Source organism: Oncorhynchus kisutch, linkage group LG5 (assembly GCF_002021735.2).
Source record: "Oncorhynchus kisutch isolate 150728-3 linkage group LG5, Okis_V2, whole genome shotgun sequence".
Taxonomy (NCBI): domain Eukaryota; kingdom Metazoa; phylum Chordata; class Actinopteri; order Salmoniformes; family Salmonidae; genus Oncorhynchus; species Oncorhynchus kisutch.
Genome location: NC_034178.2, coordinates 48,550,010 through 48,621,741, shown reverse-complemented (window position 1 = coordinate 48,621,741; position 71,732 = coordinate 48,550,010). Strand labels below are relative to the sequence as shown.

Here is a 71,732-nt window from a genome sequence, read left to right as displayed (position 1 = left end):
CTAATGCTGCAGGACGTCCTAATGCTGCAGGACGTCCTAATACTGCAGGATATCCTAATGCTGCAGGACACCCTAATGCTGCAGGATATCCTAATGCTGCAGGACACCCTAATGCTGCAGGACACCGTAATGCCGCAGGACACCCTAATGCTGTATGACGTCCTAATGCTGCAGGACACCCTAATGCCGCAGGATATCCTAATGCTGCAGGACGTCCTAATGCTGCAGGACATCCTAATGCTGCAGGATATCCTAATGCTGCAGGACGTCCTAATGCTGCAGGACACCCTAATGCCGCAGGATATCCTAATGCTGCAGGATGTCCTAATGCTGCAGGACACCCTAATGCTGCAGGACACCCTAATGCCGCAGGATATCCTAATGCTGCAGGATATCCTAATGCTGCAGGACGTCCTAATGCTGCAGGACACCCTAATGCCGCAGGATATCCTAATACTGCAGGATATCCTAGTGCTGCAGGACACCCTAATGCTGTATGACGTCCTAATGCTGCAGGACGTCCTAATGCTGCAGGACGTCCTAATGCTGCAGGACGTCCTAATGTTGCAGGATATCCTAATGCTGCAGGACGTCCTAATGCTGCAGGACACCCTAATGCTGCAGGACACCCTAATGCTGCAGGACACCCTAATGCTGCAGGATATCCTAATGCTGCAGGACACCCTAATGCTGCAGGACACCCTAATACTGCAGGATATCCTAATGTGGCAGGACACCCTAATACTGCAGGACACCCTAATGCTGCAGGACACCCTAATGCTGCAGGATATCCTAATGCTGCAGGACACCCTAATGCTGCAGGACACCCTAATACTGCAGGATATCCTAATGCTGCAGGACACCCTAATACTGCAGGATATCCTAATTCTGCAGGACACCCTAATGCTGTATGACGTCCTAATGCTGTAGGACGTCCTAATGCTGCAGGACGTCCTAATGATGTAGGACGTCCTAATGCTGCAGGACATCCTAATACTGCAGGATATCCTAATGCTGCAGGACACCCTAATGCTGCAGGATATCCTAATGCTGCAGGACACCCTAATGCTGCAGGACACCCTAATGCCGCAGGACACCCTAATGCTGTATGACGTCCTAATGCTGCAGGACACCCTAATGCCGCAGGATATCCTAATGCTGCAGGACGTCCTAATGCTGCAGGACATCCTAATGCTGCAGGATATCCTAATGCTGCAGGACGTCCTAATGCTGCAGGACACCCTAATGCCGCAGGATATCCTAATGCTGCAGGATGTCCTAATGCTGCAGGACACCCTAATGCTGCAGGACACCCTAATGCCGCAGGATATCCTAATGCTAATGTGTGTGTGTCTTGTTTCCCCAGCCATGCCCTTCATCATCTCCATGCTGCTGGCCAGTCTGAACAGTTGCTGTAACCCGTGGATCTACATGTGCTTTGCGGGCCACCTGTTCTCAGACCTGAGGCAGAACTTTGTGTGCTGCTCGGCCCGCTACCTCAAGTCATCCCAGTGCCACTGCGAGCGTGACAACGACTCCAGCCGCAAAAGCAACTCCTCCACCTACGTTATCAAGAGCACCAGTAGCCAGAGGAGCGTCACACAGACCTCTACCACATGAGACACCCTCACTTCCCACAATGGTACCCCCCCAGTCAGAACTGTAAACCACACACCCTCCACCACCGCCCCAAACCCACATTTCTCCTTCCCCTACTGTTGTCCCGCTCCGGGGAGGCTCACCTAAAACTATTGCACTGATTTTTATATTTCGTCTCAGACATGGTTTGTCAAGAGTAAATTGAACAATTGATTGTTGTACAGATGGAGATTTATTTGGGGACATGTTGAACGTCTCCACTTACAGGCAAATGTCCTGTCGCAGTTCAGAGTGAGTCATCCATTGATTGTGTTTTCAGACTGATCGATTTACATATTTGGTCCGTGGAGGAAGACAGGAGATGGTAAATGAAAAATGAAGCACTGACTGTCTGTCACTCCCAACCAAGGAGAGGAGGGCGCTGTGTTCTCCTCACCATGGACTTAAAGTCCATTAACATAGGCCTCCCATGCCACAGACTTTGTGTCAATCAGATCTGTAATGGTGGTTTGGATTGTGAATACTGACCAAGACAGTGAAATTTCTTATTCATTTTGTCAGCCTGAAGGTAAAGCTACTCTCCTCTTGCATTGCTTTGCACATATTGACATATAGGATGTCTCCTGTGCTATGTTGCTCATGTCTGTTGTATCACACCATCCTTTAGGTCACACACACAGTACGTTTCAATTATTACACAGTTTGTGAAATGACAACTGCCATGTCTGTCATGCTGTAAATGTTTACTTAATTTTACAGAAGGCAACTCAATAAACTAGCTACCATTTTCTTCTAGGATGAACATAAACATCCAAATGTATTTCTATGAAGATTGTGGTGTACTTTGGCAAAAATTTTCCTACGTAATTACTCTGTCTGTACTTTTTGAGTGGTAGGCTGACGTCTTCTTCATTGGAAAATAGGATTGAGAAAATGGATTACACACATTCAGAACACTCAGAATTGGGAGAGCAATTCCATGAATCCTGCTTTGAACTATCTGGATAATTCAATGTATTTTAGAACCTATTGCATAAAGAGGGTGACCTGCCTTAATTATGAATCTACTTGAAACTCTGTTCCTTGTGCACATCACAAATGGCAGTATTATTTTATTTTACAAAGTTGGCTTCTTCTTTTACTGTAAACGTCTTGGTTTTCAATCCTTAAACCTACTGAACATTTAATAGAAAACATAATTTCCTTATTTGCATTTAAAGTACATACTGTATGTATCTCTTATTTATTTGAAATAAATTGTTTGTGTTCTATCAAGTGAGTCTGAAATGATTTTTTTTGTGCATCAAATGGAGTTGAGCCTTTTGGACCTCATAACTTAACTTATTTTTGAAAAAAAGTTATATTTTATGATAAAAAGGACATGTTTGACTTTTAGTACATCATACTAGTCAAGCTCATGTACTTTTGGGGGGGGGGGGGGGGGGGATTAATTAATTGCCCCTGAACAAGGCAGTTAACCCACGGTTCCCCGGTAGGCCGTCATTGTAAGTAAGAATTTGTTCTTAAGTAAGAATTTGTTCTTAACTGACTTGCCTAGTTAAATAAAGGTTAAATAAAATTTAAAAACATAAACATTGTTTTACCACCAAAGAAATTATGACCATTTCTGAATATGGTTTAATTTTACAAAGGAGCTATTTTCTTTATTGGTGAACTATAACAAACTAATACGGTTCAAAGTGATATCAGGGGCACACAGCAAATCTTAAATAAAATAATAATAAATACAATAATCATGAAAAAAACATTATTGATGATAGAGAATTTAACTAGGACTATAAAATAAACGTATTATTATTTTAATGCTTATATTTCTTGTGGAAGTTGATGAATAGAATTGTCCAACACAACAAGACAGTCGTGAAGAGGGCACGACAAAGCCTATTCCCCCTCAGGAAACTCAAAACATTTGGCATGGGTCCTGAGATCTTCAAAAAGTTCTACAGCTGCAAAATCGAGAGCATCCTGACTGCTTGCATCACTGCCTGGTACGGCAATTGCTCGGACTCTGACCGCAAGGCACCACAGAGGGTAGTGCGTACGGCCCAGTACATCACTGGAGCTAAGCTGCCTGCCATCCAGGACCTCTACACCAGGCGGTGTCAGTGGAAGGCCCTAAAAATTGTCAAAGACCCCAGCCACCCCAGTCATAGACTGTTCTCTCTACTACTGCATGGCAAGTACCGGAATGCCAAGTCTAGGACAAAAAGGCTTCTCAACAGTTTTTAATCCCCAAGCCATAAGAATCTGAACAGGTAATCAAATGGCTACCCGGACTATTTGCATTGTGTTCACCCCCAACCCCTCTTTTTACGCTGCTGCTACTCTCTGTTTATCATTTATGCATAGTCACTTTAACTATATATTCATGTACATACTACCTCAATTGGGCCGACCAACCACTGCTCCCGCACATTGACTAACTGGGCTATCTGCATTGTGTCCCGCCCCCCCCCCCCCCCCCCCGCCTCCCCACCACCCGCCAACCCCTCTTTTACTCTACTGCTACTCTCTGTTCATCATATATCCATAATCACTTTAACCATATCTACATGTACATACTACCTCAATCAGCTTGACTAACCGGTGTCTTTATGTAGCCTCGCTGCTTTTATAGCCTCGCTACTGTATATAGCCTGTCTTTTTACTGTTGTTTTATTTCTTTACTTACCTATTGTTCACCTAGCACATTTTTTAAACTATTGGTTAGAGCCTGTAAGTAAGCAGGTACCTGTTGCATTCAGCGCGCATGACAAATCAACTTTGATTTGATTTGATAACACCCAGAGACATGTCAAAAACGCCTATATCCACTGAAAAAAAGTGTTCAAATGCATAGAATTCCCTTTCAAGATCCATATATTTGTGTTTTTAAGGTAAAGGACACCGACCTTCTACTTAAAGCCTTTTGGAATCCACATTTTACACTAAATAAGAAGTGATATTTCCTGGGGCCAGAAAAGGCACCACATTGTAGGAATGACCCAGCTCATAAAGTATGTTGATCTTCTGTATCTTACATTTAAATTAATGTGCACATGTCATTGAAAGATAGGAAAAATATTTGGGATGGGATAATGCTACTTTTATAGGCATGGCCTTACGTGTCTGGATCCAGACCACTGGTTCTCAATAGGCTTTTCTGTCCTTACCTTCCAATGAGAATGACTGGTCCACCTGGTTACAAAAATACGTTTATAATTTCCACTTCAAAATTTCAAACTTGATTTTCCCTCACAAAAAATGTATCAACCCCTACAAAAATGAATTATAATCCACATAATAATTCAAAGTTCCTGTTGCTGCAGGATTATTTTACTGCTGTAGTAAACTGGTTCAAATTAAGATCCTACATCTATAGAGGCCAAGAGGATAATAATAATCTGTGATATCAATTCAAAGAAACCCAAATACTGCTCTGGAATATTTATAGCCACAGTCTTATCCATCAAATAATTATGTGCAAATGCCGATAGAGCAAATTCCCCACAGATTAGGTTAGGCCCCACTCATCATAAATCGACAACAGATATTTGTACTTCTCGTTCTCAATCAATATATAAACAAATGCAATAATACCAATGTCGTATATCTTTAGTGAGATAATTGGCCTACACTCTAATGCCACATACTTGGCTGAATTGTAGGACCTGCAAATAGAAAATTCTACTTATCATTTTAAAACCTGAGTCTCCTTTCTTTCTAACATTCTTACAGTTTCAACAGCCACACAGTCAATTTATTGGTAGCTTATGTGAAAGAAATGTGAAGCAAAATGTACAATTTAGAATGTGTTTAATCAAAATTATTCAGTTGAGAAAATGCATTTGATTGATTCTGTAAAAGGTGATATAATCTTGTTGAAGCACTACAATTCTCTTTTCTATTGTACAACATCAACTAGTTTATCAGCAGGCACAAAATGCACGCATACACACACACACACACACACACACACACACACACACACACACACACACACACACACACACACACACACACACACACACACACACACACACACACACACACACACACACACACACACACATCTGACTGTTTAATATACTGTATATCAATTCAGATTTGGGCTCTCCAACCCTGTTCCTGTGAATTACCCTACTGTAGGTTTTCGCTCCAACCCTAGTTGTAACTAACCTGATTCAGCTTATCAACCAGCTAATTATTAGAATCATGTGTACTAGATTAGGGTTGGAGCGAAAACGTACAGAATGGGAGCTCTTCAGGAACAGGGTTGGAGAGCCCTGTGTAGGCAGTATTGTCCTACAGGCACTGCAATGTCGTTAGAGTAACTGGGGTGTTTATGTCATGTGACCGAGAAGCTACTGTCCTCAGCATCTCAAGATACATTCCATGGCTGCCAGCGCTCTATACCCTCAATGAACAGGCAGCTCTCTGCCTTCCAACGGAGCCAGAGCTGTCACCCAACCATGCTGCAGCTATCACAGAGCCTCTAATGGCGCTGGCCGCTCTGAGCATGTCAGGACTCAAAGGGCAAGATGGACTAGGCGGGGCCCAGGGCTCCGGGCAGGGTGAGGGTAACGGGGGGTGTCTTGGGAAATATGAGGACACCAGGACTGGTCATCTGGTCTGGCATATAAAAAGGGTGCAACATTTCATCCAAACACATGTAAACACTGTGGTGGGTGTGAGTCAGTGGTGGCTGGTGACACTTTAAATGGGGAGGACAGGCTTACAGTAATGGCAGGAACAGAATAATGGAATGGCCTCAAACACATTAAACACATGGCTTTCCATGTGTTTGATCCATTCCATTGACTGCATTCCATTCATTATTATGAGCCTTCCTCCCCTCACCAGCCACTTCTGGTGTGAGTGTCTAGACCTCTTTGCGCAGGGCCACTTTCACACTGCTGAAGATTTTGCCCAGGGCTTCAAAGAAGGGGTCACAGAAGGTCTGGATGCAGAGGGAGTAGATACGACTGATGCACTGTGACTCGATCAGGCAGCTCTTGATGCAGGGCACCACGGCCCAGATATGACAGAATGAGATGCAGGCGAAGAGGAAGCCCCAGAGCAGAGCCACGGGGATGCCGAAGATGGCTGAGAGGATGCGGTAGCACCAGTACTTGGACACGGTGAAGGTGGTGTAGCTGAGCTTCCACACCCCATCCAGACTGTGTGTGCCGTCAGGCTCTGCGATCACATCCTCAAACTCTACCTGCAGGGAAGGAATACCATGGACGACGTTAGTGAATTCTCACTGATGAAAGGAAGTGTAGTGTTTTCTGAGTACCTAACACCAGGGCCAGGATTTAACCAACGACGTGTTGTCAACAAACCCAATGCACGGTCGACAATATGCCTTTGGAAGGTCATTTTCTTAATATTCACGGAAAAGTAATGGTAAATGCTGTGAATGTCGGCACAAGTGTAAATTCCCTTTTAAAGTCAAGAACAATGAGCTTAGCAACAGTGCACCCTTGATTGAATCCTTGCCCAGTTTCCTCACAAATCAATGGATATGATTATGCAAAAATACATGTGTTATTATGACTTAACAACATTACTGTTATCATTAGTAGTGCCTGGGATACATAGTGGATGAAATAAACACAACTATACTGAGGGCCTATAGCACACTTCAATCTGTTCTGTGTACTGTACTAACAAATAGACCCCTTTCTGTGTTTGCAAACATTGCCACACTAGGGACACAGGGAGTTCTCATAGACCGCTAGCAAAAAAGCCTCCATTTACATGTTGCTTATGAGTGCATTTCCCACTACCTTGGATTATGATTGGATTGTAAAGCTTGCATGAATGACCTGCTTATTATAATGTGTGTGTCATCGTTGCCCATCAACTGCATTATACGTAAAAAACATTTTTTTAAAACACTTCAACCTTCAACTGGTAAACATACCCTTCGCTAACTTTACTACAGAATATATCAATGAGCGTTAACTACTGAATCTAAAATAGGTATTTGGCAAAGATCACAACTAAATATACTCTTAGCAACTGCTCAAGCAATAATCAAAACAACATTGTAAGCGTATGAGAACCCCAAAAACGTGTTTTGTTTAGAAGTAATAACTACAGTATGTAAATGTGGTCTATGTTGAATGGGTGCAGATGGTGATGGCTTTCATTTTCTGCCTCAAAAAGTCAGCGTGTGACGTGATTGTGTTGTGTACTGAAAAGGGGCTGAAACCCAGAGTTTCTTCACGTAAAATGCAAGTCTGTGATGGCCCAGTTTGTAATTGCTTGTTGTATTCAGTATCCAACACCTGGTCCTTACATAGACATCTGCAACTCAACCCTGAATGGTAATTAACTTGTTACACTCAACAGATGCCTAACAGATGTAAACCAATTTCTAGAATTTGAAATATTACTACTGAATCACAGTCTATTCCTTTTAATTATCACAACTTTAATATTGGTTGTAGGCATGCTTTCCAAACTGAAAAGTGGTGTGTGCATATGTATTCACCCCCTTTGCTATGAAGCCCCTAAATAAGATCTGGTGCAACCAGTTACCTTCAAAGGTCACATAATTAGTTAAATAAAGTCCACCTGTGTGCAATCGAAGTGTCCCATGATCTGTCACATAATCTCAGTATATATACAACTGTTCTGAAAGGCTCCAGAATCTGCAACACCACTAAGCAAGGCACATAACCAAGCAAGTGGCACCATGAAGACCAAGGAGCTCTCCAAACAGGTCAGGGACAAAGTTGTGGAGAAGTACAGAACAGGGTTGGGTTATAAAAAAATATCAGAAACTTTGAACATCCCACAGAGCACCATTAAATCCATTATAAAAACATTTGAAAGAATATGGCACCACAACAAACCTGCCAAGAGAGGGCCGCCCACCAAAACTCACGGATAAGGCAAGGAGGGCATTAATCAGAGAGGCAACAAAGAGACCAAAGTTGACCCTGAAGGAGCTGCAAAGCTCCACAGCGGAGATTGGAGTATCTTTAAGTCGTACACTCCACAGAGCTGGGCTTAATGGAAGAGTGGCCAGAAAAAAAGCCATTGATTATTAAAGGGGACAAAAGCAAACAGAGAACACCATCCCCACAGTGACGCATGGTGGTGGCAGCATCATGCTGTGGGGATGTTTTTCATTGGCAGGGACTGGGAAACTGGTCAGAATTGAAGGAATGATGGATGGTGCTAAATACAGGGAAATTCTGGAGAGAAACCTGTTTCATTCTTCCAGAGATTTAAGATTGGGACAGAGGTTCACCTTCCAGCAGGACAATGACCCTAAGCATACTGCTAAAGCAACACTCAAGCGGTTTAAGGGGAAACATTTAGTCATTAGTCATTTAGGTCAACATTGGATCATTCAGAGATCCTCACTGAACTTCTGGAGAGAGTTTGCTGCACTGAAAGTAAAGGGGCTGAATAATTTTGCACGGCCAATTTTTCAGTTTTTGATTTGTTAAAAAAGTTTGAAATATCCAATAAATGTCCGTTCCACTTCATGATTGTGTCCCACTTGTTGTTGATTCTTCACAAAAAAATACAGTTTTATATCTTTATGTTTGAAGCCTGAAATGTGGCAAAAGGTCGCAAAGTTCAAGGGGGCCGAATACTTTCGCAAGGCACTGTAAATGTCTTGGAATGGCCTAGTCAAAGCCCAGACCTCAATCCAACTGAGAAGCTGTGGCATGACTTAAAGATTGCTTTACACCAGCGGAACCCATCCGACTTGAAGGAGCTAGAGCAGTTTTGCCTTGAAGGATGGGCAAAATTCCCAGTTGTTAGATGTGCCAAGCTTATAGAGACAAACCCCAAGAGACTTGCAGCTGTAATTACTGCAAAAGGTGGCTCTACAAAGTATTGACTTTGGGGGGAGGGTGAATAGTTATGCAGGCTCAAGTTTTCTGTTTTTTTTTGTTTTATTTCTTGTTTCACAATAAAAAATATAAAAAAATTTGCATCTTCAAAGTGTTAGGCATGTTGTGTAAATCAAATGATACAAACCCCCCCCAAAATATTTTTTAATTCTAGGTTGTAAGACAACAAAATAGGTTAAATGCCAATGTGGTGAATCCTTTTGCAAGCCACTGTAAGTAATGAAAATACTGAGCTATAGTATACTCTGAAAAAAAAGTGTAACAAGTCACACCTTTTTTCTCTCTAAAAATATCTAAAATATCTAAAATATTTCTCTCAAAAATATTGACACCCTGAAAGATTCTTAGAAATAAAGTAGTCAAAAGATTAGTATTTGGTCCCATATTCCTAGCATGCGGTTACTACGTCAAGCTTGTGACTCTACAAACGTTTTGGATGCATTTGAAGTTCATTTGGATTGGGTTTCAGATTATTTGTACACTATAGAAATGCAAAATAATGTATTGTGTCCTTCTGGAGTCACTTTTATCGTAAATAATGGGTTTCTAAACACTTCCACATTAACATGTGGGTGCTACCATGACTACAGATAATCCCTGAATGAATCGTGAATAACACACCCCCAAGACATGATAACCATTATCAATAAAAGGAAAGGTTAGCATGTCTTGGGGGCTAACCATTACCAATAACAGGAAAGGTTAGCATGTCTTGGGAGCTAACCATTATCAATAACAGGAAAGGTTAGCATGTCTTGGGGGCTAACCATTACCAATAACAGGAAAGGTTAGCATGTCTTGGGAGCTAACCATTATCAATAACAGGAAAGGTTAGCATGTCTTGGGGGTACATTACAATCTTTGACCCTCTGTAATTTTCTCACTCATCATTATTCATGATTCTTTCAGGATTATCTGTAATCGTTGTAGCATCCACATTAATGCAGAAGTGTTTAGAAATATGGTTTACTCTTATTTAGAAAAAATGTCACTCCAAAATGGCTCAATACATTATTTAACATTAATTTATATTGAGCACAAAATCATCTGAAACAGAATAAAATAATATATATAACATAATATAATGTTTTGCATACAATATAGTTCAATATTTATATTTTTTATTTCATACAGTCATTATTGCTCATCTTCATCAATAATTTCTGACCCCACTGTACATGCTATACTTAACAGATGACTCACTCAAGTCAATAAAAGTTTTTTCATACGCCCTGTTTAGCCAGGCAGTAGACTATCTCCTTCCACGCTCTCCTGAGCTCTGGGGAAATATAGCGCATGATAGATTTCACTGTATGTAAACATGACGACAAACACAGAAAAAGCAGCTATAAAGCTCTGAAAAGAAACCACCTCATAATATCCCTGTCTGTCACAGCGCTTTAGCCCCATTCCAGAAATAAACGCTGGGTGCCGTGCTGGGGCATAAGGAACAGGCCTGGGACTATTTTTGGACATTCATGGCAGCAACACAGCAACATACTGAAGTGTTCAGTGTTGGCTTTAAGTTTAGACTTTAGACTTAATTTTAAACTAAGGTTTAAAACTTGTCTTTCCTTACTTGAGGCAAAACGAGTTCAACCTGTAGATTCAGTGTGCGTGTGAGTGGGTGGCGTCGTCATGGTTTACCTACCTTGATCACATCCTCATTGATCAATTTAGGGTCTCTGTTGATCAGGTCGATCTCCTTGGTGTGGCTGTCTTTCACAAATTTCTCCTCGTTGGTGTTGTACTGGTACTGGTCGGCCATGGTGGGGCCGTGGGCCTGGGCTGGGGCAGAGGCAAAGAGAGTAGTGGGGCGTGGAGGGCTGGGGCAGAGGACAGTGAGTGTGAACCCACTGAAGCAGACTGCAGGCAGTCCCCTCAGTCACACTGATCCTCCCTGTTGCCACTGTGACGACACGGCTGAAATTCCCGTGGACAGCTGCTACACACACACACACACACACACACACACACACACACACACACACACACACACACACACACACATACACACGCACACACACGCACACACACACACACACACACACACCAATACACAACTAAAAAAGCACACACACTTACATACCCACACACCTAGACTCACACACCTAGACACACACACACACAGCATGTCTTAAAGGGGACCCCAGAGCCGTGTCAAATTTCACACTGGGCTGTGGGGTCAGCAGGGCAGGGCTTACATGGTAGCATGAATTTCCACTCTAGGGTGATGCAGTGACGACTCTCCTACTCCTGCTCCCACTAACACCAACAGTTCACTACAGTACCATCCGCGCTGACCAACAACCTCCAGACAGGAAGAATGTAAGACTTTTTCATAAACAGTAATCCACTGTATTATGCTGAGTCAGCAAAGTATATGTGAATGCATAGAACATTTTCAAAACAAGATACTTAATTGATAAAGGTTTCAAGTAAAGAATGAGAAAGTATACATATTGGATTTACCAGATCATTCATCATTCATCCATGTTTTGTTGTTGTTTGATTTGTTGTTTGAAAGTCATTGAATGTTGTTTGACTGTGTAACAGTCCTCAGCCCTCTGGTCACTAGCACAAGGTTTATGTTGTAATCCCAGCTCGGTGTCATTACCTCTTCCCTTCATTCATAAAAGGTGAACGTGATCCTCTCTCTGTATCCTCACCGGTCATTGAAGTAAAACTCGTCCACCTCTACTCATCAACGTATTGATGAAAGCACAAGAAAGCATACTGTAGTTCAGCAGGTGTTGATGCATACCTACATTAACAATTAGAAACATGCACTTTACATATGCATTTTTTGGAATGTAATTACTTTTAATAGGCAATGGATGATGTGCACTTCAGCTGTGAACTGACCATCATTATACAATGTCAAATGAGTTTCAGCTAGCCCTGTAGACAAATGTCCTCTTGAGGTGCTCATTTTCAGTCATCATTAAGCTGTGATAAAAAATATATTTTATTGAGAATCTTGTCTAGCTTTATATTGATAAACTACCGCTGACATTGCAAATGTTACAGTTAATAAGCAGTCAGTGACATAATTGACAACTTCCATTATGTCTATTAACAAATTCTATGGGCTGTACAGCGAGCAAATAGAATAAAAAATAAATGACATTTTCATTTATGAGTCAAGCCTCACTGGTGGTAGAACACTGTGCAGTGTGTCACTGTCTCAATACATCCACGATAAAGTATTTAATTTAACCTATGGCATATTGCTGGACAGCACATAGTAGTGAGTCAGTGCCAATGCAAGACTAGTTACTGTAAAAGAGAGATTTTTTTTAACTAGGCAAGTCAGTTATGAACAAATTCTTATTTTCAATGACGGCCTTGGAACAGTGGGTTAACTGGCTGTTCAGGGGCAGAATGACAGATTTGTACCTTGTCAGCTCAGGGATTTGAACTTGCAACCTTGCAGTTACTAGTCCAACACTCTAACCACTAGGTTACCCTGCTACCCTCACACCCTGTCCTTGTGAGTCTCAGGGCAAGACAGAACAGAACAAGAGTGACCATGGAACATTTCTGGAAAACCAGGGAATTAATTCAATTTACCCAGAATTTTGCAACCCTAGTTAGTAGTAGCTGATTTCATTGACAAATCAAAATCAATATTAAATTAGAGTACTTTGGAGACAAGAAATTGCGTGTTTTATCCCATGGCTCCCGTCAACCCAGGCACATCCATCATCTACCAGGGAAAGAGCATACTCAAACTCGTCATTGTACTGTAGGTGATAGACGCTAGGGATCCACCTCTTTCCACCTCTCTCTCTCTCGGAGGACCATGCCTCAGGACTACCTGTCCCTTGTCCACCTGGTCGTGCTGCTGCTCCAGTTTCAACTGTTCTGCCTGCGGCTATGGAACCCTGACCTGTTCACTGGAAGTGCTACCTTGTCCCGGAACTACTTTTTTAGACTCTCTCTCTCTCTACCGCACCTGCTGTCTCTAACTCTGAATGATTGGCTATGAAAAGCCAAATGACATTTACTCCTGCACCCTCTACAACCACTGTGATTATTATTATTTTACCCTCCATTTGAACATCTTGGCCATGTTCTGTTATAATACCCCTATAAAACACAATACTCTCTCAAAATAAATGTATCATCTGATTTAGGATTCCTTGCAGTTGTCGGGATCAGTCATTACATCCTATATTTACTTGTTGCATAAACAAGACCATAGAAACATTATGATGATATGGAAAAGAGGAAGGAGAGGAGGAAAAAGAAGTGTTAGCTAAGCAAGCAACAGTAATAGCAGTGTATCACTATTGTAAGCCTGTTGCAATTTATCTCCACCAACAGACTGCTGTCCAGTAGCATGCAAAAAATACTGTATTGAGTCAAGTGAACTGTGTCTTTAGGGAAGAGCAGTGGCTTGATCATGTTCCCTGTACCAGTTCCCTTTGGGCAGAGAGACAGAAAGTGGGAGAGATGGAAATAGGGGGTGGGAGAGAGGAAAGGGGAGTGGTGGAATGGGATCAGAGTGTGGGCTGGGGTCTGGTGGGCTGGGGGTCGGGGCACGGAGAAGGAGGAGGGACAGAAATAGATCCCTGATTGTCACGGAGGGCATGCCTGTGTCTCCTGTGTGTGTCAATGCTGTAAACTGCAGTGGGTCCTGACCGACAGACTGAGACAGACAGACAGACAGATGGCACCCCAACAGATAGACCGCATGGGAGTAAAATTGATCGTCTAAGACTCCTAGACGTTTTGACATTGATGTTGACTTCTTTACTGAACAGTAGGGTCCACCAGACAACTTAAAAGGGTTTCTTACAATCCCAGAGAAATTGAAGAATGTATCCCTGTGGTATAGGCAAGGTTCACTGCAATTTCCATTGAAAATGAACTGTATCACAAAAATAGTTGCTTCATAAGTTTGTGAATGGTAGTATATGCATGCTAAGGGTCAGAAATCCCAATGATTAGTACGGTAGAGTGCATTAGCATCTCACAACAGCTGTGCAGTGCTTTTAAAGATTACATAATTTGAATTGCTGGGGCAACTATAATTGCCTAAGTCTATTTATGCTCCAGAGACAAGTCTGTAGCTCATTATGTTTTATCTTAATTGCTAACACATTTCTTCAAGCTATGGTTTAGAGATGAAACTGACTCCAATGAACCAATAATAGTTGTAAATTAGTATTTTGTACTAAAATAAGAAAAAATAAATAATATTATTTTTAGATACGGTGTAATATAATTAAACAGATTTACTAAATAAATATGACAAGTTCTACTTTTTAAAATCCATCCTTTGCAGAGTAAAGGTTGCAAAGTATTTTTTTCTTTGAGAATAAGGTCATGACTGCAAACAACCAGTGCCAATGTAGTGTGCTTCAGCCCATCCCACTCCCTCCATCCTCCCTCCCTCCATCCTCCCCCCCCCCCCCCCCCCCCCCCCCTCCCTCCCTCCCTCCCTCCCTCCCTCCCTCCCTCCCTCCCTCCCTCCCTCCCTCCCTCCCTCCCTCCCTCCCTCCCTCCATCCTCCCTCCCTCCTCCCCCCCCTCCCTCCCTCCCTCCCTCCCTCCCTCCTTCCTTCCTTCCTTCCTTCCTTCCTTCCTTCCTTCCTTCCCTCCCTCCCTCCCTCCCTCCCTCCCTCCCTCCCTCCCTCCCTTCTTCCCTCCACCCTCCCTCCACCATCCCTCCACACTAGTGGAGTAGTAGTCGGACGTTGCTGCTACCACAGCACTGTCTCATACTCTTAAAGAAGGGAGTGATGGCGATGTTTAACACACTATTCAACACAGTCTGAACCCAGTGCATGTTGATCAGGAAGAGGTGCATACAGGGCATGATCAGCCTGGGGACGGACAGGCAGACAGACAGACTGAGCATTAACAGGCCAGTGCAATATCTCTTAAAGCAAGTTTACACTATACACAATGCATTGAAACAACGGGCACATCATTCGACTCCATCAATCACCAACTGAAGACATTGGATGGACCACATCAGAGGAGGTCAAATGTGAGAGGACCCACCAGATGTGTAGGCAGCTGAGGACAGCGAAGAGGATCCCTGCTACCAGAGAGACGGGCACGGCCAGGAGGATGGAGATGAGCAGGTAGCACCAGAGACGGGACACTTCAAACAGGGCGTGGCTCCACAGCCACACATTATTGAAGCTCCGCACCGAGGGGGGCTCAGCTATCACGTCTTCAAAGGTCACCTCAGGAGACACAGAGGACAGTCAGGGCATGGCCTGGTGGGAGCTCTCTTTAGCATGGGACTTTAGTGAAGTTCTATGTTTGGGGTTGGTCAGAATAAGGAGGTTGGGAGGTTCTCAAATACTTTATATTTTTTAATTATTGAATGTGATGCAGAGAAGCCACAGACATGAACTGAATCACACTCACTGCAATAACCACATTACAATGGGACTGAATCATTACTTATAATATAGTCACGGCGCGAGATGAAAAACGAGGTATAGTTCAAACTGTGTCCACATGAGGTCAGCATCGCTCAGCACACCAGTTTTCAACATCAGATTCCACTTTGTTGGATGCCAGATCTCCCTCTCTATTGCCTTCAGATGTATGTCCAGTCTACCATTAAAGCTACGGGGTTTGAGGTACATGAGTGCTCATGTCAATAAAATCCTAGCCAGTTAATCCATACCACTGAACATTGTATGCATTGTATAGACATTACCTAACGAGTTTACCATTAATGGCTCATGGTGTACAGAGAACTCTATGTAGGTGACCCAAATCCTTCCCTATGTCAACCATAACATTTCCAGAGTATCTCAGAACATCAATACGTGATTATATGCATACTATTGCTCTTATTTCATGCCTGTGTTTAAACCTCCCCTTCCCCTATCTGGAAGTCAACAGACAGGGGATGTGGGGTATGCGGAGTATTTGCAAGCACACTCAGTGCTTTTATCTCCCACAGAGTGCTCTCTGTCTGTATAAACCTTCACTTTAACTCGCTGTTTACCGGGCTGTGCAGCAGTGTGTGTCAGTTACCTTTAGACACTTGTTGACTCCCCTTGGGTCCCTGTCCTTCACCAGAGGCCTGGTGTAACTGTGGATAGAGATGGAGAGTGAGACAGAGTCATCTTCTTGGGCTGGTTCCTCTGCCTCTACCTACACTACTTCCTCCAGTAGTCCCTCTGCTGTGTGTCTGTCTGGAGGGATTCCCGGGGGTGGGACCCACAGAGGAGTCTCCTGCTCCACTATGTCCTCCAGGTCTAGCCTGGTCTTGGCTGGCGTACGCCCTGTGGCCATGGTGTGTGTGTCTCAGTGGCGTGCACCTTCACTGGGCTGGGACAGAGGATGAAGGGCAGGGGGGGTCACTCTGGAGGTTGACCACCATAGACCAATCCTACTCCGCTCGCCCCAGCAGCCCAGTCGCTGACACCCCAGTGGGACATAGTGGACTGGTGACTGCATCTGTGCATACTCCCTCAATGTGGAATTCCCAAATTGGCTTTCACAGGCCTGACAAGCCAAATGAAGGAGCTTTGACCTGTGTGAGAACTTTCCTAAAGGAGGAGCTGTCCTCCACATTGTAATTGACAGAGTAAAATTTGCGAATTATATACAAAAAACATCTGAGGCACATGTGTTGATTTGAGTCCATTGATAACACTGTGCTAATTATAATGATGTTGGTAATGCTGCTTCGTCCTGTAAAACATATTTTGCCGGATTTCAAGACACAAAATACATAGTGAGACAATGATATACACTATATATACTGCTCAAAAAAATAAAGGGAACACTAAAATAACACATCCTAGATCTGAATTAATTAAATATTCTTACTAAATACTTTTTTCTTTACATAGTTGAATGTGCTGACAACAAAATCACACAAACATGATCAATGGAAATCAAATTTATCAACCCATGGAGGTCTGGATTTGGAGTCACACTCAAAATTAAAGTGGATAACCACACTACAGGCTGATCCAACTTTGATTTAATGTCCTTAAAACAAGTCAAAATGAGGCTCAGTAGTGTGTGTGGCCTCCACGTGCATGTATGACCTCCCTACAACGCCTGGGCATGCTCCTGATGAGGTGGCGGATGGTCTCCTGAGGGATCTCCACCCAGACCTGGACTAAAGCATCCGCCAACTCCTGGACAGTCTGGTGGATGGAGCGAGACATGATGTCCCAGATGTGCTCAATTGGATTCAGATTTGGGGAACGGGCGGGCCAGTCCATAGCATCAATGCCTTCCTCTTGCAGGAACTGCTGACACACTCCAGCCACATGAGGTCTAGCATTGTCTTGCATTAGGAGGAACCCAGGGCCAACCGCACCAGCATATGGTCTCACAAGGGGTCTGAGGATCCCCCTGGAGGATGTTGCAGGCAGCAGAACGTTCTCCACGGCATCTCCAGACTCTGTCACGCCTGTCACAAGTGCTCAGTGTGAACCTGCTTTCATCTGTGAACAGGGAACAGGGCTCCAGGGCTCCAGATTTGCCAATCTTGGTGTTCTCTGGCAAATGCCAAACGTCCTGCACAGTGTTGGGCTGTAAGCACAACCTCCACCTGTGGACGTCGGGCCCTCATACCACCCTCATGGAGTCTGTTTCTGACCGTTTGAGCAGAGAAATGCACATTTGTGGCCTGCTGGAGGTCATTTTGCAGGGCTCTGGCAGTGCTCCTCCTGCTCCTTCTTGCACAAAGGCGGAGGTAGCGGTCCTGCTGCTGGGTTGTTGCCCTCCTACGGCCTCCTCCATGTCTCCTGATGTACTGGCCTGTCTCCTGGTAGCGCCTCCATGCTCTGGACACTACGCTGACAGACACAGCAAACCTTCTTGCCACAGCTCGCATTGATGTGCCATCCTGGATGAGCTGCACTACCTGAGCCACTTCTGAGGGGTGTAGACTCTGTCTCATGCTACCACTAGAGTGAAAGCACCGCCAGCATTCAAAAGTGACCAAAATATCAGCCAGGAAGCATAGGAACTGAGAAGTGGTCTGTGGTCACCACCTGCAGAACCACTCCTTTATTGGGGGTGTCTTGCTAATTGACTATAATTTCCACCTGTTGTCTATTCCATTTGCACAACAGCACGTGAAATGTATTGTCAATCAGTGTTGCTTCCTAAGTGGACAGTTTGATATCACAGAAGTGTGATTGACTTGGAGTTACATTGTGTTGTTAAAGTGTTCCCTTTATTTTTTTGAGCAGTGTATATACAAAAGTATATACCCCTTCAAATGATTGGATTTGACTATTTCAGCCACACCCATTGCTGACAAGTATATCAAATCGAGCACACCGCCATGCAATATCCATAGACAAACATTGACAGTAGAATGGCCTTACTGAAGAGCTCAGTGACTTTCAACGTGGCACCATCATAGGATGCCAGTTCGTTAGATTTCTGCACTGCTAGAGCTGCCACGGTCAACTGTAAGTGCTGTTATTGTGAAGTGGAAACTTCTAGGAACATCAATGGCTCAGCTGCAAAGTGGTAGGCCTCACAGAACGGGACCGCCAAGTGCTGAAGCGCGTAAAAATCATCTGTAGAAGCTACTCGGTGGCAACACTCACTTCTGAGTTCCATACTACCTCTGGAAGCAACGTCAACACAAAAACTGCACAAAAACAGAAAAACTTCATAAAATGGGTTGTCATGGCCGAGCAGCCACACACAAGCCTAAGATTACCATGCTCAATGCCAAATGATGGCTGGAGTGGTGTTAAGCTTGCCGCCATTGGACTCTGGAGCAGTGGAAACGCATTCTCTGGAGTGATTAATTATGCTTCACCATCTGGCAGTCTGAAGGAAGAATCTGGGATTGGTGGATGCCAAGAGAACACTACCTGCCCCAATGCATAGTGCCAACTGTAAAGGTTGGTGGAGGAGAAATAATGGTCTGGGGCTGTTTTTCATGGTTCGGGCTAGGCCCCTTAGTTCCAGTGAAGAGAAATCTTAACCCTACAGCATACAATGACATTCTAGACGATTCTGTGCTTCAAACTTGGTGGCAACAGTTTGGGGAAGGCCCTTTCCTGTTTCAGCATGAAAATGCCCCCGTGCACAAAGTGAGGTCCATACAAAAACGGTTTGTCGAGTTCGGTGTGGAAGAACTTGACTGGCCTGCACAGAGCCCTGACCTCAGCCCCGTCGAACACCTTTGGGATGAATTGGAACGTAGACTGCAAGCCAGGTCTAATCTCCCAACATCAGTGCCCAGGCTCACTAATGCTCTTGTGGCTGAATTGAAGCAAGTCCCTGCAGCAATGTTCCAACATTTAATGTAAAGACTTCCCAAAAGAGTGGAAGCTGTTATAGCAGCAAAAGGGGGACCAACTTCATATTAACGCCTAAGATTTTGGAATGAGATGTCCATTGAGCAGGTGTCCACATACTTTTGGTCATCTAGTGTATCGCAGGGCATATATATACAAGTGTCAGACATTGAATTGGATCAATAGATTGAATAGATCCACATCCAGCATGATTCACATGGATGTGATGTGATTTTATTGTCATGCTGGGGGTGCCATCCACATCGCCTGGTTGAACAGCACAGGAGACGGCGCTGACGCAGTATGCCCTTCAGTCTGCAGACATGGAGAGCCAGCAAGCAGCCTGTTCAAAGCCTTGTAATAGAGCCATTGAAAGTGAGATATAATGTATGGCTTTATAGCGCTCTCTGCTGGCCAATACTTTTTACTCTGCATTTGTCTATTTAGAAGCCTATGAAACATAATTGCCAAACATGCAAGCTGACAGGGTGAATTAGTTTTTGCACACATCTTTGTCTGCTGTACTGTACCACTACCCATTGCTGCTTACTGCAGACTTGAGTCAAAGTGTAGATAAATATACAGACAACAATCATCATCAAATAAGCTTCGACTTGGTGATATAGTGTACTGAATGGAGTGTCTCCCCCAGGTATTGATGGGTGGATTGCTTTTACAGCAGCCATTCTGGAGTAGGGTATCGAGACTGGATGTGATGATTGATGTGTGGTGAAATCATGGTGATGGAATGCACCAGGCATCTTGGTGGGTGAGCCCCACAGACAGAGACAGAGATGTGTCTGCTCTTTATCACACAACAGAAATTATGTAGAAGTGACTTAAGCCACCGTGGCTTTGTTAATCTGTCATATAATATACAGTGCCTTCATAAAGTATTCATACCCCTTGACTTATTCCACATTTATTTGAGATTTTAAATGGATTTTAAAAAAACGTCTCACCCATCTATCTACACACAATAACACATAATGAACAAGTGAAACATGTTTTTCAAAAATGTTGCAAATGTATTGAAAATGAAATATAGATATATCTCATATACATAAGTATTCACACCCCCAAGTCAATACTTTGGCAGCGATTACAGCTGTGAGTCTTTCTGGGTATGTCTCCAAGAGCTTTCCACACCTGGATTAAGCAACTCCAGTATAGATTTGGCCGATTTGTGTTTCAGATTATTGTCCTGCTGAAAGGTGAATTCATCTCCCTGTGTCTGGTGGAAAGCAGACTGAACCATGTTTTCCTCTATAATTTTGCCTGTGCTTAGCTCCATTCCATTCATTTTGTATTTTTAAAAACTCCCCATTCCTTAACCATTACAAGCATAACCATAACATGATGCAGCCTCAACTATGATTGAAAATATGGAGAGTTGTACGCAGCAAGTGTGGTATTGTATTTTTTGCAGTATTACTTTAGTGCTTTGTTGCAAACAGGATGCATGCTTTGGAATATTTTTATTCTGTACAGGCTTCCATCTTTTCATTCTGTAAATCAGGTTAGTATTGTGAAGTAACTACAATGTTGTTGATACATCCTCAGTTTTCTCCTATCACAGCCATTAAACTATAACTTTTTTTAAGTCACCATTGATCTCATGGTGAAATCCCTGAAATCCCAGAGTGCCCTTCCACTCCGGTAACTGAGTTAGGAAGGACGCCTGTATATGTGGAGTGACTGGGTGTATTGATACGCCATCCAAAGTGTAATTAATAACTTCACCATGCTCAAAAGTATATTCAATATCTGCCTCTTTTTTTACCCATCTTCTTTGCGAAACATTGGAAAACCTCCCTGCTCTTTGTGGTTGAATCTGTGTTTGAAATTCCCTCCCTATTGAGGGATCTTACAGATAACTATATGTGTGGGGTACAGAGATGAGGTAGTCATTCAACAATCATGTTAAACACCATTATTGCACCATCCATGCAACTTATTATGTGACCTGTTTATTCCTGATGTTATTTAGGCTTGCAATAACAAAGAAGTTGAATACTTATTGACTCAAGACATTTCAGCTTTTATTTTGTATCAATTTGTAAACATAAAAATAAAAATAAATCCACTTTTACATTATGGGGTATTGTGTGTAAGCCAGTGACACATTGTTATTATTTTTAATCAATTTTAAATTCAGACTAAACAACAAAATGTGGAAAAGGTCAATGGGTGTGAATACTTTCTGAAGGCACTGTAATTAAGTAATGTGCGTATAGAAACATTGAATTATACAACTACTAAGCTAGCAGGCAGCCCTTTGTGGCCCTCACCTTTGCCAGACACTACTCTATATCATCTTTGTAGATCATCATGGAGAGGGGCTTTGGGCCAGGAACTCCAGCTGACTACAGGTTCAAATAGACAACTCTGTTTGAACTTGCTCTGAGCACATTACCCCCTACCAGTTTTGGCTTCCCGGGTGATTTAAGGGGAACATCTGCTTAACCTTTAGACGCATTAGTAGATCTCCAGTGTGTATGTCTGATCCCAGGATGCATTGGACCGGTATTTTAAAAGACATTTCAATAAATAATGTACATAAAGGTAGATAGACTCAGCGAAAAGACATTGCCACAAGCAGCACCGCAGATATTGAGATGAGTGAGATGAAAGACTGCACTCACAAACCGTCATACACAGTATATTCGCATGTGCACGGGTTCACTTCACGTTGGTACAGTGTGGTAGCCAGGCAACCAAAACAGCAGAGAAGTTGCGCCTGTTCAACGTTCTTAGTTGTTCCGGAAATTGACCTACTATGCTGTTTACTTAATGCATCTATGTAATATCGCTGAGTCTACCTTTAAATAAATAATTTAAACATGTTTTAACGGATGAAATACACTACATGACCAAAAGTATGTGGACACCTGTTCGTCGAACATCTCATTCCAAAATCATGGGCATCAATATGGAGTTGGTCCCCCCTTTTCTGCTATAACAGCCTCCACTCTTCTGGGAAGGCTTTCCACTAGGTCTTGGAACATTATGCGGAGATTTGCTTCAATTCAGCCACAAGAGCATTAGTGAGGTCGGGCACTGATGTTGGGCAATTAGGCCTGGCTCGCAGTCTGCGTTCCAATTCATCCCAAAGGTGTTCGACGGGGCTGAGGTCAGGGCTCTGTGCAGGCCAGTCAAGTTCTTCCACACCGATCTCGACAAACCATTTCTGTATGGACCTCACTTTGTGCACTGGGGCATTGTCATGCTGAAACAGGAAAGGGCCTTCCCCAGGCTGTTGCCACAAAGTTGGAAGCATAGAATCGTCTAGAATGTCATTGTATGCTGTAGAATTAAGGTGGCCCTAGCCCGAAACATGAAAAATAGCCCCAGACCATTATTCCTCCTCCACCAAGCTTTACAGTTGGCACTATGCATTGGGGCAGGTAGCGTTCTCATGGCATCCGCCAATCCCAGATTAGTCCGTAGGACTGCCAGATGGTGAAGCGTGATTCATCAGAGAATACATTTCCACTGCTCCATAGTCCAATGGCGGCGAGCTTTACACCACTCCAGCCGACACTTTGCATTGCACATGATGATCTTAGGATTGTGTGCGGCTGCTCGGCCATGGAAACCCATTTTGTGAATGTCCCGCCGAACAGTTATTGTGCTGACGTTGCTTCCAGAGGCAGTTTGGAACTCTGTAGTAAGTTTTGCAACTGAGTACAGACGATTTTTACACATTACATGCTTCAGCACTCGGCGGCCCATTCGGTGAGCTTGTGTGGCCTACCACCCCGGCTGAGCCATTGTTGCTCCTAGATGTTTCCACTTCACAATAAGAATCACTTACAGTTGACCGGAGCAGCCATAGCAGGGCTGAATTTTGATGAACTGACTTGTTGGAAAGGTGGCATCCTATGACTGTTCCAAGTTGAAAGTCACTGAGCTCTTCAGTAGGGCTACTATATGTAGTCAGGTAGATTCAATCACTGAGAAGTCTCATGCTGGCCTGTCTTTTTCACTGGCTTTATTCAGATGATAATAAGCTCTGTCATGCTGTATGTCTGTAGCTATAGGCTGTGGGTAATGAGACACACAGCCTGTGTAATGTCAAGAGCAGGTTCAGGCCTCTCTCTCTTTCGCTCTATGCTCTCCCAAACTGGATCAAAAGTCTAGCATCCAGCACTGCAGCAGAGGACCTTGTTGCTGTGTCCATGCCTACTGCCTCACTGCATTTCCATGACGACAGGCACAGACGACATTTAAGGCATCCCTCAGCTTCATGGTGGATGGTTCCATTTTTAAATCTCCATGTTGCTGTTTTGATGTTTTATACTAGTTTGACCTTTTATCCCTTGCATTAATATATACTTGCACATGACACACAGTTTTTCACTGTAAGATGGTTTTAATTATTGTAATTATTAGAAAAGATAAATCTATTGTTGTTACTCTTGTAATTATGCTTTATTTAAATAATGTGTTAATGAGAGAAAGTTAATTAGAAGCTTTACATTCCTGCTGTACAATTTTAAAATAGGAAAGTATTCCAATACCTTTTTTCCTGTTCATTGGAAACATGAGTAAACACGTCCATAAATGTTATTTCAGAATATAAACTGAGCAAAAAAAGATCATTCCTAAAAATTCAATTAACATCACAGATCATCATTGTAAAGGGTTTAAACACGGTTTCCCATGCTTGTTCAATGAACCAAACAATGAATGAACATGCACCTGTGGAACGGTCGTTAAGACACTAACAGCTTACAGATGGTAGGCAATTAAGGTCATAGTTATGAAAACTTTGGACACTAAAGAGGCCTTTCTACTGACTCTGAAAAACACCAAAAGAAAGATGCCCAGGGTCCCTGCTCATCTGTGTGAACGTGCCTTAGGCATGCTGGAAGGAGGCATGGGGACTGCAGATGTGGCCAGTGCAATAAATTGCAATGTCTGTACTGTGAGACGCCTAAGACAGCGCTACAGGGACACAGGACGGCACCTGATCATCCTCGCAGTGGCAGACCACGTGTAACAACACCTGCACAGGATCGGTACATCCCAATATCACACCTGCGGGACAGGTACAGGATGGCAACAACAACTGTCCGAGTTACACCAGGAATGCACAATCCCTCCATCAGTGCTCAGACTGTCCTCAATAGGCTGAGAGAGGCTGGACTGAGGGCTTGTAGACCTGTTGTAGGGCAGGTCCTCACCAGATATCACGTGCAACAACGTTGCCTATGGGGACAAACCCACCGTCGCTGGACCAGACAGGACTGGCAAAAAGTACTCTTCACTGACGAGTCGCGGTTTTGTCTCACATGGGGTGATGGTCGAATTTGCGTTTATCGTTGAAGGAATGACCATTACACGAGGCCTGTACTCTGGAGCGGGATCGATTTGGAGGTGGAGGGTCCGTCATGGTCTGGGGCGGTGTGTCACAGTATCATCGGACTGAGCTTGTTGTCATTGCAGGCAATCTCAACGCTGTGCATCACAGGGAAGACACCCTCTCCTCATGTTGTACCCTTCCTGCAGGCTCATCCTGACATCCTGGCTCATCCTGACATGACAATGCCACCAGCCATACTGTTCGTCTAGGACCTGTTGGATTGGAGGGTGAGGGCTAGGGCCATTCTCCCCAGAAATGTCCAGGAACTTGCAGGTGCCTTGGTGGAAGAGTGGGGTAACATCTCACAGCAAGAACTGGCAAATCTGGTGCAGTCCATGAGGAGGAGATGCACGGCAGTATTTAATGCAGCTGGTGGCCACACCAGATACTGACTGTTACTTTTGATTTTGACCCCCCCTTTGTTCAGGGACTAGTCACATGTCTGTGGAACTTGTTCAGTTTATGTCTCCGTTGTTGAATCTTATGTTCATACAAATAGTTACAAATGTTGAGTTTGCTGAAAATAAACGCAGGTGACAGTGAGAGGACGTTTCTTTTTTTGCTGAGTTTATAATTCATACAACATTATATGAAACAAGCATACACTTTAACCCCCTAAGGTCGATGTCCGCGCCCCTGTGTCAGTCTAATTGTAATAATAAAACAATCCCCATAAAAATATGTCAATTTAAGCTAGGAATGTGTTTGTTTTGGGATCGGATGCCTCTCAATCCACCACATCTGCCTATATCACAATTCTGCATCTGTGGTGAAAGGTGACAAAACTTGAGCGATGTTTGTCAGACCACGAGACAATCCCGAAAATCGGTCTGCTCACAAAATCATCTGTAGCGTACCAACGGTTTGGCTTACAAACTATGGAAAGATGAGACTAACGAACATGATGTTGAGGCCACAGGCCTTACAAAACTCATCTGAAGGTCCCTTGGTACCAGCTGAAAAAATGAATGGAAGTATATATGGAGACTGTAACAGAATGTTTCGGTTTAGGCCTGTCATGAAACAATGGTAAAGTCAATGAAATTCTGTCACAATAATTTCATATTTCACATTAAAACACTGGTCTTGTGTTGGAGACATTACCTGAATGAATCCCATACCAATAAATAATGGACACCTACTCAGAGGCATATTATGTACAGCTTATGAGTAGGGGCTTGAGTTTTTACCAACCACATGATCTGACTTGAAAAATCTCAGGGCCCTATAGTTTTCCTGGTCAGGACACATAATCAGGAAAAACTCAGGGTGCTACGAGTACCGATGGCTGTCATATTAACAGTCCAAATTGAAGTGTGCTATCCACTGTCCTCTGTTTAGCCATGCTCCTCTGGTATCTGGCCAGGTATTCTGATTCCCTGGTCCAGAGTGTTCCTGGGGCTGGAGTTGGTGCAGCTGGAGCGCTTGTCGGCCATGCTGCTGGTTCTCTGAATGAACTGGAGGAAGTTCTCCTGAAAGGAGCCCTCATGGCTGGAGGCCACCAGCTCCACCGGCCCAGAGGAGCAGCAGCGCCGGAACTTGACCAACTCCTCCCTGATCTGTCTGTTGAGAAGGCCATAAAAGAAAGGGTTGACAGCAAAGGAGGAGTAGGCCAGCCAGGTGACGGCCTCCTCCACGTCCCCGGGACTCTGCAGGGACGATCTGAAGGACAAGTGCAGGTGGAAGGAGAAGTAAGGCAGCCAGCAGAGCAGGAACTGGCTCACAATGACCACCAGGGTGAGGGCAGCCTTACCCCCGCTGAATGCCCTCTCAGGGGACAGTCTCTGGGGCAGGCTGCGTGTGGCGGTGATGATGGTGGTCTGGCTGTTGATGGAGTCAGAACGGTTGGCACGTTTGGCTGGGTTGGACGAGGCCCAGGTGGTTGTCGCTGGTGCGTGCTGCAGGGCAGCCGAGCGCGCCACCTTGTACACGTTACAGTAGACAGCAAAGATGACAATGGCAGGTAACAGGAAACACACCACGCTGAAGAGCACGGCGAACACCTTCCTCAACCGACTGTGGCTCCAGTGGAGGGAGCAGTGGTTGGCAGCGATGGAGCTGTGGGCCCCGTAGGCAGGCCAACCAAACAGGGTGACCAGGGCCAGAAGGATGGACTTGACCCATATGAGGAGCATTATGCCGATGGCTAGATTGATGCTCATCTTCACCTCGTAGCGCATGGGATGGACGATGTAGTAGTAGCGCTCCACACTGATGGCAGTGATGGTGAGGATGGAGGCACAGATGAGGAACACGTTGAGGAAGATGTAGACCTGGCATTCCAACACGGTGAACACCACGGTGCCAAAGAAGGGTGAGTTGGAGATGATGCCCAGGGGCATGAGGAGGATGGCACACAGCAGGTCCACTGCACACAGGTGGCACACAAAGGCAAACCTCTTCAGGTGAGGGGCGCGGGCGATGGCCACCATGACTCCAGTGTTGGCCAATAGGGCAATGAGATTAAGGGTCACCATTGCAAACAGCCCAATCAGATCTTTGATCTGAGACTGGGAGCTGGTGACCACTCCCACCTCTGCAGGGACTGTGGGGTTGGGTCCCCATAGACCAGTTGTGAGGTTGGCCCCTGTGCGATTGGGAATAGAGGCCAGCATCGGACCAGATTTCTCCATATTTCACAGAAAACTAGTCAGAGGCATCACTACAGCAGCAGGCCCCATTGCAATGTTAACTTTCTTCTCTTTTCACGTACTTGTCATCATGTTGGATATGTCCTGTTAAGGAGACAAAAACACAATTTAAACATTTACTGTATAGGAGCTTGAAATGTCATGCTGATGCAGCTTAACATATGGTTTGCTCCTACGGTACATGTTGCTTTGAACATATGGTTTACTCTCACAGTACATGTTGCTTTGATGCCTGGTAATCTTTTTCTATTAAATCAGTCTTCTTCCCTGTCATGTGAGGGATGACCTAATTGATTTATTCCATTTCAGACGGCCCTGGAGACCGCATTGTATTGACAAGGAATATGTTCTACATTAAATAACCCTTTAAGCCTTCTACAAGTTGAATATTCATGACTTATTTGCTCTAGGCTGCACTGAGCATTTCTATATTTCTTTCAGGTCTTGTTCTAAAAAGAAAACGTATGTAGGGGTGAGTTGATAATTAGCCCAAGGTCAGAGTGGAAATATACTGTACTTTCTATCTCATGCCTTGCTCAAACAGAAGAGGATGAGAGGGAAATCAAAAAAACATTTAGGGTAAAATAAGAGTCAAAATAGCTGTGTTTTTGAGACAAGATTGTAATTGGATCGCAATTGTATATCATGAAATTAGGGGGTAAAACACTAAATTAAATACAAAATTAAATCACCCAAATGAAATCCAACCAATTTGACACAAACATTGGAGTCAACATGGGCTAGCATCCCTGTGGAACGCGTCCCTGTGGAACGCTTTCGAAAACCTTGTAGAGTCCATGCCTTGATGAATTAAAGCTGTACTAAGGGCAAAATATTTGTAAGATGTTCTTAATGTTATGTACACTCAGTGTATAATCTAATATAGTAATGAAGTTAGAATAAAAATAAAACAAAGCAAATTAATTTGTAAAATGTTGGATATTATTTACATTTCTACAGCATTATAGTCACAAGAGGATGGCCTGAGCGCTCTCTATTTCACTGCCTGGACGTTATCTGAGAAGCCAAACTACCAGATCACATGGACCTAAAACCAAGACAGCTAAAGAAATGAGAATACACATGCATTTTCACTGTTTTGATAAGAAAAACAGATGCACAAGTTGATTCGGAATTAGAAAAAAACAGTTTTAGTTCAGATAAAGTACTTCCCACTGGGCAAAAACTGGTTGAATCAATGTTGTTTATATGTCATTTCAACCCCCCAAAAATGTGATGAAGATGAACCAACTTGGGAAAATGATTAGATTTCCAAACAGTTATCAACATAAGGGCATATCATATTTTCTTTACCTAACTTTTAACCTAAATATAATGACATGGTGAATAATTTGTTTAAATTTCATGTTGAATTCATGTTAGTTGAATGTAAATCAAAACTAGACGAACTGCCGTCTATGCCCAGTGGGTTACTACAGTATGTCTAAAACATATAGTCCTTACTCCTTGCTACATGGTGTCAGCATTGCATGGATTTGGGGAACACAAAGTAGGTAACAGTAAAGGGCACATTAGATACGATGTGGTGCACGGGGCCAATGGATGGAGTGGTGCTTTTCACTCACAGAGGAAAGCAAAACAACTCTATCCTTGCCTTTTGACTTTGATTCATAAGCCCGGTATTAGTCCCTTTAATGAATGTCCTGGTCCTTTCCATCTTTAGAAAGGTGTATTTTCTACAGACAGGAGAAAAAGTATAACACTTAAAAATTATGTTTTGCACTGAAAGATCAATGACTTCTGTTAAATGGCGCTATTTTCTGAGAGGTCACACGAGTCACCCATGCTTTCCCTCCAATGTACCCCTCACTGCCCCCACCCCACTTCCTGTCCTTCTCTCAGCCCACCCCTTCCCTTCCCTCTCCTACCAGCCATTTCAGCTACTGTCAACTGGGTAACCCACTGAGATGAGTCAGTATAATATCCTTCAATGTTAATATATTAAAAGTATTTTCTTAAAATTTACATTTTGTATTTAGGATGTAACTAAAGATAGATTTAGAGGCACATGTTTTGTAAGGCTGTATATTATGAATGATAATAGAAACATTTCTGTTACATTTCCATTCATAAGGTATACTATTCTACTCAAAAGATAAGTCATTTCTTAAGAGAACATACATATAGTGGACACTGGAGATATACTGTACATTACCTTGCATTTGAAATACATGCACCTGAACTAGAAAACCCACTCCCCAAAAAACAACTCTTTAAAATAGCTTGTTGCCTCAACTTTCAGCTCATCTATGACTGTCTGATGAAACATTCAAAGTGATTTCACTCTATGTAAAAATACACAGTGCATCTCCAACAGAATGTACACCTGTTAGCTATGACCCCTGTCGAGGATACATTTTATGGATTTGTGAACTTAGTCAAAATGAGTAGAACGATAATAAGTCTTGTAACCTACCCATATGAGATTATGATATGTCCAGTCCAATTCAAAGAGACCAGGATTTTATGATTCGTCCTTTCTGGATATCCCAGTTGTTTTAGTGAGGAGACATCAGTTAAGCAGATCCAGACGTGAACAGGTCCACATAGACCAGTTACACTGGGTATTTCCACTGGCTGAGCAGGACAAGATACACACTGCTGAGGATAGTTAGCCAGTGGGTTTTCCAGAGGTTTTGAAGTCTGTGGTATAGGTGTAGAGGGAATCTCCCTGGTCCAGACCAGGCTGTGATCACAGAGGGACACTAGTGTGAGAGCAGGTGAGTAGAGGGTGATCACTTCACTTCACTCAGGATGGTGTCTAAGTCCCTGATAGATGTGAGGATGCGCTTTCCATCCCTCCTCCTCCTCTCTATCACTGTGTAAGGCAGTGACTGTCACACATTGTGTACTGTGTGATTCCCTCCCCTACCTACCTCCCTCCCTCCCAGAGAGACACACACTCCACTGTCCACTAAAGAGAGTTTTTCCCTGGGTCCTAGAGCACACCAATTCAAAAGACTGATATCAGCTCTGCGTTAACATGTAAATGCCAGTTGCAGTTAACATGTTGGCGTTTTCCAACAATGTGTGTCTATTATTTCGATGCAAATACATTTGATTTTACAACCAAATAGCACATTACTCAGTGAGGGTGAGGTATAATCTTGTCGTGACTCCTGAACTTTCCTATATTGGATTTAGTGATTGACCCAGCTGTGGTGATATGAGAACATTTCCACCAATCTCTGGATGACACTGTTCAAAATATAGGTTTATGGAAGAAACTAATGGTAAGCAAAACTGTGTTGGTGTTGCGGTTTATCGAAATGTGTTGTCTGAAGAATGTGGTCAACACATCCAACTGTGCATCTACAGCACGTTGCAAACATGTTGGGCAACAACCACTAAATAGTGGCAACCCACAGAAGTAACATCAAAAGTGCTGAAAAAATAACTTAAGAGTGATTGGTCAAAACACTGGGGTCTGGACTGAGTTACATAAATAGGTGAAAGCATATGCAGTCTCCTCAGAGAGAGAGAGAGGTCTGACAGCCAGCTGGAGGGTTATTTGTTTATTGAGCCTTCAAGTAAATAGATCAGGTGCAAAAAGGCTCAGAGAGGTGGTCTGAGACTGAGTGTTCACTAGTGACACCTCCTGGTTACAAGGCAGAAGGACATTCTCTCAACAGGCTGCTGTGTGCAATAAACAGCCCCATAGTGTCTCAGAATTCAAGTGCTGATCCAGAATCAGATGACCCTCCAATTATTCATTACGATTTAAAAGGCAAAACTGATCCTAGATCACGACTCCTACTCGAGACGCTTTGTGAATCTGTACCCAGGCCCAGGAAAATGTATAAACTGAGACAAGAGCATTGATCATCGCCACAGGAACTTTCAGAGCCTTGCTAGGTAACACATTAATATTATTAACATACACAGTCAACTGGGATTATAGATTTTCAAAGCTGCACAAATCTCCTTCATAGACGCACACTACATGCAAATCAAACTTCTATAAACATACAGATCAACTCTACAGTTATTCCTTCAATCATGCATTTTATTTCATGCCAATACAGCATACAGGCCTATCTAGTGTACTGAATTATGTTGCATGCACTAACATTCAAACAGTTACTGAAGAGAGATGTTTTCACAAAGTAGGTAAGTGAAAATAAAGCTTTATACAAGTATATTCAGAGTAGGAAATACTCACAGCTAAATGAAAACATATAGTGCAGAATAAAGATACAGGTAGATATTGTATTGCATATTAGTAAAGGTACAGTATTCACATTACATCCAGTAAAGGTAAAGAGAATAGTGCTCCCATAACAGAAATGAGTGGCCAAATAGTACAATAACATTGAAAATCCACAATACTATGGTCTGCTCAAAGTAAATATTGTAGACTAATGGAATTACAATAAGGATTATAATTTTAAGTGAGAGTGCAGTATTTATACTCCGTTTAAGAGTAGAATCACCAATGACTTGCAACTAAAACTGCCAATGGAAGACTTCAAAGCCTGTTGTGTAAAGCATAAGGCACAGAGAAGTATATCTGATACATTATAGACAACTTTGGTTGAATATGGTACTCAGTGACAGTGAGGTCTAACAACAACCACCTTCATTTGAACAATACTCTACCAATTAGACAGAGTAGGAGAAATTTCTCTCCTAGAGTGCATAGGTGCCTCTCCTCTCTCCGGTTAAAACTTGAGCTCCAGCAGGTAGCGGATGCGACACTGGTTCTCCTTGTAGACCAAATACTCGCTGTTGCAAAAGCAGCTGTCCTTGTACTGGGGCTGCTTAATGGGCTTGCCCTGAGGCACAGCCACCTGCTTACCATCCAGAGTCAGGAAGATGTCCTTAGAGGGGTCTGAAACAACACACAGTGTTCACTACACAACCATACAGCTGAAACACACAAGTGTTTACTATACAAACACTGTACTGATATACACAACAAAAGTGTTCACTAGACTTATGCAGTCTTCTGGATATCTGCTAATCATCTACCAGATGTTTAGACATACAGTAACCACTTCAGTAGTGTATATGGAGAAAGACCCTTGCAACTACAACTTTTTCGGTTACACAGAATCTTGGTTTCCCATCCTATTCAACTACGTCCCTCTGGCTTTTTATTCACGTTACCTGATGAAAATGCTGTACAATATGTGACCCGATTCAGGAAACTAGGCATATGTCGCAAGTCACGACTTCACAGGAGAGACTTTAGAACGTTAAAAAAATACTTGATCAAAATGCGTTTTCTGGCAGAAATGTCTTCAAGAACATGAACTTTCAAGCCATCTGTAAACACAAATAAAGTTGCAAAATTAATAGCCTAGTTGTTTTAGCCAAAGAAAAAGCCAAGAACATTCCCACTAACCATAACTGGCTGAGATAATGAGTGGGCCGGACATGCCGAGAGATGAGTTTCAGATTCTGTGGTGTAGCATCTTGTGTCTATAAAATGAGCTGTTCGTTATGCGTAGATAATCCTTTCTACTGAATCAAATCAAATCAAATGTATTTATATAGCCCTTCGTACATCAGCTGATATCTCAAAGTGTTGTACAAAACCCCAGCCTAAAAACATTTTTAAAAAGAATAGAAAACAAAGTGATAACTGGCTGCAGTTTGTTCGAAAGATATAACTTTAGCCATGGAGAACCGCAAATATGTTGCTACTGCTCTCAATAACACCGCTGCCCAGAATTTATCAGGCGCTATCGACAAAGGTCAGTGGGAAAAAGTTGTAATGGACTACTTTCTGGAGGACGACCGTGCCATGCTGACTTTCTCTAGGACTCTGTAAATGTATCAGACGATGAGGAAATCCCTGATTTAGGTAAAAACATTTAATTGAAGAAGACATTGTAGAGTCTTCTGATGACTGTGATGGGGAAGAAACGGCGATCAACAGTGTTGTTGTCACGGAAGACATTAACCCGAGTTTTGAAATCAGTGGATCACAACGGGCCAAACAAGCTGTGCAAACTAAATGGAAAAGACACAGGATGTCTTATTTAATGAAAGGGGTTGCAGGCTGCCGTGAAGCTTTCATCCATATATGGGTAAGAATCTAACTACAGTTTCAGAGAGTACACTACCGTCCAAACGTTTGGGGTCACTAAGAATTTTTTAAAAGAAAATAACATCAAATTAATCAGAAATACAGTGTAGACACTGTTAATGTTGTAAATGACTATTGTAGCTGGAAATGGCAGATTTTTTACTTGGGTGTACAGAGGCCCATTATCAGCAACCATCACTCCTGTGTTCCAATGGCACGTTGTGTTAGCTAATCCAAGTTTACAATTTTAAAAGGCTAATTGACCATTAGAAAACCCTTTTGCAATTATGTTAGCACAGCTGAAAACAGTTGTGCTAATAAAAGAAGCAATACAACTGGCCTTCTTTAGACTAGTTGAGTATGTGGAGCAACAGCATTTGTGGGTTCGATTACAGGCTCAAAATGGCCAAAAACAAAGACCTTACTTCTGAAACTCGTCAGTCAATTCTTGTTCTGAGAAATGATGACTATTCCATGCGAGAAATTGTCAAGAAACTGAAGAACTCGTACAACGCTGTGTACTACTCCCTTCACAGAACAGCGCAAAATGGCTAACCAGAATAGAAAGAGGAGTGGGAGGCCCCGGTGCACAACTGAGCAAGAGGACAAGTACATTAGAGTGTCTAGTTTGAGAAACAGACGCCTCACAAGTCCTCAACTGGCAGCTTCATTAAGTACCCACAAAACACCAGTCTCAACATCAACAGTGATGCAGGATGCAGGCCTTCTAGGCTGAGTTGCAAAGAAAAAGTCGTATCTCAGACTGGTCAATAAAAATAAAAGATTAAGATGGACAAAAGAACACAGACACTGGACAGAGGGACTCTGCCTAGAAGGCCAGCATCCCGGAGTCACCTCTTCACTGTTGACATTGAGACTGGTGTATTGCAGGTATTATTTAATGAAGCTTCCAGTTGGGTGTAGTCAAAGGAGAGCTCTCCAGTAGGTACCAAAACTTTCCAAGCCCTTTTCTCAAAACTAAGTTTACAAGTGTATCAACTTTCAAAGCAGAATAACTTTCCCCATTGTTCGACAAAAATGCTGTATGATATCCCATTTTGTAGCTCAGTCTTTACTTTATCCAATGGGAAGAAAAAAAACTATTTTTGCTACATAAGACCGAATCCAGGTGGTGAGTCACATATGATCTTGTTGCCATCTGATGCACATTCAAAATGTCATAGAAAAATCAACCCCGCAGATCTCCCCCTGTTCTTTGCAGTGCACTGATTGTATTACTGCTGATGATATCTGGAAATGTGCATGTACACACTGGTCCGTCTACAGTTGCTAGCCACAATTCTGACTTGTGCTCCGAATTCTGCTTCACTGATTTCTGCTTACGTAAATGCCTGGGTTTTCTGCACATTAACACTAGAAGCTTATTACCCAAAATGTATCAATTGAAAGTGTGAGTTCACAGCTCCAATCCAGATGTGTTGGTCATTACTGAGACATTGTTAAGAAAGAGTGTTCTGAACACTGATGTTAACCTTTCTGGTTATAACCTTTTTCGGCAAGACAGATCTTCCAAAGGTGGTGGAGTGGCAATCTTTACCAAGGAACACATTCAGTGCTCGGTAGTCTGTTCCCAACCAACTTGATTAGCTGGTTTTAAGCTTTCAAATAGCTATTTGTTGACTGTTGCTGAGTGCTATCACCCACCATCAGCACCCGCCTGTACCCAAACTGCCCTACCTAACATGGTTTAGACCCTTTCTTCTTTAAAGTTGTGGCCCTATCATAGTTGAGCCTCTTTCACCTTTTTAACATGTCTTTCCTCTCTGGGGAGTTTCCCAGTGCTTGGAAGGCACTGGGAAATCCTAACTGTCATAGGTCAATTTCTATCTTGTCCTTTTTATCAAAAGTCAACTGACTGGCTTTCGTAGTCTATAGTATTCTCTCTGGTATGCAATCTGGTTTCTGCTTAGGTTATGGATGTGTCACTGCAACGTAAAGGTCTTATATTATGTCACCATTGCTCTTGATTCTAAGCAATGTTGTGCTGCTACAGTTATTGACTTGGCCAAAGCTTTTGATACGGTAGACCATTCCATTCTTGTGGATCGGCTAAGGAATATTGGTGTCTCTGAGGAGTATTTGGCCTGGTTTGCCAACTACCTCTTCAGAGTGTGCAGTGTGTAAAGTCAGAACGTTTGCTGTCTCAGCCATTGCCTGTCAACAAGGGAGTACCCTAAGGCTCGATCCTAGGACCCACGCTCTTCTTAATGTACATTAACATAGCTCAGGCTACTGTACCTGGTTCCAACTGTCCTCTAGCCACCACGCAGTCGTAGCCGGTAGGAGCCTCCTTCAGGGAGCTGTCGTCCATAGTGATGGTGTTTTCCTTCCCCAGCGCCACCTCGTTCAGAAACATCACCCCCCTGTCTTTAGATGTACGCACTACACAGGGACAGGACACATATGTAGTAAGTAGCACAGTATTTCTTCACAAAACGAAGTGTCGTAGTAGTGCACCTAACAGTCTTATACTCACTACATGAACATACATTTGGAAATTGACTGGATATTCCGAAGATGACGTCTAAAATAGATCCCGGTAGTTCAGCCACATGGTAGCTATAGCCTCACCGTATGCAGCTGACTTGCTGTTCTCCGAGGCAAAGTAGATGCCCCTGCCCACACGGCCCCCTGACTGGGGCATGATCCGCAGCCCGCCCTTCAAGATGGCTGCCACCACCGCCACATTGGTACCATGCCACAGCAGACGCCGGTTCTCTAGACCGTCGTTCTCCCTGAATCTCTCCGCCTGGGGAGAACAATCCCCACAGAAAGATCAATCACCTTAAATACTAACGCTAAGTCAAACAAACCTACAGTTATAACAATATATTATTTATTTTATACATGCATCAGCACAAAAATCAAGATCACAGCAAATTTGTAAAAAAATGAATGCTGTATTACATACTACAAGAATTATGACATGAAGTTGTTGTGCCATATGTTACCCACCTCAGTCTCTCTGTCCACCTCCCAGACATCTATAATCTTTGGCTGGTTGTGGCTATATGCAGTGGCCTTCAGGTATTTCTCTATTAGCTTTAAATGAGGCAAGAATGGAAATACAATGGAAGCTTAACATTTACAATATTCTTCTCTTTTGTAGTATAAATTATGCTTTGTCACAGTAAAGTCACCCATTTAAATATGACCATCCGCATATCACTAAAGACTTGTCTGATTTTGAACAATACAGTGGTGTTTGTATAGAATTCAACTTCTATTAGAGACCACGGTACCTTGAATTCCTGTGTATCTCTTTGTAGTAGAGCAAGTTTGCAGCTGAGAGACAGATAGTTTTGGTCCAGTGGATGAGGTACTTTCTCCACCTCCATCTGCTCCTGGGCCTTCTCAGTCTCAGCCTTCAAGTTCTGGGCTATCTCTATATCAGCCAGCACCTGCAGGGGACAGCACAGTCAGGAATGGGATCAGGCCTGGACAAGACCACTCATCATGATTAGGGCCAGGAGTTTCACCAGACTTGATCAGGGAAAACTGGGTTCTTATTGTAGGCTATTAAAAAACTATTGGCCCTAAATAGTACTGATCAAGATCAATGTCATTCCATAAAGCACAATACTGTGACAGCGTCTAATCAAGTACAAGGTGATCTCACCAGAAGCATCTCCTTCTTCTTCTCCACGATCTCAGAACTGTCGATGACCGGGGGCCTGGTGCGTCCAAAGTTGTGTGGGATGGTGGTGAAGAACTTGGAGGAGAGTTCCTCCAGTTTGGGCCTGCTGGCGTTAATGGCTCCCTCAATCTCCTCCAGCACCTCAAAGCCCTTAGCAATCTGCATCTTGCTCAGCTTCCCCAGGGGCATCTTCTTTATGTCTGGTGGCCCAAAGAGAGAGAGGCAATAAGGGGGATATGATTACACACATATCACTGCTCTGTCTGAGTTCATACGTTAGGCCTATATAAACTGTGCAGGTGTCTGTTGACTGCTCTCCTCTACATTAGTAAATGTGGTAGTTAGGGAACTTGCAACAGCTGAATAAACATTGTATACATTTTATAGTCCTACTTACATTATCGATCAGACAGACTAGGTTTTATATGGCTTAGACATTTAGCTCCAGATCGCCAGGCTTTACCCCCCATTTAAAATGACTAATGATTTAGGATGCTCTTCTCTGATCACATAGAGCAGATGCCTGGGCTTCCCTGACTTCAGTTTAACAGCCAAGTATATCATTGCACTGACAGAGTAAAACACAATACAACAAGCAGTCCAGTCCAACAGGTATGTTACATAACAGAACATGTGTACATAGACAGACCACACCCAGGCTTACTGTCTGAGGAACAGAAAGTTGCTTCAGTGCTGGAGGGGTACAGGTGGTATGATGGACAGATTGACACCCACCCAGGTTCATGCACTCCATGGCCTCTTTGAACATGTCATTGCTGAAGATGAGCTGGATGAGCTTCTGCGTGGGGCTGTCCAGGGTGCAAGGAAGGATGTTTCTGGGGCCCTTGCCAATCTTCCCATCAACACAGTCCACCTGCAAAAGCCAGAAGAGAGCATGTTATAGAGAGGGAACAAAAATGGACACAGCAAAACTATAATGAGTCAGCCTGACCACCTGAGTGTATTGTAAGACATACTAAATTACAGGAGCCAGGAAGGTAAAATGTTGTTATTCTTTAGAGTATGGATGGGCGATGTCTGAAATTACATTTTAGCCTACCTTTTAAAAACTAATATTACAGCCATATCAAGTGCAGGCTATTGCTATTTCATCATCTTAAGCATCTGGGTAAGGGCATTTGCGTAATTCTTTCTTCCTTTAGGCTACTTCAGACTGTAAATAAAAATAAAAAGGCATTTCACTTAGTAACTATAGAATAGTCTGCCTTATACTAAATCAGAATAAAAAACAATGGCTGACTTGGGTGTTAAGCAGTCCTTCGGTTTCAGGCAATGGATGGACAGACTACAAACCTCCAACATTTACAAGTCCATCATCCTGCAGAGTTTGCTACTCTGGGCAGAAAAGGTGAACATGCTAGTGTTTGCTGCCAAAAACCTTTAGGTAGATCTAAGACATGGTTCCTCATTGCACTTTATTTAAATGTAGCCTATATTCAGATCCAGATGCATCTTATTCGAAAGACATAGCCTATAGATTAAACTAAAATATTCTGTCAAACCCTTAGACTTACATGCATAGCTTTTTTTGGACTCGTTTGTTATTTTAGTACTTATTTTGTTCAGGCTACTTTATTTATTTTGTAACTTGTTTGCCTATACTTAGGATTTGTACAGTTCGAAATGCAAAAAAGCATATGCTAATTGGCCTATTCATTTCTTGCCAAAGCCAATGTTTATTCAAGTGTTAAAGAATGTTATAGGCTAAATAATTAGATTTTCAGGAGCTGACTTGTGTGTGTCTGTGTTATTTTGCTCATCTTAATCTTTAAAAAAAAAAAAACTTTTATTGGCCAGTTTGGGATATGGCTTTTTCTTTGCAACTCTGCCTAGAAGGCCGGCATCCCAGTCTCACCTCGACTGTTGACGTTGAGACTGGTGTTTTGCGGGTACTATTTAATGAAGCTACCAGTTGAGGACTTGTGAGGCGTCCGTTTCTCAAATTAGACACTTTAATGTACTTGTCCTCCTGCTCAGTTGTGCACCGAGGCCTCCCACTCCCCTTTCTATTCTGGTTAGAGCCAGTTTGCGCTGTTCTGTGAAGGGAGTAGTACACAGCGTGGTATGAGATCTTCAGTTTCCTGACAATTCCTCGCATGGAATAGCCATGATTTCTCAGAACAAGAATAGACTGACGAGTTACAGAATAAAGTGCTTTGTTTCTGGCCATTTTGACCCTGTAATCGAACCCACAAATGCTGATGCTCCAGATACTCATCTAGTCTAAAGAAGGCCAGTGTTTCTCCTTCTTTAATCAGAACAACAGTTTTCAGCTGTACTAACATAATTGCAAAAGGGTTTTCTAATGATCAATTAGCTTCTAAGTGACCACAAACTCTGTGTGATATATATATATATATACACATACACACATATATACACACACAGTGGGGAAAACAAGTATTTGATAACACTGCCGATTTTGCAGGTTTCCTACTTACAAAGCATGTAGAGGTTTGTAATTTTTATCATAGGTACACTTCAACTGTGAGAGACGGAATCCAAAACAAAAATCCAGAAAAATCACATTGCATAATTTAAGTAATTAATTTGCATTTTATTGCATGACATAGGTGGTATTATGGAATACTGAAGTATAATTACAAGCATTTCATAAGTGTCAAAGGCTTTTATTGACAATTACATGAAGTTGAAGCAAAGAGTCAATATTTGCAGTGTTGACCCTTCTTTTTCAAAACCTCTGCAATCTGCCCTGGCGTGCTGTCAATTAACTTCTGGGCCACATCCTGACTGATGGCAGCCCATACTTGCATAATCAATGCCTGGAGTTTGTCAGAATGTGTGGGGTTTTGTTTGTCCACCCGCCTCTTGAGGATTGACCACAAGTTCTGAATGGGATTAAGGTCTGGGGAGTTTCCTGGCCATGGACCAAAAATATTGATGTTTTGTTCCCCGAGCCACTTAGTTATCCCTTTTGCCGTATGGCAAGGTGTTCCATCATGTGGGAAAAGGCATTGTTCGTCACCAAACTGTTCCTGGATGGTTGGGAGAAGTTGCTCTCGGAGGATGTGTTGGTACCATTCTTTATTCATGGCTGTGTTCTAGGGGCAAAATTGTGAGTGAGCCCACTCCCTTGGCTGAGAAGCAACCCCACACACACATGAATGGTCTCAAGATGCTTTACTGTTGGCATGACACAGGACTGATGGTAGCACTCACCTTGTCTTCTCCGGACAAGCTTTTTTCCGGATGTCCCAAACAATCGGAAAGGGGATTCAGAGAAAATGACTTTACCCCAGTCCTCAGCAGTCCAATCCCTGTACCTTTTGCAGAATATCCATCTGTCCCTGATGTTTTTCCTGGAGAGAAGTGGCTTCTTTGCTGCCCTTCTTGACACCAGGCCATCCTCCAAAAGTCTTCGCCTCACTGTGCGTGCAGATGCACACACACCTGCCTGCTGCCATTCCTGAGCAAGCGCTGTACTGTTCGTGCCCCGATCCCGCAGCTGAATCAATTTTAGGAGACGGTCCTGGCGCTTGCTGGACTTTCTTGGGCGCCCAACAATTGAACCGCTCTCCTTGAAGTTCTTGATGATCCGATAAATGGTTGATTTAGGTGCAATCTTACTGGCAGCAATATCCTTCCCTGTGAAGCCCTTTTTGTGCAAAGCAATGATGACGGCACGTGTTTCCTTGCAAGTAACCATGCTTGACAGAGAAAGAACAATGATTCCAAACACCACCCTCCTTTTGAAGCTTCCAGTCTTTTATTCGAACTCAATCAGCATGACAGAGTGATCTCCAGCCTTGTCCTTATCAACACTCACACCTGTGTTAACTAGAGAATCACTGGCATGATGTCAGCTGGTCCTTTTGTGGCAGGGCTGAAATGCAGTAGAAATGTTTTTTGGAGATTCATGTCATTTGCATGGCAAAGAGGGACTTTGCAATTAAGTGCAATTCATCTGATCACTCTTTATAACATTCTGGAGTATATGTAAATTGCCAAACTGAGGCAGCAGACTTGAAAATGTATATTTGTGTCACTAAAAACTATAGGCCACGACTGTGTGTGTGATATGTATTTGTTATTATCCAATTACTCTACATTGTAGAATTTGTATTTATTTAACTAGGCAAGTCAGTTAAGAACAAATTCTTATTAACAATGACAGCCTACCAATGACAACCTTATGTTATTTATTTTAAACAAGAGAGACAACACTACGTAAAGAGAGGCCTAAGACAACATAGAAAGGTAGCAACACAACAACATGGTAGCAACAACATGGCAGCAGCACAAAACATGGTACAAACATTATTGGGCACAGACAAGAGCAAAGGTCAAGAAGGTAGAGACAACAATACGTCGCTCAAAGCAGCCACGACTGTCAATAAGATTGTCCATGATTGAGTCTTTGAATGAAGACATGGAGATAAAACTGTCCAGTTTGAGTGTTTGTTGCAGCTCGTTCCAGTCGCAGCGAACTGAAAAAACAAGCAACCCAGGGATGCGTGCGCTTTGGCGACCTTTAACAGAATGTGACTGGCAGAACGGGTGTTGGAGGATGAGGGCTGCAGTAGATATCTCAGATAGGGGGGAGTGAGGCATAAGAGGGTTTTATAAACAAGCATCAACCAGTGGGTCTTGCGACGGGTATACAGAGTAGTATAGAGTGCAGTGATGTGGCCTATAAGGAGAATTGGTGGCAAATAGGATGGCTGAATGGTAAAGAACATTTAGCCGCTCAAGAGCACCCTTACTATAAATTATGTCTCCATAATCTAGCATGGGTAGGATGGTCATCTGAATCAGGGTTAGTTTGGCAGCTGGGGTGAAAGAGGAGTGATTACGATAGAGGAAACCAAGTCTAGATTTAACGTTAGCCAGCAGCTTTGATATATGCTGAGAGAAGGACAGTGTAAAGTCGAGCCACACTCCCAAGTACTTGTATGAGGTGACTACCTCAAGCTCTAAGCCCTCAGAGGTAGTAATTAACACCTGTGGGGAGAGGGGCATTATTCTTACCAAACCACCCTAACCATGTGTATGTGACAAATACAATTTGATTTGAGAATGCCAAGAGTGTGCAAAGCTGTCCTCAAGGTAAAGGGTGGGTACTTCAAATAGCCTCAAATATTCAACATTTTGATTTGTTTAACACTTGTCTGGTTATGTGTTATTTCATAGTTTTGATGTCTTCACCATTATTCTACGAAGTTAAAAAAATAATAATAATTAATGGAGAATTAAAGAAAAACCCTGGAATGAGTAGGTATGTCCAAACTTTTGACTGGTACTGTAAGTATTCAGACCCTTTACTCAGTACTTTATTGAAGCACCTTTGGCAGCGATTACGGCATAGAGTCTTCTTGGGTATGCTACTACAAGCTTGGCACACTTGTATTTGGCGAGTTTCTCCCATTCTTCTCTGCAGATCCTCTCAAGCTCTGTCAGGTTGGATTGGGAGCGTTGCCGCATAGCTATTTTCTGGCCTCTCCAGATGTTTGATCGGGTTCAAGTCTGGGCTCTTACTGGGCCACTCAAGGACATTCAGAGACTTGACCCAAAGCCACTCCTGCATTGTCTTGGCTGGGTGCTTAGGGTCATGGTCCTGTTGGAAGGTGAACCTTCTCTCCAGTCTGAGGTCCTGAGCAGGTTTTCATCAATCTCTGTACTTTGCTCTGTTCATCTTTCCCTCGATCCTGACTAGTCTCCCAGTCCCCGTCACTGAAAAACATCCCACAGCATGATGCCACCACCATGCTTCACTGTAGGGATGGTGCTAGGTTTCCTTCAGACGTGACACTTGGCATTCAGGTCAAAGAGTTGGTTTCATCAGACCAGAGAATATTTTTTTCTCATGGTCTGAGAGTCTTTAGGTACCTTTTGGCAAACTCCAAGCAGGCTGTCTTGTGCCTTTTACTGAGGAGGCTTCTGTCTGGCCACTCTAGCAAAAAGGCCTGTTTGGTGGAGTGCGTCATAGGTGGTTGTCCTTCTGGAAGGTTCTCCCATCTCCACAGAGGAACTCTGGAGCTCTGTCAAGAGTGACCATAGGGTTCTTCAAGACCCTTCTCCCCCGATTGCTCTGTTTGGCAGGGCGGCCAGCTCCAGGAAAAGTCTTGGTGGTTCCAAACTTCTTCCACTTAAGAATGATGGAGACCACTGTGTTCCTGGGGACCTTCAATGCTGCAGACATTTTTGGGTACCCTTCCCCAGATCTATGCCTCGAAGTGTGTCTCAAAGCTCTACAGAGATTTCCTTTGACCACTACTTTTTTTGCTCTGACATGCACGGTTAACTGTGGAACCTTATATGTGTGTGCCTTTCCAAATCATGTCCAATCAACTGAATTTATCACAGGTGGACTCCAATCAAGTTGTAGAAACATCTCAAGGATGATCAATGGAAACAGGATGCACCTGAGCTCAAATTCTAATCTCATAGCAAAGCATAGCAAAGGCTTATGTAAAGGCATTTATGTTTTTATTTTTAATAAACATTAGGTTTTTGCTTTGTCATTATGGGATATTGTGTGTAGACTGAGAATTATAATTTATTTAAAGCATTTTTAGAATAAGGCTGTAACGTAAACTAAAAAGAAAGAAATTCCATTTTCAGGACCCTGTCTTTCAAAGATAATTCATTAAAATCCAAATAACTTCACAGATCTTCATTGTAAAGGGTTTAAACACTCTTTCCCATGCTTGTTCAATGAACCATAAACAATTAATGAACATGCACCTGTGGAACAGTCATTAAGACACTAACAGCTTACATACGGTAGGCAATTAAGGTCACAGTAATGAAAACTTATGACACTAAAGAGGCCTTTCTACTGACTCTGAAAAACACCAAAAGGGTCCCTGCTCTTCTGCGTGAACGTGCCTTAAGCATGCTGCAAGGAGGCATGAGGACTGCAGATGAGGCCTGGGCAATAAATTGCAACGTCCGTACTGTGAGATGCCTAAGACAGCGCTACAGGGAGACAGGACGGATAGCAGATCGCAGTGGCAGACCCCATATAACAACACCTGCACAGGATCGGTACATCCAAACATCACACCTGTAGGACAGGTACAGGATCGCAGCAACAACTGCCCGAGTTACACCAGGAATGCACAATCCCTCCATCAGTGCTCAGACTGTCCGCAATAGGCTGAGAGAGGCTGGACTGAGGGCTTGTAGGCCTGTTGTAAAGGCAGGTCCTCACCAGACATCAACGGCAACAACGTCACTGGGCACAAACCCACCGTCACTGGACCAGACAGGACCGGCAAAAAGTGCTCTTCATTGACGAGTCCCATTGAGCACATCTGGGAACAGTTGGATCGGAGGGTGAGGGGCTAGGGACATTCCCCTCGGAAATGTCTGGGAGCTTGCAGATGCCTTGGTGGAAGAGGGGTAATATCTCACAGCAAGAACTGGCAAATCTGGTGCAGTCCATGAGGAGGAGATGCACTGCAGTACTTAATGCAGCTGGTGGCCACACCAGATACTGACTGTTACTTTTGATTTTGATCCCCCCCTTTGTTCAGGGACACATTATTCCAGTTCTGTTAGTGACATGTCTGTGGAACTTGTTCAGTATATGTCTCAGTTGTTGAATCTTGTTATGTTCATACGAATATTTACACATGTTAAGTTCTCAAAATAAACGCAGTTGACAGTGAGTGGACGTTTCGTTTTTTTTGCTAAGTTTACAAAAAATGTACGCTATGTCAATAGGGAATAGGCCATTTGGCTTGTCGCAATGCTGTGTATTCAGCGCTGCCAGACTCCGGTGGTGAAATCAAGTTCAAATATGCTAAAACATAGTTTATGATATTACAATGTCATTACCATCGACAATGACTGTCAAACATCATTGATACATAAAATTGCCAAACCCTACTTTAGAATCCGTGGTCCTACTGAGACCCAGCCACCACTTTACCTTGACCTCTGCATCCTGGTCTCCATCCACCTCTATCAGGGTGTACTTCCCTGGGTGAGACACAAAGTTGTCCCGCTCCTTCCAGCTGTTCTTCGTCTTGTCTTTGAACTTCTTCTCAAAGTCTTTGATGGCTTTGTCTGGGCTGTTGGAGAGGTCTGATAGGTTTGACTGGCCCGTTTCCCCCTGTAAGGGAGAGAGAAGATGATGATGCTTCAATTCTGGGTGCTCAATAAATTAATAGCTTAGTATTTAACATAATTAACAAAAATGTAGATTTACTACTAAAGTATACACAGGGATGTCTAGTAAACTACCATCGTGTCTGTCAAAAATTAAGCTTACCACTCTTCCCCATCTGGTCCAGCAGTAGTAAGAGTCATCTATACACAACACTTGAATGACATAAAACTTGTTGTTGTTATTTCCAATGTTGGTCTGATTCAGCATGCAATCATAATCTTCATACACCTGTGGGGGAGATTAAAGGAGGAACATGATTCAGGAAAGCAGTCAGATAAAAATGAGCACATTCATCTATTGCACTGCACAGCAGTCTGTCCTGTTGTTGTGACTGCAAGGCTGATCAAACAATTCAAGACAAATACCTGTAACTAGTGACAGTTTCTCAGATTCTGCTATATATGAATGATTAGCAAACATGGTGTAGCAACACATTGGTCTTTTGAAACAGCTATAACTGAATGCAGCATATACAGTAGATATGAGTGACCTTACACACTCATTATCTCAGGTATCTTGGGGGAGCGTACACTACAACTGAGCAGAGGTAATGTCTTGAACAAGGAAAGAAGAGAATAGTCCCCTTCTGCATTAGATGAATTCAAGGGGCAAGTGTCTCTCACTCTCAGGGAGTTTACTTCCAACTGAAACTTTTACTGTACCCTACATGTCACTTCTAAGGTTTGTATATTGGAATGTAGTCAAACCTCATTGATTCTAAATGAAGGGTGTGGCTGAAGTGAACTCAAAGCTATTCATTGTCATAGCCTTTAGTCAGTGTGTGACAAGTAGAGGTCGACCGATTAATTAGGTCCGATTTCAAGATTTCATAACAATCGGAAATCGGTATCTTTGGAAACCTTTTTTTACACCTTTATTTAACTAGGCAAGTCAGTTAAGAACAATTCTTATTTTCAATGACGGCCTAGGAACGGTGGGTTAAACCCCTCGTTCCGGGGCAGAACGACATTGACTGTCAAACATCATTGATACATAAAATTGCCAAACCCTTGTCAGCTCGTGGGATTCAATCTTGCAACCTTACAGTTAACTAGTCCAACGCTCTAACCACCTGCCTCTCATTGCACTCCACGAGGTGTGCAATGCACTCCACGAGGTGTGCAATGCACTCCACATTACGCGAATGCAGTAAGCCAAGGTAAGTTGCTAGCTAGCATTAAACTTATCTTATAAAAAACAATCAATCATAATCACTACTTAACTACACATGGTTGATAATATTACTAGTTTATCTAGCGTGTCCTGCGTTGCATATAATCGATGCGGTGCGTATCGTTGCTCCAATGTGTACCTAACCATGAACATCAATGCCTTTCTTAAAATCAATACACAGAAGTATGTATTATTTATATATATATATATATATATCTGCATATTTAGCTAAAATAAATCCAGGTTAGCATGCAATATTAACCTACAGTTTGGGCTGCCTAATTTGCCAGAATTTTACGTAATTATGACATAACATTTTAGGTTGTGCAATGTAACAGGAATATTTAGCCTAATGGACCCCTTAGATAAAATATGGAACGATTCCATATTTCACTGAAAGAATAAACGTCTTGTTTTCGAAATGATAGTTTCCGGATTCGACCATATAATTTTTATTTATTTTACCTTTATTTAACTAGGCAAGTCAGTTAAGAACAAATTCTTATTTTCAATGACGGCCTCGGAACAGTGGGTTAACTGCCTGTTCAGGGGCAGAACGACAGATTTGTAACTTGTCAGCTTGGGGATTTGAATCTCCAACAATTCGGCTGCTAGTCCAACGCTCTAACCACTAGGCTACCCTGCCGCCCCTAATGACCTAAGGCTCGTATTTCTGTGTGTTATTATGCTATAACTAAGTCTATGATTTGATAGAGCAGTCTGACTGAGCAGTGGTAGGCAGCAGCAGGCTCGTAAGCATTCATTCAAACAGCACTTTCATGCGTTTTGCCAGCAACTCTTCGTTGTGCGTCAAGCATTGCGTTGTTTATGACTTCAAGCCTATCAACTCCCGAGATTAGGCTTGTGTAACCGATGTGAAATGGCTAGCTAGTTAGCAGGGTGCGCGCTAATAGAGTTTCAAACGTCACTCGCTCTGAGACTTGGAGTGGTTGTTCCCCTTGCTCTGCATGGGTAACGCTGCGTCGAGGGTGGCTGTTGTCATTGTGTTCCTGGTTCGAGCCCAGGGAGGAGCGAGGAGAGTGACGGAAGCTGTACTGTTACACTGGCAATACTAAAGTGCCTATAAGAACATCCAATAGTCAAAGGTTAATGAAATACAAATGGTAGAGAGAGAAATAGTCCTATAATTCCTATAATAACTACAACCTAAAACCTCTTACCTGGGAATATTGAAGACTCATGTTAAAAGGAACCACCAGCTTTCATATGTTCTCATGTTCTGAGCAAGGAACAAACGTTAGCTTTCTTACATGGCACATATTGCACTTTTACCTTCTCCAACACTTTGTTTTTGCATTATTTAAACCAAATTGAACATGTTTCATTATTTATTTGAGGCCAAATTGATTTTGATGTTAAGTTAAAATAAGTGTTCATTCAGTATTGTTGTAATTGTCATTATTACAAATAATAGTTTTAAATTTTTTTTTTTTTTTTTTTTTTTTTTTTTTTTTTTTTAAATCGGCCGATAAAAACCGGTATAGGCTTTTTTTTTTAGGTCCTCCAATAATCGGTATCGGCGTTGAAAAATCTTAAATCGGTCTACCTCTAGTGACAAGTGCTTCAATCACAGTAACACTTTCAAAGTACCTCAATGAGTACTACTGACTGCACAGGAGGACTTTTGAGCTGAAATAGGATACAATATATATGTATGATTGGTGGCACAGGCAGCCCAATAAATAGCCTGCTACCTGCCTTGATACGGCATGATGTCCAACTCACCCTTCCTGAATGCTGTTCTGACAGCAAGCAGTGCTCATCAGCCTTCCTTTTGCCCTTCACTTCTGGCCCTGCAGCCTTCAGAGCCTCTTTGGCAGAGGTAAAGGCATCCTTTGGTGTGTCAGGCTCTTGCTTGACCTTCTTTCCACCCGCTTTATTGGCTTTGGTGGATGAGGCAGCCCTCCTCTTTGGTGCCATCCCTTATCTGTATTTCAATCACTGCAGAAAAGAGAAACATTATGCATCAACAAAACACTACATTTTGAAGATAGTATTGATGCACTTGAGGCAGGTGCTTTTCACTTTTTCTGGCACACTGGCCAATGGCAGTGGTGTTTTGATACAGCTGAGTGAGGCGTGGTACTTCCAGTAACACAGAAGTAGCAGCAGACACAGCAGAAACAGCAGACAAGCTTTGACGTGGCTGGTAAATTCCCTGACATTGTCTGAGGCACTGAGAAGGTTGAGCGAGTGCTAATTAGCTAGCTATAGCAGCTGTCCTGGCTGTATTTCCATGTACAACCCCTCAGTAATGTTTAGGTATATAGCTAGCTAGTTCAGTTAGCTTGGCGCAAAGTCCAGTAACTTCATTTTGTGGGTGTGTAGCTAGCTAGCTAACGTTAGCTTAACGCCGTTGGTATCGAGAAGTTCACGCACTAGCGTTAGCTAGCTAACTACAAGGCTATGGATGCCGCTACAGTTGACAGGAATTGGAAGCTAGCTAAATAATTTGCGAACCTTTATCGACTTGCTACTTACCTTAGAGCAGGTATTCGGCAGCTCGAGCGGTCACTGTCAGAAGTAGCAGAACAAAATATTTTGACAGGCACACTTCTCAACGACTGTCGTGGAAGTTCTACTTCCGCTTTTAAAGGGGGGGGGGGGGGGGGTAAGCGGCATTCAGAAAGTTGCAGATACAAATGTACATAATAGAGCACACACGCACACAAGGTGCAATTTTGAAATGTTCTTGTTCATCCGCAGTTTTTCTCTTATTATGTTAGTCACTGACAGTCACTCAATTAGACCAAGTCAGCTAAAACATTTTAGATTGGTAAATAGCCATCTATCTTAAATGGTAGTAATCATGGTCGAAGTAATGTTAGTCACTCTCACTCAGATATCATATAAAAAAAACTGCTAGCATTTCTCTCCACCCCATGGCAGTGTGTAGACTTGCAACAAACTTGCTTTATAAGTACAAAAAAAAATCTATGCCCCATGGCAAAATGTGTAGAATTGCAGAAAATTTACTCTGAAACATTCTCTCTGCTGTCAAGAGGGGGGCCGCTAAAATGCTTTGAGGGGGGAAAGGCTAGTGCATGTGTGGGTGTGTGGGTATGGATGTGGGTACTGCAGACCCCCGAGCCACTGTGGCCCCTCATGATGAGTTCAGATTTTTTGTGGCCAACACTCCCATCAATGTTTCCCATCAGAGAGACTGTCCGTTCAAGGTATGGTCCGTAATTCATATTACACACTGAGACCTTCATGTGCACTTTATTTGATAGGGAAATCAATCTGAATTTCTGAATTCAATGTTGTGCCATTCTGTATTGAATACAAAAGTATTATCAGGCATTGAAAATGCTTTGGCAATTGGTCCTCATAAATAAGGAACTGCTAACAAACTACTACAGGTAGGCTATTGTTGCAAACACCATTATACAGAAGAAGAAGAACACTGCAACAGATGGCATAATTAGAGTTGTTCTGATCAGAGTTGCCTGGTCTCTGTCTGTCCTGTAACTTCAACCTGAGAGTAGTTGGGCACAAGCTGTCAAAACGTTGATTTCAACTTGTGCAATGTGAGGATTCAGGTTTCTGTTTGTTTTCCAAAATGTCTCACATACCTGTGGAAGACAGACTCAGGCCCCAGCTGGATTCTGGCTTGAATGTGATTTACACCAGCCTACCTACAGTACCTGACCTGAGCCCTGCCTTACTGACATGACATTTGCTTCTAGGAGACTAGTGATGGGTGAGCCAGCCTCCAGATTGCACCCATTCACAGCTGCACACTGCCCTCTCTGATTCAGGTGGCAGGTGTGACTGTTTTATCAACCATGGTCTGGCCATTCATGTACAACTTAAAACACTGTTTTATTTTAAATGGTAATATCATATAGTACTGTATCATGATATAGGTTAATATTTGCTCAGATTATGGCACAATATATTGCCCAATCACTGGTGAAAGTGTAGTCGGTGTAACTTTTAAATAGAGAGCTCTCTATACCTAAAACTCTTCCATTACTCATATTAACAGACCTTATCGACTTTGCAGTGCATGATTGGAATGTCTTTTATGATTACTCAATTATGTTAACATGTGACTGTGAATGTCTGGGTGTCAGGACCAGTTTTTACAGCCTCTGTCTCATAGACTGGACTGTTGAAACTTTAATGGGTTACAGAGTTAATGTTTAAGTTAATTCATTAAGCTGTATCTAAATATATTTTCTTTACAGTTATTTACATATGTAATTGTATTAGAATTTGTGTGTTGGAGATTGAGAGAACTACATACATATTTTGTTGCATTGGTTAGTATTGAATTACGCTTTTGACTGCAACTTCCAGAATTGCCTTGCGACATGAAGTAGAGAGAGAACGCGCCAGTTATGTGCAAGTGACAAGTGATTATCCTGACTTTTCGTTAGCAAGTTACTTTCATTGCTCTGTCGAATCTAAAGTTGTTAAATGTAACGTGAACAAGTATTATTACTAAAAGAAGCTTTCATATCAAACCCGATGTCCTGAGTCATTACTTTGAAGATAGTTATTCTATAGGACGAAACATAGTACATGTTAATCCGGGACACTCAAATTAGTATGAAATGTTACTTTTGATATGTTTATATAAGACAGATAGTTACTTGAAGCAAACATTTAAGTAGGGTTGGTGGGTGGTCTGGTGGGCGTATAACACGAATGTCTACCAACCCAAATCATGCACAACTTTAGCATTTTAGCTAATGAGCAAATATTCAACTACTTACTACTTTTCAGTTATTTTGCAACTACTTAGCATGCTAGATAACCCTTCCACTAAACCTAACCTTAACCCTTTCAGCTAACCCTTCCCTTAACTCTTACCTTAACCCTTTAAACTAACTGCTAAACTTAACCCTAACCTAGATAACATTAGCCAGGTGCCTCAAATTAGCCACCTATATAGTATTCATAACATATACATATTTGCAAATTTGTAACATATTGTACATTTTGCAAATTCATAACATATTAAAACAAATTGAAATTCATAACATATCATACGAAATGGGTCACGGACATCAACAAATTAATACATACTATACAAAACATAACATAGCATACTAAAGAGGGGTTGTTTTAAATGCGGAAGACACAGTTCAGTTGAAGGCATTCAGTTGTACAACTGACTAGGTATCCCCCTTTCCCTTTTAATGGAGTGTAGAATAATACGAAATGCTCTGAGACCAGGTTGGTTTTTAGTGTGATTGCACTCACCAATATTGGCACATAGAATGTATTCATAGCCACTACATGGGTCCTAGACTACAGATTAACAATCTATATATTCAATATAAGGTTTAATATTGTTCCACTATTCTTTTCTAGTCTCTGCCTCTTATAAAGAAACGGTTTGAGAGATGTGTGAGTTATTGCAGTCAAAACAGGGTGTCTGTGAGAAAGCGCCTCAAGGCTAAAAGCGATTCATAGACACATAACCCTGCAGGGGAGTGAAAGAGATAAGAGACAAGACAGACATACCAATATAAATCAACTTGGGGAGTGGACAATTACTGCTGAGCTTTTAGACAACACTGGAACTATTGTTTGTATAGCTGTGTGTGCATGGGTTTGGTCTCATGAGTAGAGGGTGTTGACATGGCAGTGACATCACTAGGGGTTGACTGCAAGCACAATAAAGCAACTTGGACCCTTTCCTATTTTGCAGAACTTTCTCTGAAACATGCGTGCTCTGTTCCCGTTGTCAACTTCTGTCTGCAATTGCATTAATATAGGTTTTTGATTGATATACTTAAATATTTTGTCTGATTGCTGATTTCACCAATAAGCAAATGATTGTCAAGGAACAAGGAACCTACCCCAACAGTACGAAGTGTAGCCGAAATGCTGAGCATTGGCACGCACTATGCTCTTAAACTCTTGATAATTGCTAGGCAGCGGCAGTTATTAACCATCCTCTTGCCAGTTCTTAACTTTGAGGCATGTCACTTCACTCATCTCTTTGCATATCCCAAAAAGCATGCAGTGTTTTTTTTAACGACAACTGGATGGATCTATAAATAATTACTGTGGAAATAAATATCACTGAATGATGAAAATATTGGAATAAAGTAGGCTGATGCAATTGAAGGAATGTATCAAATTGTTGTTTACTGAAACTCCCAAAGGCCAAAGTAATCCAATCATTGTAATACATTTGAAGCAATAGCCCTAAATATTGTAATGAATAATGTGGTAATGGAGCAAGTTGAGCTGTCATGGTCAAAATATTGATACAATAGAAGCTAGGATGGGGAGAAGTCTGTCCATAATAAAGTGCTACTCTCCATTCTTAACAGCACTATCAACAAGGCAGGTCCTATAGGCCCTAGTTTTGTAGCACCTGGACTACTGTTCAGTCGTGTGGTCACGACTATATATGACATTCTTCAAATAGCCACCTTTTGCCTTGATGACAGCTTTGCACATTCTTGGCGTTCTATCAACCAGCTTCACCTAGAATGCTTTTCCAACAGTCTTGAAGGAGTTCCCACATATGCTGAGCACTTGTTGGCTGCTTTTCCCTCACTCTGCCGTCCGGCTCATACCAAACCATCTCAATGTGGTTGAGGTCGGGGGATTGTGGAGGCCAGGTCATCTGATGCAGCACTCCATCACTCTCCTTATTGGTAACATAGCGCTGATACAGCCTATGGGTGTGTTGGGTAATTGTCCTGTTGAAAAACAAGTGATAGTCGCACTAAGCCCAAACCACATGGAATGGCGTATCCCTGCAGAATGCTGTGGTAGCCATGCTGGTTAAGCAAAGCACACCCAGACCATAACACCTCCTCCCCAATGCTTTACGGTGGGGAAAAATACATGCGGAGATCATTCGTTCACCCACACCGCGTCTCACAAAGACACTGTGGTTGGAACCAAGAATCTCCAATTTAGACTCCAGAACAAAGGACAAATTTCCACTGGTCTAATTTCCATTGCTTGTGTTTCTTGGCCCAAGCAAGTCTTTTCTTATTGGTGTCCTTTAGTAGTGGTTTCTTTGTAGCAATTCGACCATGAAGGCCTGTTTCACACAGTCTCCTCTGAACAGTTGATGTTAAGATGTGTCTGTTACTTGAACTTTGTGAAGCATTTATTCAGGCTGCAATTTCTGAGGCTGGTAACTCTGCAGCAGAGGTAACTCTGGGTCTTCCTTTCCTGTGGCGGTCCTCATGAGAGCCAGTTTCATCATATCGCTTGATGGTTTTTGTGACTGCACTTGAAGATACTTTTAAAGTTCTTAAAATGTTCTGTATTGACTGACCTTCATGTGTTTAAAGTAATGATGGACTATTGTTTCTCATTGATTATTTGAGCTGTTCTTGCCATAATATGGACTTGGTTTTTTACCAAATAGGGCCATCTTCTGTAAACCCCCCACCGTGACACAACACAACTGATTGGCTCAAACGCATTAAGAAGGAAAGTTTCAAAAAAACTTTTGAGAAGGCACACCTATTAATTGAAATGCATTACATTGTTGCAACCCCTATTACCAGTCTGTTCAACTTCTCTTTTGTATCGCCGAGATCCCTAAAGATTGGAAAGCTGCCGCAGTCACCCCCCTCTTCAAAGGGGGTGACACTCTAGACCCAAGCTGTTACAGACCTATATCCATCCTACCCTGCCTTTCTAAAGTCTTCGAAAGCCAAGTTAATAAACAGTTTACTGACCATTTTGAATCTCACCGTACCTTCTCCGCTGTGCAATCCGGTGTCCGTGCTGGTCACGGGTGCACCTCAGCCAAGCTCAAGGTATTAAACGATATCATAACCGCCATCGATAAAAGACAGTACTGTGCAGCCGTCTTCATCGACCTGGCCAAGGCTTTCGAATCTGTCAATCACCGTATTCTTATCGGCAGAATCAACAGCCTTCATTTCTCAAATGTCTGCATCGCTTGGTTCACCAACTACTTCTCAGATATAGTTCAGTGTGTCAAATCGGAGGGCCTGAATTGAACCCTGTGGTACCCCCATAGAGACTGCCAGAGGTCTGGCAGTCTCTATGGGGGTACCACAGGGTTCAATTCTCAGGCCGACTCTTTTCTCTGTATATATCAACGATGTCACTCACTCAGGGTGATTCCCTGATCCAGCTCTACGCAGATGACACCATTCTGTATACATTTGGCCCTTCTTTGGACACTGTGTTAACAAACCTCCAAACAAGCTTCAATGGCATACAACACTCCTTCCATTGCCTCCAACTGCTCTTAAACGCTAGTAAAACTAAATGCATGCTTTTCAACCGATCGCTGCCCGCACCCGCCAGCCTGACAAGCATCACTACTCTGGATGGTTCTGACAACTACAAATACCTAGGTGTCTGGCTAGACTGTAAACTCTCCTTCCAGACTCACATTAAACATCTCCAATTCAAAATTAAATCTAGAATCGGCTTCCTATTTCGCAATAAAGCCTCCTTCACTCACGCCGCCAAACATACCCTCGTAAAACTGACTATCCTACCGATCCTCGACTTCGGCGATGTAATTTACAAAATAGCCTCCAACACTTTACTCAGCAAACTGGATGCAGTCTATCGCTGTGCCATCCGTTTTGTCACCAAAGCCCCATATACCACCCACCACTGCGACCAGTATGCTCTCGTCGGCTGGCCCTCGATACATATTAGTCTTCAGACCCACTGTCTCCTGGTCGTCTATAAGTCTTTCATAGGTAAAGCTCCGCCTTATCTCAGCTCACTGGTCACGATAACAACACCCACCCGTAGCACACGCTCTAGCAGGTATATCTCACTGGTTATCCCTAAAGCCAACAGCTCCTTTGGCTGCCTTTCCTTACAGTTCCCTGCTGCCAATGACTGGAACAAATTGCAAAAATGGTTGAAGTTGGAGACTTCTATCTCCCTAACTAACTTTAAACATCAGCTATCTGAGCAGCTAACCGATCGCTGCAGCTGTACACAGCCCATCTGTAAATAGCCCATCCAATCTACCTACCTTATCCCCATATTGTTTTTCCTTACTTTTTTGCTCTTTTGCACACCAGTATTTCTACTTGCACATCATCATCTGCACATCTATCACTCCAGTGTTAATTTGCTAAATTGTAATTACTTCGCCACTATGGCCTATTTATTGCCTTACCTCCTCACGCCATTTGCACACACTGTACGTTTGTTTATTCCATGTGTAAAGCTGTGTTATTGTTTGTGACTCACTGCTTTGCTTTATCTTGGCCAGGTCGCAGTTGTAAACTGGCCTACCTGGTTAAATAAAGGTGAAATCAAAATATTGAAATAAAAAAAGCTGGTTGAGAGAATGCCAAGAGTGTGCAAAGCTGTCATCAAGGCAAAGGGTCGCTATTTGAAGAATCTCAAATCTCAAATATATTTAATATATAACACTTTTTTGGTTACTACCTGATTCCATGTGTTATTTCATAGTTTTGATGTCTTCACTATTATTCTACAATGTAGAAAATAGTCAAAATTACGAAACCCTTGAATGAGTAGATGTCCACTAATGTATGTCCTATACACAGACGTACACATACATTTTGTGTTGTAGATATGTGGTAGTAGGGTAGGGGCCTGAGGGCACAAACGTAATCAAAATCACATTTTATTTGTCACATGCGCAGAATAGTGTACGGTCAGGTACTGGGTGTCGTGAGGGTGAAGTCAGGCACAGGAAAGCAGAGAGTTCAATATAGTGCTCCTTGAATGCACACACGGTGAACCACGGCCACCCCACTTTTGGGTTCTCAAACAAAATTTCACAGACACAGGGAACGAAAACAGTCCAGCACTAAATACACAAACACGTTTGTCTGTAGCAAACACCAGGGTTACAATGATCAATCCCGCACAAAGAAACGGGCGGGCCGGCTGACTAATAAAGCCCAACTAATACAACCAACTCAAAACAGGTGTAGGGGAGCCACCTTCGGTTGGAGTCGTGAAAGAAATGCTTACTTAAAATCCCTTAATTAACCAACAATGCAGTTTTAAGAAAAATAAGTGTTTTAAAGAAATACATAAGTAAAAAAAAGATATATATATTTAAAGAGCAGCAGTAAAATAACAGTAGGTAGGCTATATACAGGGGGTACTGGTACATCATCAATGTGTGGGGGCACAGGTTAGTCGAGGTAATTGGGGTAATATGCACATGTAGGTAGAGTTAAAGTGACTATGCATAGATAAGGAACAGAGAGTAGCAGCAGCGTCAAAAGGTGGGGACAATGCAAATAGTCTGGGTAGCCATTTGATTTGCTGTTCAGGAAACTTATTGCTTGAGGGTAGAAGCTGTTAAGAAGTCTTTGTACCTAGACTTGGCGCTCTAGGTCCGCTTGCCATGCGAAAGCAGAGAGAACGGTCTATGACTAGGGTGGCTGGAATCTTTGACAAATTTTAGGGCCGTCTCCTGTGGGGGAATAGGCTTTGTCGTCACAACTGTCTTGGTATGTTTGGACCATGATAGTTTGTTGGTGATGTGGACACCAAAGGACTTGAAGCTCTCAACATGCTCCACTACAGCCACATCGATAATATGTTGTGAAATCTGTTGTGAATGTACTGTCATGTCTTAAAAAATCTATAACTGCCTTAAGGCAGCAGCTAAAGGGGATCCATAATAAATACAAATACAAACTAGATGATAATTTCAGTCTGCAACGTTTTTATTGCTGCTTTGAGACAACCGTGAATCATCTTTCCAGCGTGCCTGAGGGTCTCCCATGGCGATCGTTCCTACATTTTTTAAACACCAGCCCAGGCGGAGCAGTTTCTTGAGAAACTAGGCAGAAGTGTGGAAGATGTGCAACGCTGAAGAAGAGGAAATATCAGTTTTGTCTAAACAGGTATTTAAAGTTTGAGCCAGTTCACTGTGTTATAATTTATCTAGTAACATAGTAGCACTGTCTATTGAACTATAATAACATGGCCAGTTTACAAGTAGGCTTAGCCTTATTATAATTTTATGTGCCATGAAACTTTGCTTTTATGCAGTGGAACATCCTGGTGCAGTTTTTTTAAATTTAGGCCTACATGAGGCTAGATCACGGTGGTCTTATATTCTGGCTCACTCCTGGTATTTTGTTTGGTTCTTTGTTAAATGGTGAACACAATATAGTGTAATGACAAGTGGCGGGGCAGACAAACTAAACAACTTCTTTGCTCAATTTGAGGACAACACAGTGCCACTGAGGACAACACAGTGCCACCTACATGTGCATATTACCCCGCTACCAAAACCTGTGGGCTCTCTTTCACTGCATCTAAATAAAGGTGATGACTCATAGTGTTAAGGTTAAATTTACATCCTGGAACTGTAGGGGATTAAATAAAATCACCAAAATAAAACAGGTAATAAGTAGATTAAAGCAACATCAGGCGAAGATCATATTTTTGCAAGAATCACATCTATTATCTGCCAACATTCCTAAGATATGCAAGAGGTGGCCTGGGCAGGTCATTGCAGCCTAATTTATTTCCCATGCAAGAGGAGTTATTATTCTTATCCATAAGTCCATTCCATATCAGATATTGCAAACAATTTGTGATCCTACCGGCAGATATATCATTATACGGGGTACCTTTCTGACCGAGCAGTTGAATTTAATTCATGTGTATGGTCCCAACGAAGATGACTCTAAATTCTTTAACAATTTGTATTTAAACCTTTCTACACTTCCAGGTAATTATATTGTTGCAGGAGACTAATTGCACTTTAGATCCTGTTAAAGATCGCATCTCGGGTTCAAACTACTTCTACACCATATCTAGGAAAACCATAGAGCATTTTATGAAGGATTTAAACTTAATAGAGATTTGGATAGAAATGAAGCCAGATGATGTGGAATACTCCTGTTACTCTAGCACTCACCAGACCTATTCCCGAATAGACTCTTTTTTTTTTTATCTCAGCAGCATTACGCTCTAAAATAAGAAGATTGCTTTTATGACAATATTGTCATCTCTGACCATGCTCCAGCATCTCTTATACATTCCGATTCTAATTTAGTAGGTGACCACCCAAATGGTGCTTCCAACCTAAATGACTGCAAGATACAAGTTTTACAGAATACATTGGACAGCAAATTGACCCATACTTTTCAATGAATACTACACAGACTTCAGCTTGTACTAGATGGCATGCTTGTAAAGCTTTCATAGGGGGTCAAATTATACATTTCACTAGTTCAAAGTCAAGAGATACTCGTCAAAAAATGAAATTACTGAAAACTATGATGAGAGACATTTTTCTCACTAATTCCACAGGTGCACACTGAGAGTTGCTCTTGCTCAGGGCTCAATATAACATACTTTATATGGGTAGAGCTGCAGCAAGCTTATTGAGACTAAACCAATCAAACAGCAGCAAGCAGAGAGAGCAATCAATTCAGATGCAGGGGAAGCTGTGACGGTAGACCCTCGAGTGATAAACAATACCTTTAAATCCTTATATGAAAAATTATCTGCATCAGAGTATCCTCCTGAAACTGATACTCAGGCTAGCTTTTTAGATAGATTCATCTGAAATATTGGGAAACTCCAATCTAAGGATATTCTTAATGCTGATCTGACTGTGGAGGAAATTTCCAATGCAATTGATAGTATGAGGGCGGGGAGGGCATCTGGCCCAGAAGGGCTGTCCGTTGACATCTACAAGAGATTTAATAACAAACTGTGCACTCCCCTCCTGGAGACGTTTTTTGGAATCTTACGAAAATGGTCTCCTGCCCCCTTCTTTGAGAGGAGCTCTGATCACTGCTCCTAAAACCTGGAAAGCTGCATACCAAATGTGATTCCTATTGTGCTATTTCACTTTTGAATTCTGACACAAAGTTTCTTGTAAAGCACTTGCGAGGAGGTTGGAGGGTTTTCTCCCGGATGTGGTGGGTAGAGACCAAAAAGGCTTTTTTCAAGGTCGTCAAGGATTTCATAATGTTAGGAGAGTGGTAAATGTCCTACATGCTAGAATTGGTTCGTCGTTGGACGCAGAGAAGGCCTTCGACAGGGTTGAGTGGCCCTACCTGTGTTCATTCGTTTTGGTTGTGGTGAGAGCTTTTGTAAATGGATGAATATACTACATACAAATCCCACTGCGGAGATCCTTACTACTGTAAAGGGGTGCGTAACTGGTGGCAGGGAAGTCAACTGGTGGCAGGGAAGCAGCCGACCACTGCCCGAACAAGGAGAGGAAATGACTTCGGTGGAAGTAACCCCCCCCCCCCCCCTCTTAACGAGCGGCTCCAGCAGCGTGCCGACACTGGCCTCGGGGACGACCCGGAGGGCGAGGTGCAGGGCCATCTGGATGGAGACGGTGGAACTCCTGCAGCATTGAAGGGTCCAACACGTCCTCCACCGTAACCCAGCATCTCTCCTCCGGACCGTACCCCTCCCAGTCCAGGAGGTACTGAAGGCCCCTCGCCCGACGTCTCGAATCCAGTATGGATCCAACAGAGTACGCCGGGGCCCCCTCGATGTATGCCGGGGAGTACGCCGAGGCCCCCTCGACATCGAGGGTGCGGAGGAATCTCCCGCACCTCAGACTCCTGGAGCGGGCCAGCCACCACCGGCCTGAGGAGAGACACATGGCACGAGGGGTTAATACGGTAATCAGGGGGAAGCTGTAACCTTTAACTCACCTCGTTCAGTCTCCTCAGGACTTGAAATGGCCCCAAAAACAGCGGACCCAGCTTCTGGCAGGGCAGGCGGAGGGGCAGGTTTCGGATCGAGAGCCAGACCCGGTCCCGGTGCGAACACCGGGGCCTCACTGCGGTGACGGTCTGCGTTGGCTTTCTGGCGCAGCATGGCGCGCTGAAGGTGAACATGAGCGGCATCCCATGTCTCCTCCACATGCCGAAACCAGTCATCCACCGCAGGAGCCTCGGTCTGACTCTGATGCCAAGGAGCCAGAACCGGCTGATACCCCAGTACACACTGGAAGGGGGAGAGGTTAGTGGAGGAGTGGCGGAGCGAGTTCTGGGCCATCTCTGCCCAGGGCATGAACGCCGCCCACTCCCCCGGCCGGTCCTGGCAATAAGACCTCAGAAACCTACCCACATCCTTGTTAACACTCTCCTACTGCTCGTTACTCTCGGGGTGAAAACCTGAGGTAAGGCTGATCGAGACCCCCAGACATTCCATGAACGCCCTCCAGACCCTCGAAGTAAACTGGGGACCCCGATCAGACACCATGTCCTCAGGCACCCCGTAGTGCCGGAAAACGTGTGTAAACAAGGCTTCCGCAGTCTGTAGGGCCGTAGGGAGACCGGGCAGAGGGAGGAGACGGCAGGACTTAGAAAAACGGTCGACAACGACCAGAATCGTGGTGTTACCCTGTGAGCGAGGAAGATCAGTAAGGAAATCCACCGACAGGTGAGACCACGGCTGTTGTGGAACGGGTAAGGGGTGTGGCTTACCTCTGGGCAGGTGCCTAGGAGCCTTACACTGGGTGCACACGGAGCAGGAGGAAACATAAACCCTCACGTCCTTAGCCAAAGTGGGCCACCAGTACCTCCCACTCAGACAGCGCACCATCCGACCGATGCCTGGATGACCAGAGGAGGGTGACATGTGGGCCCAATAGATCAGCCAGTCACAGACAGCAAACGGAACGTACAGACGCCTAGCTGGACACTGGAGGGGAGTGGGCTCTGGGTGAGAATGGTGCCGGCTCACCTGGGGTGACACCAGAGTGCCGTGCCTACTGCCTCGATCCCCAGAGGAACCAACCCGGCACCGACCAGCAGTGTGACCTCTGCGGCCACAGATGGTGCACGAGACGGAACCTCCTCCGGTCTCCCTGCGCACAGCACCTCCCAGCTCCATGGGCATCGGAGTGGTGGTGCTGGGGGATGGAACCGACAGACCCCGCTCTGGACGTCCACGGGTAGTCGAAGGTGAGGGTGGTGTCCCTGCAGGCCAACTCCCGACGGACGACCTCGCGCAAACTGCAGCGATAGTGGTCGATCAGGGCCCTGTCGCTCCATCCCGCACCGGCGGCCAGGGTCCGAAAGTCCATGGCGAACTCCTGGACGCTCCTCATCCCCTGCCTCAGTTGGTAGAGACATTCACCCGCTGTTCTACCCTCGGCGGGTGGTCGAAGACTGCCCGGAAACGGCAAGTGAAATCCTCGAAATGGTCCAGCACCGCGTCTCCTTCTCCCCACCCAGCGTTGGCCCACTCCAGTGCTTTCCCTGAGAGGCACGAGACGAGGGTGTACACCCTCTCACGGCCCAAAGGAGCCGGGTGGACGGTTGCCAGGAAGAGCTCTAGCTGCCTGCAATAGGAAACCCTGGCAGCGTGCAGCCGTCCCGTTGTACTCCCAGGGAAGGGTGAGATGAATCCCACTTGGACTGGGTGAAGGGGAGGCGAGTAGTGGAGACCCTGGTTGTGCTGGGCGAGGCGCTGGAGGAACTCCCTTGAGGAATTCCCTGTCTCTCCCAGCGGTCCAGGGCGGCGCCGAGATGGTGGATCATCGACGCTTGCTCCTGGACACGCTATTTGACCCCTATACCAGGGGCACCTGCTCCTGCTGACTCCTTATTGTGGTGTGGAACACTGTAAAGTAACTGGTGGCAGAAAATATAAAAAACTATCGACCTATATCGAATCTTCCATTCCTCTCAAAAACTTTAGAGAAGGCTGTTGCGCAGCATTAGACCCCATCATAGCATTGAGACGGCACTTGTGAAGGTGGTAAATGACATTTTAATGGCATCGGACCGAGGCTCTGCATCTTTTGGAGAGATTGGAAACCCAAATTGGTCTACACGGACATGTTCTGGCCTGGTTTAGATCTTATCTGTCGGAAAGATATCAGTTTGTCTCTGTGAATGGTTTGTCCTTTGACAAATCAACTGTAAATTTCGGTGTTCCTCAAGGTTCCGTTTTAGGACCACTATTGTTTTCACTATATATTTTACCTCTTGGGGATGTTATTCGAAAACATAATGTAAACTTTCACTGCTATGCAGATGACACACAGCTGTACATTTCAATGAAACATGGTGAAGCCCCAAAATTGCCCTCGCTAGAAGCATGTGTTTCAGACATAAGGAAGTGGATGGCTGCAAACTTTCTACTATTAAACTCGGACAAAACAGAGATGCTTGTTCTAGGTCCCAAGAAACAAAGAGATCTTCTGTTGAATCTGACAATTAATCTTAATGGTTGTACAGTCGTCTCAAATAAAACTGTGAAGGACCTCGGCGTTACTCTGGACCCTGATCTCTCTTTTGAAGAACATATCAAGACCATTTCGAGGACAGCTTTTTTCCATCTACGTAACATTGCAAAAATCTGAAACTTTCTGTCCAAAAATGATGCAGAAAAATTAATCCATGCTTTTGTCACTTCTAGGTTAGACTACTGCAATGCTCTATTTTCCGGCTACCCAGATAAAGCACTAAATAAACTGCAGTTAGTGCTAAATACGGCTGCTAGAATCCTGACTAGAACCAAAAAATGTGATCATATTACTCCAGTGCTAGCCTCTCTACACTGGCTTCCTGTCAAAGCAAGGGCTGATTTCAAGGTTTTACTGCTAACCTACAAAGCATTACATGGGCTTGCTCCTACCTATCTCTCTGATTTGGTCCTGCCGTACATACCTACACGTACGCTACGGTCACAAGACGCAGGCCTCCTAATTGTCCCTAGAATTTCTAAGCAAACAGGTGGAGGCAGGGCTTTCTCCTATAGAGCTCCATTTTTATGGAACGGTCTGCCTACCCATGTCAGAGATGCAAACTCGGTCTCAACCTTTAAGTCTTTACTGAAGACTCATCTCTTCAGTGGGTCATATGATTGAGTGTAGTCTGGCCCAGGAGTGGGAAGGTGAACGGAAAGGCTCTGGAGCAACGAACCGCCCTTGCTGTCTCTGCCTGGCCGGTTCCCCTCTTTCCACTGGGATTCTCTGCCTCTAACCCTATTACAGGGGCTGAGTCACTGGCTTGCTGGGGCTCTCTCATGCCATCCCTGGAGGGGGTGCGTCACCTGAGTGGGTTGATTCACTGTTGTGGTCATCCTGTCTGGGTTGGCGCCCCCCCCTTGGGTTGTGCCGTGGCGGAGATCTTTGTGGGCTATACTCAGCCTTGTCTCAGGATGGTAAGTTGGTGGTTGAAGATATCCCTCTAGTGGTGTGGGGGCTGTGCTTTGGCAAAGTGGGTGGGGTTATATCCTTCCTGTTTGGCCCTGTCCGGGGGTGTCCTCGGATGGGGCCACAGTGTCTCTTGACCCCTCCTGTCTCAGCCTCCAGTATTTATGCTGCAGTAGTTTATGTGTCGGGGGGCTGGGGTCAGTTTGTTATATCTGGAGTACTTCTCCTGTCCTATTCGGTGTCCTGTGTGAATCTAAGTGTGCGTTCTCTAATTCTCTCCTTCTCTCTTTCTTTCTCTCTCTCGGAGGACCTGAGCCCTAGGACCATGCCCCAGGACTACCTGACATGATGACTCCTTGCTGTCCTATATCTGTCCTATATCTATATCTTACCTATATCTTTAATTGGCCGGATTAACATTCTGAAAATGAATGTCCTCCCAAAATTGTTGTATCTATTTCAGAACATTCCCTTGCCGCCACCACCATCCCTCTTTACAAGGCTAAAAAAGATGTCACTATATTTATCTGTAATAAGAGACGTCCCAGAGTTCACTTGTCTTTATCGTACCTACCGTATGACAGAGGGGGGGCTCCATTTGCCTAATATTCAGTGGTACTACTGGGCAGCTCAGCTTCGCACTGCTATGTACTATTTTACCTCCGAGTCTCTCCCTTTGTGGATGGAGATTGAAATGTCTTCAGTTGTACCCAAATTACCCCTTAACCTCTACATGTACTCAGCTGATATCAAGACACATAACAATAATCCCTTGGTTTTTAATACGATCAACGTTTGCTATGAGGTGCGGAAGTTCCTTGGTGAAATGCATTCTTTGTCATGTTTTAGTTATATCTGGGGAAACCACAGCTTCACTCATGGGAGAGCTGATATGGGTTTCCATCTATGGGCCAGCAAGGATTTAAGAAAAGTTTGAGACCTGCATAAAGAAGGTATTTTTATGTCATTTGAAGAACTCATAGCAAAATATGACATTCCTAGAAATCATTTTTATTTTATTTTTATATTTACAGTTAAAGAGCTTCCTCACAGCTGCCCAGAACCAAAACCTAACAGAACCCCTTCTGTCTACTTTCGGAAATACAATCTCAACCCATTGTCATGGTAAGGGTAGAATTTCAGCTCTATACAATATGCTAGAGTCTGGCTCAACCAAATCCTCTGCGCACAAACTGAACTTTTGGAAGGAAGATATTCGGGAGGACATAGTCTTGGACGAATGGAGAAGTATATGCACTAAGGCTCAGACACAGACTGTGAATACTTCGCTAAAACTACTGCAATACAATTGGTTGATGCGAACATATGTAACCCCTGCTAAGTTAAATAAGTTAAATAATATAATTCCAGATACGTGTATATGCTACAAGTGCAATCACTCTAAAGGGACTCTGTTTCATTGTCTGTGGGACTGTGAGAAATTCAATATTTTTGGAAGGAGGTATCACATATGATATCCCAAATAGTATCAGTAAAATTGCCTCGGTATGGTTCTCAATCAGAGGCAGGTATCGTTAGTTGTCTCTGATTGAGAATCATACTTAGGTAGCCTTTTTCCACCTGTGTTTCGTGGGTGTTTATTTTCTGTTTTGTGTGTCATCACTAGACAGGACTGTTTCGTTTGTTCGTTCTTCCTAGTTGTTATTTTGTTGTGTTCAGTTTTGATTATATCAAAAATCATGAACACTTACCACGCTGCACCTTGGTCTTCACCTTCTTCCACCGATGACGGCCATTACATTTTGTAACACTTTTGTTTTGTCTTAGATCTCTCCATCGCTTAGTAGCCTCGGCCTACTCTCGACCAAAAGCCGGTGACTTCACTGACTTGTCTCAATTAATGTGATTTTGTTTCACTGAATCTCCGTCTTGTCACGGCTCCTCCTCTGCATTGCAGTTGCGGTTCGTCCTGCAGGCAGAGGAGGGTCATTAGTGATTGGAGTCACCTGGGATCAGAGTATTTAAACTGTCACTAATCACCTCTCTCTCTCTCTCTCTCTCTCTCTGCGCTCTCTCTCTCTGCTCTCTCTCTCTGCGCTCTCTCTCTGCGCTCTCTCTCTGCGCTCTCTCTCTGCGCTCTCTCTCTCTGCGCTCTCTCTCTGAGCTCTCTCTCTGAGCTCTCTCTCTGAGCTCTCTCTCTGAGCTCTCTCTCTCTGAGCTCTCTCTCTCTGAGCTCTCTCTCTCTGAGCTCTCTCTCTCTCTGAGCTCTCTCTCTCTCTGAGCTCTCTCTCTCTGAGCTCTCTGCGCTCCTCCAGGTATGAACCTGTTTTGTTTGTTCTTTTGTAGTTTTCACTCAGTCATTCACACACACAGATTCAAGCATCCATGCACGTTACATACACCTTACATTATGATACTTCCACACCTCGTTCCTTTTTATTACTTTAAAGTGAATAGTTTTGTTTACAATAAATATATATTTTTTTAACTGGCCTATACCTGTTGTTCGCGTCCCCTCATTTTTGCCACAGGCTATGAGCCGGCCTGTGACAAGTGGGGGCTCATCTGTAAGTTAAAGTTAATTGTACTTTAGTATTTTAGTTTACTTTAACATTTTGTTATAGTTGGTTAAGGTTTTGTCTAGATTGTCTTTGTCTTATTATTGATATGTTTGTTTATTTGTAATTTGGCTTATTTGATTATTGTTTTGTAGTTAACTTGGTTTAGTTCAGATTGCCAATTTTTTTGTTGTTGGAGGGGGGGGGGGCAGTTTCTGGTTGTCTTTTCCACTCCACTGGTTTTGTGTGCATAAAACCCCACCACATGTGACTGCACGAAGAGCAGGGCCAGTTAGTTAGTTGTTTTTGGAGGATAGTGGGGTGTGGCTCCTGTCCTTGAACCCAGACTGACAGCAGGTGAGTTGTGTTTTTTTTAGCATTTGCAATAGTTGTATTGGTTGAGGAAAATGTCTTCCATTTTGAGTAGTTTTGTTCAAGCTCCTTCAGAGGTAGCCTTAGAGTTGTGTACTAAGGAGCAGTTAATGGAAATTGCTGAACATCATCAGATTGAGATTGTTGATTAAAAAAAATAAAGAGACTGTTAACTAGATTAAAGCACGGTCTTAGAGAAATGGGTGTTTTTTTGGGTCAGTCTGCTAGTAGTGAGGGTGCATGTTTTCAGTCTAGCCCTTCATTAACTTTTGAGCAGCAAAGGGAGCTGTTGCAAATGCAGTTAGAGAGAGAGCGATTGAGAAATGCTAATAGACCAGAAGGACTACCACATTTTGACGTTTCATAGAATCTTCGTTTGTTGCCTAAATATGATGAGTCAGATCCAGACACATACTTTTCTTTATTTGAGCGTAAAATCAGCAGTTCTGAAGGTCTACGAGCTTGTGCCAGAGGCATATCGTCAACGTTTTCGTTACAGGAAAAAGTTAGATTCACAAACCTATTCTGAGTTTGTTTCTTGATTTGACTTCTGCATTTAATCGTTGGTGTACAGCTTCTGAAGTTAGTGCTTTTGATGGTCTGTCTAATTTGATTGTGTTAGAACAGTTCAAAAATTCTGTGTCTGACCAGGTTGCTACATACATGAATGAATGTAAAGTTCCAAGTGCTGCAGCAATCCTTGCCGATGAGTACAGGCTAACACATGAAAGCCATTTTGAGTCAAACAGTGACATGTAACATAAAAATAACTTTACTCCTAGGAATAGTAGGTCACCTTTTTCTGGGGCTTCTTTCCAAAGACCTCAGCAGAAGTTTGGGTCTGGAGGACTTAAAGCACCGGTTAATGCTAATACCTGTCGCTACTGTTTAGTTGAAGGACCTTGGAAGAAAGATTGTCCTCTGCTTAAATAAAAAAGTCAGGTCATGTTAAACCTGCTGTGATGGCAAGTCCTGTTGCAGCCTCTGACCACCAGGGTGAGCTTTTTCAGCCACTCGTTGAGTTTGATTCTCAGTCTTCCCACTGATTTTTCAGCCTTTATTTCAGATGGTGTAGTGTCCCTGGTAGATGGCAACCAAAATGTTTCAATCAAGATCTTAAGAGACACTGGAGCTTTAGATTATTTTATTCTGGAATCTGTTTTGCCGTTCTCTAAAGAGTCTGATACTAGCAGTTGTGTAATGGTATGTGGTATGGGTTTAGTTCCATTCTCTTGTCTTTTACATGAAGTTACCCTAAAATGTGGTCTGGTAGAGGGTGATGTAGATGTTGGGGTTAGACCCCAGTTGCCAGTAGAGGGAGTCCACATGATTTTGGGGAATGACTTGGCAGGTAGTAAGGTGTGAGCAGATGCCAGTAGAGGGAGTCCACATGATTTTGGGGAATGACCTGGCAGGTAGTAAGGTGTGGGCAGATGACAAACTAAACATCTGTAAGAAGCAACCTTCAGTGTCACCTGCAAGGGAATCGCCGGGTCAAAACTATGTCTCCTGAGGTATTTCCAGTTTGTGCGGTTACCTGCGCGGCCTCTCATAAGGAGATTGAGAGTAAGCCAGAAAGTCTTGAGTTGCCAGTCAAACTCCAGACAGAACAGTTGACTAGTTCTAGAGATTCATTGATGGCTGAGCAAAAGGCCGATACTAACTTGGCTGATCTGTTTGATAAAGTTGTTCCTGATTCAGTGGTGAGGAATAGTGCTCAGTGTTATTTTCTTCTTGATGGGCTGTTGGTCAGGAAATGGGTTCCACACTATGATCAGGGTCTAGGAGAACCAGTCTTTCAAATAGTTGTACCCACTACTTTGCAAAATAAAGTGTTGCAAACTTCACATGATGATGTGGCAGGTCATATGGGTGTTCGTAAAACTTATGATCGCATACTTCGTTATTCTTTCTGGCCACGTTTAAAGCGGGATGTATCTCAGTTTATTAAAACTTGTGATACATGTCAGCGCACAAGCAAGCCAAACCAGGTTGTAAAGCCAGCACCTTTGTATCCAATACCAGCCATAGGGCAACCTTTTGAGCATCTTATTATCGATTGTGTTGGGCCTTTACCAAGGTCCAAGTCAGGTCATAGCTACTTATTAACTGTTGTGTCAAGCAACCAGATATCCGGCAGCTTTTTCCTTGCGTACCCTAACTTCAAAATCACTAGTTAAAGCGTTAACTCAATTTATTTCAACATTTGGGAGTCAAAAAATCCTCCAGTCAGATCTGGGGTCTAACTTTACCTCCCATTTATTTGCTCAGGTTCTCAAACAGCTTAAAGTTAAACACAACAAGTCTACTGCGTTCCATGCCCAGAGCCAGGGAGCTTTGGAACGTTTTCATCAAACTTTAAAATCCTTGCTTCGTGCATACTGTACAGAACTGTCTGCAGATTGGGAGGAGGGGTTACCTTGGCTGTTACTAGCTGCTCGTGAAGTAGTGCAGGAAAGCACAGGGTTTAGCCCAAATGACTTAGTGTTTGGTCATAAGGTGCGTGGGCCTTTAGCAGTGTTGCAGGATGGTTGTTTGCCTGAGGAACCACTTCAGAACCTTATTGACTATGTAAATGGTTTTAGGTTGAAGTTATATAGGGCTGGTGAACTGGCGAAAGAAAAACTATAATCTTCTCAACGGAAAATGAAACTGAAATATGACGGACAGACTGAGCTGCGTGAGTTTAGTCCCGGTGATTGTGTAATTGCTCTTCTGCCTCTTGTAAGTTCACCTTTTCAGGCAAAATATTGTGGTCCTTTCACTGTGTTGCGTAAAGTGTCAGATTTGAACTATCTTATTGAAACCCCTAGTCATAGGAAGTCCTCTAACTTATGCCATGAACCTGTTAAAATGTTATCACTCCCGTGATCTAAGCAAAGTTGAAGGCCCTCCAGCGGTCAGGTCAGCGTTGACTGCTGCTCCAGTCACTGTATCTTGTGGCTTTAATTTGGTGGAGGGGGAGAAGAGGAGGACATTAGGGTTTCGGATGAGGTCTTACAAAAACTCCCAGACTTTGCAAAACCTTGGTTTTGGTAGATCATTTAGACTCTGAGAAATGTGATGAATTGGTAGCTCTTATTAGAAACTACCCTGTTTTGTTTTCTGACACTCCATCGCAAACCCACTTAATTGAGCATGATATAGACATCGGAGATGCTAAGCCTATCAAACAGAGATTTGATCGTGTATCTGAGGAGAAGAGATTGAAACAGAGGTGCAGTATATGTTGGACAATGTTATTGTTGTTCAAATTGGGCTTTACCCTGTCTTTTGGTCAAAAAGTCTGATTCCACTTTCAGACCTTGCACTGATTATAGAAAAGTTAACAATGTTACTAAAGCAGACCTTTACCCTCTTCCTAGGATGGAGGACTGTATTGATCAAGTTGGGTCAGCAAAGTATGTTAGCAAATTTGATCTTTTAAATGGATATTGGCAAGTACCCCTTACCAAAAGAGCTTGTGAGATTACTGCCTTTATAACTCCATCTGGTTTGTTCTCTTATACAGTGATGCCTTTCGGCTTGCGGAATGCTCCAGCCACCTTCCAGAGGCTAATGAATCGGGTGGTCGCAAGTCTGGAAGGGTGTGCCGTGTATTTTGACGACGTGGTCATCTACTCAGACTCCTGGGAGGAGCATGTTTGGAGAGTGCAAGCCCTGTTCGAAAGACTGGTGTGGGCCAGGTTGACTATTAATTTGGCAGAATGTGAGTTTGCCAAAGCTACAGTCACATACCTAGGCATGGTTGTTGGTCAGGGTTTTGTCTGTCCCGTAGAAGCCAAGGTCCATGCTGTGAAGCAGTTCCCACAGCCGTCCACAAAGAAAGAACTGATGCGCTTCCTGGGAATGGCGGGGTACTACCGTGCTTTCTGTAAAAACTTTTCAGTAATAGTGTCCCCCCTGACCAATCTGTTGAAGGCCAAGGCTGAATTTATCTGATCCACCCAGTGTCAAGAGGCATTTGATGCAGTTAAGGCTCTTTTGTGTTTGGCACCTGTATTGGCAGCACCAAATTTTGGGAAACCTTTCAAATTGCAGGTAGACGCCAGTCAAATCGGCGCTGGGGCTGTGCTTCTCCAGGAGAATGATAACAATGTTGAGTGTCCAGTCAGTTTCTTCTCCCGGAAATGTAATAAGTATCAGAAAAAATATTCTGTAATTGAAAAGGAGGCTTTAGGTCTCATTTGGGCTTTACAGCACTTTGAGGTCTATGTTGGTTCTGGTTTGACCCCTTTAACTGTGTTCACTGACCACAACCCACTTATTTTTCTGAGGTCCCTGCAAAATCCCAACCAGCTCCTGATGCGTTGGGCTTTGTTCTTGCAACCATTCAACCTTGATATTAGACACATTAGTGGTAAGGATAATATCATTGCTGATGCTCTGTCCCGTGCTCCTTTAACCTCGTTTGTATCTTCTCTCTGCTGACCATACGGGCTGTCTGCGCCTCTTTCCTCTTAAATTGCTCCCCAGGTACCAGGGCTGCCGAGTTTGAGGGGTGGACAGTCAGTTGGGGGACAAGGGGCTACTACTAGGAGCCGGGACTGATATCCTTTTTTTAGTTTTTGGGAAAATTTGAATTGTTTTGGAATATGTTGGAGGAAGTTGGGTTGAGGGTGGGACCCTCATTTTAAGGAGGGGGGTGTCACGGTTCCTCATACAAGGCAGAGGAGGGTCATTAGTGATTGGAGTCACCTGGGATCAGAGTATTTAAACTGTCACTAATCACCTCTCTCTCTCTCTCTCTTTTTCTTTCTCTCTCTTGCATAGTTTTCACTCAGTCATTCACACACACAGATTCAAGCATCCATGCACTTTACATACACCTTACATTATGATACTTCCACACCTCGTTCCTTTTTCTTAGTTTAAAGTTAAAAGTCTGTATAGGTATTTAGTTAATTGGTTACAGGCTGGGAAATCTATTTGTTTAGCTA

At 43.2% G+C, this 71,732-nt stretch overlaps 5 protein-coding genes across 5 annotated transcripts in view; 1 reads left to right on the top strand and 4 right to left on the bottom strand.

The window, feature by feature from the left end:
- The window catches only part of oxtra (oxytocin receptor a), a 17,861-nt gene extending 14,993 nt beyond the window's left edge, over window positions 1-2,868 (top strand). The window contains exon 3 of the mRNA XM_020482224.2: window positions 1,367-2,868. Coding sequence (XP_020337813.1) covers window positions 1,367-1,620 — 254 coding nt within the window. The 3' untranslated portion in view covers window positions 1,621-2,868. The remainder of the gene's footprint in view (window positions 1-1,366) is intronic.
- A 2,530-nt stretch (window positions 2,869-5,398) lies between these two features.
- On the bottom strand, window positions 5,399-11,390 carry LOC109890237 (caveolin-3). Its single transcript, XM_020482223.2, has 2 exons — window positions 11,134-11,390; window positions 5,399-6,823 (listed from the first exon to the last, which is right to left on the bottom strand). Exons 1-2 carry the CDS (start codon window positions 11,248-11,250, stop codon window positions 6,482-6,484), a joined length of 459 nt encoding a protein of 152 aa, XP_020337812.1. The 5' UTR covers window positions 11,251-11,390; the 3' UTR covers window positions 5,399-6,481.
- A 3,774-nt stretch (window positions 11,391-15,164) lies between these two features.
- On the bottom strand, window positions 15,165-19,054 carry LOC109891577 (caveolin-2-like). The gene is made up of 4 exons (XM_031823902.1): window positions 19,042-19,054; window positions 16,493-16,584; window positions 15,497-15,684; window positions 15,165-15,315 (listed from the first exon to the last, which is right to left on the bottom strand). The coding sequence occupies exons 1-4, from the start codon at window positions 19,052-19,054 to the stop codon at window positions 15,165-15,167; spliced, it is 444 nt and encodes a 147-aa protein (XP_031679762.1).
- A 2,715-nt stretch (window positions 19,055-21,769) lies between these two features.
- LOC109890236 (probable G-protein coupled receptor) lies at window positions 21,770-30,615 on the bottom strand. The gene is made up of 2 exons (XM_020482222.2): window positions 30,200-30,615; window positions 21,770-27,846 (listed from the first exon to the last, which is right to left on the bottom strand). The coding sequence occupies exon 2, from the start codon at window positions 27,742-27,744 to the stop codon at window positions 26,449-26,451; it is 1,296 nt and encodes a 431-aa protein (XP_020337811.1). The 5' UTR covers window positions 27,745-27,846; window positions 30,200-30,615; the 3' UTR covers window positions 21,770-26,448.
- A 668-nt stretch (window positions 30,616-31,283) lies between these two features.
- parp3 (poly (ADP-ribose) polymerase family, member 3) lies at window positions 31,284-49,423 on the bottom strand. The gene is made up of 11 exons (XM_020483518.2): window positions 49,309-49,423; window positions 48,553-48,768; window positions 45,736-45,861; window positions 45,394-45,576; window positions 38,211-38,349; window positions 37,458-37,675; window positions 37,081-37,239; window positions 36,794-36,880; window positions 36,410-36,587; window positions 36,077-36,220; window positions 31,284-32,614 (listed from the first exon to the last, which is right to left on the bottom strand). The coding sequence occupies exons 2-11, from the start codon at window positions 48,745-48,747 to the stop codon at window positions 32,445-32,447; spliced, it is 1,599 nt and encodes a 532-aa protein (XP_020339107.1). The 5' UTR covers window positions 48,748-48,768; window positions 49,309-49,423; the 3' UTR covers window positions 31,284-32,444.
- Between the last annotated feature and the right edge of the window lie 22,309 nt (window positions 49,424-71,732).

What these genes read in the sequence shown, in the direction of transcription:
- LOC109890237 (XM_020482223.2), bottom strand. Translation starts at nt 11,250, where the DNA reads ATGGCCGACCAGTACCAGTACAACACCAACGAGGAGAAATTTGTGAAA. An exon ending in TCAATGAGGATGTGATCAAG is followed by an intron (nt 6,824 to 11,133) that starts GTAGGTAAACCA and finishes CCTTCCCTGCAG; the next exon opens with GTAGAGTTTGAGGATGTGAT.
- LOC109891577 (XM_031823902.1), bottom strand. An exon ending in GAGTCAACAAGTGTCTAAAG is followed by an intron (nt 15,685 to 16,492) that starts GTAACTGACACA and finishes GTGTCTCCTGAG; the next exon opens with GTGACCTTTGAAGACGTGAT. An exon ending in CTCAGCTGCCTACACATCTG is followed by an intron (nt 15,316 to 15,496) that starts GTGGGTCCTCTC and finishes GTCCGTCCCCAG; the next exon opens with GCTGATCATGCCCTGTATGC.
- LOC109890236 (XM_020482222.2), bottom strand. Translation starts at nt 27,744, where the DNA reads ATGGAGAAATCTGGTCCGATGCTGGCCTCTATTCCCAATCGCACAGGG.
- parp3 (XM_020483518.2), bottom strand. Translation starts at nt 48,747, where the DNA reads ATGGCACCAAAGAGGAGGGCTGCCTCATCCACCAAAGCCAATAAAGCG. An exon ending in CAGAACAGCATTCAGGAAGG is followed by an intron (nt 45,862 to 48,552) that starts GTGAGTTGGACA and finishes TCTCCCCCACAG; the next exon opens with GTGTATGAAGATTATGATTG. An exon ending in CATGGAGTGCATGAACCTGG is followed by an intron (nt 37,676 to 38,210) that starts GTGGGTGTCAAT and finishes TTGGGCCACCAG; the next exon opens with ACATAAAGAAGATGCCCCTG.